Source organism: Abramis brama (assembly GCF_963993115.1).
Source record: "Abramis brama genome assembly, chromosome: 9".
Lineage (NCBI taxonomy): Eukaryota > Metazoa > Chordata > Actinopteri > Cypriniformes > Leuciscidae > Abramis > Abramis brama.
The window spans coordinates 25,565,314-25,637,402 of NC_139971.1; the positions used below are offsets into that span (position 1 = coordinate 25,565,314).

Genomic DNA, 72,089 nt, shown 5'->3' on the forward strand with positions numbered 1-72,089 from the left:
GAATTACAAATATCCGATTCCTGACCTTAAGTATCTGATTCCAGAATTGGAATTGATTTACAAGCAGCCATGCAGGCTTTCTGACCCTGTCTCCGGGTTTTTTTCAGAGGATGAGTCAGAAGGTTTAGAAGATTGTGAAGCCTCAGAAGGTAACCTTTCCAGGATGTACTTCCTGAAGGCAGCTGACTGAGCTCTCATCTTCCTGGATCTCCCCACAGATGCCTCGACAGATGTGCCATAGAGTCCAGATGACGAGATCAGGGTATCAAGGAGAAAAGTTTTCACCATCTCCTTGATTCCCGACAGATTAAGCTACAGGTGCCTCTACGTGACCTACATCGCCACTATCAAATGACCAATGGAAGTAGTGGTCGACCGATATTTTGCCAAGGCTGATATATCGGCCAATGTTTGCCATTTTTAAAATATCGTCATTGGCCGATACGTTTTTCTGATTGGCCAATGTGTTGGAAGCGGAACTTTTATTTTGACGGGCGGCGCTGAGAACACCAGCGCCTGAGAAGAGAATGGCAGAGTCTGATCACACATCGCTCACTCACATTCTCCGTCTTCATTAGTTTAGATCTCTGTCAGTCATATCTAATACTTTGTTAGACAGAACTGGTAAACAAAGTAAACGGTATGCGAAAAAGTAAAGCGTTTGCATTTATAATATTATGAACAGACAAGGCAAACAATCAGGCGAAAATACTTTCTCATTTACCGTCAACATTCAGCAAAATGCGCATCTACATCATTTAAACAAATATCTGAATATCTAATAAACATTTAATTTCACAAACCTTGCAGATTTAATCGAATCCAGCTGTGATATCTTGTTAAGTGTGCATTTGTAGCCTGCATAAACATGTTACTGCGAGTGACGGTCAGTCCGTGCGAAGTGAGTGAATGCAAACAGAAGATCAGCTTCACAGGAGACGTGATCAAAAAACTTTAAATCCTTCATTTTAAAATATGCTGTGCTATATCCAGTTGCCCTCTGTGTCATATTCATATCGTTTTCACTGTGTATGTAAAATTAGCGTTACCTTGTCTTTATTTGAAAAAATATGATTACCAGTGTGCACGAAATTACCAGATTACTGAGTGCCCTGTTACAGTGTTTACTTCCTTTTTATTAACATATTCAGATATTTTTTAACAATTACTTTATAAAAAAAAAAAAAAAAAACTGTAATAGGATTGCAGATTCAAGAAGTTGCCATCTAAAGTATAAGCATGTTTATTTTAAAGATTTGTTTTCTAATTAATTTTTAATTTATTAAATATTGATTATAATATCGGCTTTATATGCCTTACCCACAAGCTGCGAGGTGGTCTGACATGGCTTTGATGATAAGACCGGAGCCCTCAATGAAGATACCTCACTCTGGGAGAGAGAGTTTGCCTCTTTGCCTCGTCCATCTTCACATAACCCTGCTCATATAGGCTCTCCACATTAGAATAATTAGAATTTTGAAAAGGAAAAATGTGTGCTGATTATGGTTTCTTTCAGGTCTGGAAGGAACCGAAGGCTCATGGAGGAGGGGTGATCATAGCCCACAAGGAAGTGCTCGTCCAATCGGTCGCGAGCGACTTCCCACTTCTCACGAGCACAAGTCAAATACAACCTGGCTGTGGCACGAGCCATCACATCAAGCAACTCCCCATTTGTTGGGCTGATGAAGGAAGTAGGATGAAGGAAGTATCCATTGCTCCACACGTGGCTCCTGAAGACAAAAAAGCTGATGACGTGTAACTTAGGCGCCCTTTTATGTGCACAGTTGTTCCGCATGTGATGTCATTTTTTTGATTAATATCCTCCTGAGACCCAGCAATGGAGTGTTTTTTTCTCTGTAGAGGATATTATATATTACCAAATTATTTGAGACCATATATGCCACATTTTAATTCTGGATGTCCTGTAAAGAGCACATTCAAGGCTTTTCAGAAATGGAGGTTTCACCTTAACACTCCCTCTCCTTGGTATTTTAAATATGACTGACATTGACTGAATGACTAAATTATGCACTCTTATCGGAATATGATAATATTTTGTAATTATCATTTAAATCTGACTAATTTCCATATTTTGTGTCATAAATTAACATCTCAAGACAACTTTAGTGAGGTTTCAAATCAGAATATGACTTTAAGTTATGAGACATGCATCAGTTTCATACATGTCCACTGTAGAAGACACCAGGACTTACAGCGTGCTTATCAGGCATTTTAGGGAGACATAATAATAATGAGTGTATAGGGAAGAAATTATATATCAATATTTCTATGCAATATGAGATATTATGAACATGTTGCCAAGTCATTACTCATTATTCATAGCTACTTCTTTTTTCATTACATGTTGCACAAAGAATACATTAATATGCAAATTAGAGACAATGAATAGATTCTCTGTCGGGTGAATACACCTGCTCTATAGCCTCCTTCGCTATTAGAGTTTTCACTTCTTGCTCCATTACCAGAGCCTGCTCGGAATGCACTAACATGAGCAACAACCCATTGTAACGTGGCGGACGAGATCCAAACTGGATTCTGTAGCCTTTCTCTATGATCTGCAGGACCCACTGAGACATATTTGCCTGGAGGGTAATGCCGAGCCTTAAAGGGAGCCTTAAGCCGTGACAGGACTGATAGCTCGCAATGGGCATCGGCCCATACCCAAGCTCTTTCAGCCCCCTTTATTAAATATATATTTTGAGAACTGAAAAAACCGAGCTGAAAGGGTTTGATCCACGATCTCAAATTTTATTAGTGGAGATCGGGAAGACTGGAAGGCCCTGACATGGAAGTTATAGACTCCAAAAACTCCTTGTACACAGGGGATTGAGATGGCGGATCTTCAATTTCCCTTAACTCGATGCTCAGGACATCCATCTCCTCAGAGGTGGACAGCTGCAGTACCGTATTATACCATTTAATTCCTCAAAATTAAATGTAGCCAAATTATTTAATTACTCAAAATTAAATACAGTAAAAGATCAACCAGACAAGTCAACACGTTCTGGATGAAAGGCTGAACTTATACATGAATCTAGCTACTGAAAGTCAGATAAGCATTCATCATTTAATTCCTCAATTAAATGCAGCCAACTTATTAAATTCTTCAAAATTAAACATAGTAAAAGATCAACCAGACAAGTCAACATAGCCTGGATGAAAGGCTGAACTATATTAAAATAGTTTCAACATACAATAAAATAATCATAAATTCTTAGCTTGCTATACACTATGTACTCTTAATCTATGCATTGCCTCAGCCAATCGATTCTTATTGCATAGTCTTTCTTTTTCTTTTTTTTTTCCTTTTGTTGAGAAAAAGTTTACAACAGCGGGGGAAAACTCCCGATAGTGCACATACACGTAAATTTTATGAATGAACACAGCCCACCCCTTTATTTAAATTTTTATATAGAGCTACATGACCGTGCATGCTCTTCATAGATGAGGGTGGTGAGTTCTTACTCCCCCTCATCGATGCTCAGCACCTCTACCTCCTCAGAGATAGACTGCTGAAACACAGAGCTCTCTACCAGGGCGGAAGAAGCCGTGGCGCGGGCTTCCAATCCCAGAGAGAGAGCGCTAAATCCCCTGGGTGAAGGCAGAGAAAAGGCGGAGCCCGTCTCTAACCCCACAATACCAGCTTCCGTGCTGCCTTGGCAACAAACGGGGCCGGTACTGCGAGGATCCAGCCTGATCTCACAGCAATTTGTACGAATTCTATGAGGTGGCTAATTCGTACGAATTCATACGACCTCACTCGTACGAATTAGTAAGATTTTTGCTAAATCGTACATATTTTACGAATTGCCCAATTCGTATGAATTCATACGAATGACCTACCCCTGACCCCGCCCCTAAACCTACCCATCACGTGGGTTTAGACAAATCGTACAAATTTGTACGAGTGAGGTCGTACGAATTCATACGAATTAGCCACCTTTTTATCACTCGTACGAATTCGTACTAATTGGTCGTGAGATAGCGTTGGAGGAACGCGAGCCTGAACACCCTCGAGTGACAGGCGGGAACGGGCGAGTAAAGCAAAGGTAACTCGCAATGCTCATAGTAAGCGCCCTCGAGCACCGACAGATCATGCTCCGTTCCAAACAAACAACACGTAAATCGTATGGATCCCCACCCGTAATGAAACGAGGGCAGGGAGGAACACACAATCTAAAGTTTTGTTTGCTCGCCATAATATCTATGCTTGTGACTGATATAGTGACAGACAACAATGAATAAGGCGGACAGTATGAACACAGAGCGCTTGCTGAGGCACAGAAGCTAACGCCGGTCAGACCGGATGTGCTTTTATTCTTTCCTGGTCGTGACGTCACCCACCCGTGACGCTCACTCTCGCCATTGGACTAGTTGACACAAGTGCTTCAGGCGCAATCACGCAGGGGCGTTCCCAAAGCGTCATAAACGCAGCGAGTTTCCTCGAAAGGGAACCCCATTTTTGGTCATGTTTACAGATATATTATGTAAAGTAAAATAGTAGGTCAAATCATTTTCTAATTTCTTTCATACAATAGTTGAGACTTCTTTGAACAAATCATTGTGAATAGTTTGGTTCAGGTAGAAGTTTCCTGGAGCTGTTTAAGTCCGGAAAACCCTGATTACCATTACCCACCTATTAAAATGCAGAATAAACATATTTTTTCAACATTATTCTCATCTGTTTTACAGAGGACAGGTTATAGAAAAAAAATGCCTGGAACCTAAAAATTGACTAGTATACTGACTATAAAAATTTTACATAAAAAAAAAAACATTGTTCTGGTGTCCCCTACATACATATCATAAAATATTAGTAAAAACATTTTTTTTCAGATTTTTTTTTTTTTTTTTTTTTTCCGCCATTTGATTGAACTCCAAACAATGTAATGATGTAGGGGAAAAATCTTTTTTTTCTATGGGTCTCAGGAGGATAAGATGATAAAAACAAAATCTATTTGATGTGTTCTTGCTGAATAAAACAAACAAACAAACAAAGAAAAAAAATCTTACTGACCCCAAACTTTTGAATGGTAGTATATGTGGAAAATAAACTCCTACAAAAGTGTAAAAAGTTCTAATTTGTTATGTACTGCATTATGTTAATGCATTTAACCAAGCCTACATGAATCTTATTCTTCTGAATAGACATTCCCTGCTCACATAAAGAGCTTGTGTTTTAAACATTTTAGCTAATGAGATTACAGTTATCAGCTACGAATAAGAGTGCAATTCTAAGTTGTAACACTTTCCATGTTTAAATCAATTCTGCTGAATCATGCAGATATGTGAAAAGTGAATTTGCAGAATTGTGGTGTTGGCACTTTTAGCCTGGTTGAAGCAATGCAGTTGATAGGGAATCTAATTTTAAACGCATGCAAATGATTCCACGTCTCTTCCGACATCTTTCTTTTGTAACTAATCATGTCCTTCCGCATTTCACCTCACACGGACTGACCCCAGAATTTTGGCAGTGTGTGTTGACAGAATGGCTGTATGATAGCTGGCTTCTGGGCTGTCGTCCAGAGGTATTCTCTTATTAATTAAAGTGGCTGGCGGCTGTACCGTCACACTCTTACACTCACACACACCTTGCAGCCCGAATGAACAACTGTACTCCACTGTTCCCGTAGACTACAGGACCGTGTCCTAAATGGGGTTATGAGGGGTTGTTTTTCATGTGAAGCAGTAAATTCTCTCATTCTCTGTCATTGCACATCACTCCTGTAGGAACGGATTTCACACGGGATGTACATCTGAAATACGACGTCAGAAGCTGAAGTGTGCTAATCGGTTGATTTTAATTTGATTAAATTCCTTGCTGAAAGAGCTCTATATGATTTGCAAGTGGAGCATAATGGAATGTTCTATGCTTAAAAGGGACCTATCATACATTTTTGCATTATTATTGTTTTCCTGATGTCCACTGTGGCAAGCAGGACGAGGCCGTGAAAAATCAATATTTTTGATTCACGAAAAAGAACCAGCTCATAATTAACTTTACATTATTTACATTAGTAATTTACATTATTATTATTTTAGATAGAGTTTCTGTAATTCTCCTCAAACTCACTCTGGTGATGTCTAAACTTCTCTCTTCTTTATTTAAAAAAAAAAAAAAGAAGCATTTTGGTCTGAAATGAACAGCTGCACACATACAGCAGGGTCATCAAATCCGACAAGCCAGTATTACAGTTTACCGAAATCTGTTACCCCTCTCTATTTCACATACACTGTCTTAAATGCTATCCAAATTCACTGAAATCTACACTGATTAATTTTGTATCCTAGGAAGCATATTTCTTTGATGTGAACAGCTGCAGATACAGCAGTCACCAAATCGACAAGGCAGCATTAGAGTTTACTAAAATCTGTTACCCACCTCTAATTCACAATGGCTTCAATGTTACCCACATTCACTCTGGTGACATCTAGACTTCATTATCTTATATCCTAAAAAAGCATTTTGCGTTGATGTGAACAGCTACAGATATAGCAGTGAAAGATTATGTGTACTTCAGTAATCTTTAGTCAGATGCGTTTACATTGTGACTGTGCTTCCGATACAATCAACTGTTTTTTTTGTTGTTGTTGTTGTTGTTGTTGTTGTTTTGTTTTTTTTGTTTACAAATGTGTGACCCAAATGGCCCATATAATTAGCCCCTTAGGTCAGCATCAGTTCAATGTATTATGGGCTCTCCATGGGCTGTTATTTTATTGTTTGTGGCACATTTGTTACCAGGTATAAAAGCCTGTTCTTACAGTTAGTACCTTGGGTTAAGATTATTTGAAGGACGACATGCTAACATTGCTGCTGAAGAACTGCTATGCTACAACATTCAATAAATTATTCTCTCCACAAGAAATGGGGTCAAGCTTATTTGTTTTAAGTATTAGAGAAATCTAATACATTGGTGAGCCACCCAAACAACTAATCAGCCAAATACAGCAAAATCGAACAGCAGGGTCCATAAGGCAGCATTGGAGGTTACCAGAATCTTTTACCCCTCTCTCACACAATGTCTTTCATTTTACCCAAATTCCCTCTGGTGATGTCTAATCCCTTTTGTTTCATACCCCAAAAGGCATTTTGGACTAATATGACCATAGCAGTGTCCCCACATTTGATAAGGCTGCATTAGTGATTACCGAAATCCATTCTTTCACACACTGTTACCCTAAATTCAGCATATTCATGTTTAACCGCCTGGTTCTCTTCGCGTGGCATCCAAAAATGGTTGATTTATTATTATTATTATTATTATTATTATTTTAATTTCAATGAAAATATTGTATAATACTTTAGTTTGATAATGTTTTTTTTTATTTAATATTTTGTATTTTAAGGGGATTTTATATATATTTTTTATATATGCATATGTATGCAGTAGTTATAATCCATTTATTCACTTTTTGTGCATAGACCTGAGAAATTAATTTGAATTTGAACTGCCATAAATCTAGAATGTACAAGTGTGAATATTTGTTTCAGGACCATTTAACCTATTCAAATCATGTCCATGATTGTGTGTGTGTGTGTGTGTGGCCTGGTAAACCCTACATTATGGGGACAAAATGTCCCCACAAGGATGGCAATATCCAAAATCCTTGTTCGTGTGGGGACATTTTTGGTCCCCATGAGGAAAACGGCTTATAAATCAAAAAAGTGATGTTTTTTTGAAAATGTGAAATTGCAGAAAGTTTTCTGTGATGGGTAGGTTTAGGGATAGGGTTAGTGTAAGGGAATAGAATATACAGTTTGTACAGTATAAAAATAATTATGTCTATGGAAAGTCCCCATAAAACATGAAAACACTACATGTGTGTGTGTGTGTGTGTGTGTGTGTGTGTGTGTGTTCACATGTAAGTGCCAAAACATTTACCAAGTTTCGTGCCATTCAGATTAAGTAAAAAAAGAAAAAGAAAAAAAAAGAAAAAAAGAAAGTATTTTTGTCTCATGTGAACAGCTGCAGATATAGGGCAGTGTTACCAAATCGGACAAAAAAAATCATAAAAGGTCCAAATTTGGTGACCCTACTGTATGTGTACAACTGCATCATTTTTGCTACAGTATTTATTCTCCATTATGGTATTTTCTTCACGTCGCTCAATTTTAACTTGCTCATGTTCAGAAGATGGTGAATGACATTTGTGTGACTCAGACTAGCTGAAAGTGCATCAAATTGGGATTCTAATATATGAATAAAAATAGACTACAAACATACAGCAGTCTCTGTTGGCACTTTATCCTCCAGTAATTTCTCTTTCTCTCTGACAAACAATTGGATGTATGAAAAAAAAAAAAAAAAAAAAAATATCTATCTGTCATACATTTATTTCATCCTCAGAGGCAGGAAATTTCCTCTCTAAATTCCCATCTGGTATCTATAAAGCAAGCCGTCTGGCCACATTGGGCCTGTATCTTTCAGGATAAGGCGAATGAGTTTTCTTGCTACTAGCTTCCACAGACAATTGTTGAAGCGTCTGAATAATCCATTTCTCAGAATAATCCATTTCCCCTAATATCAGATAAACTGGCGACAATCAGTCACTCCCTCAGATGCAATCTCCGTAATACTTTAGCAAAGAGGGGGGCTGATTATTTGTGTTACCTCTGATCATCGCTGTCTTCAAAATCGACGACCAACCTGGCATCCTCAATACAGATAGCAGCGATAGCATACACAACATTAAAGGCTTTCTGTCACTGCCATGTAAATAGTTGGAGACGATACAGCACATCGGCTACTTTATCCAAAAAGCAAGTACACCCACTTGTGAGGGGAAACAGAACAGGTGGTTCAGAATACAGTGGGGTTGAAATATGAAATGATTTGTGAATGTAGTTCAGTCATGACAACTCTCGGAGTGGATTATTTCAACCAACATGTATTGGCATACAGTACATAGGCTTGATTGTGGTGGACGAGATCTGCTACGCTGCTGCTGCTGCTGAGCAAGAGCAAATACAGACTGGCTGCAAGGACAGGCTGCTGAAAAGGAAATGGTAGAACCCCTGTACCAGATCTCTACAGGTGGTGCTGGGGAGGAGGAGGGATAATAGAAGCTTTCATAATCACTAAGCATGCTGATCACAGGCTAGGGTACAATATATATATATATATATATATATATATACAGTGAGGAAAATAAGTATTTGAACACCCTGCTATTTTGCAAGTTCTCCCACTTGGAAATCATAGAGGGGTCTGAAATTGTCATCGTAGGTGCATGTCCACTGTGAGAGACATAGGGCCTGTCCCAATACCTCCCCTTACCCTAGATTTCTGTCCTAACCCTTGTTTTTGCGCTTTCTCGTGTAGGGGTAAGGTGTCCCAATACTCTAAAGAGCAAGGGGGAGTGCTATTCTCCCCTTAAAATCAACCCTCAAAACATAGTGCGGTCCGATGCAGGCTTAAAACGAAGTGGAAGATGAAATTACCCAGGATACCTTGCGGGCTCAGCAAGCCGGTAAAATTTTTTAAACAAGATGGTAGGGGTGTGCATTGGCACTGCCCTCACAATTCGATTCGATTACGATTCACCAGGTAACGATTCGATACAATTCGATTCTACGATGCATTGCGATGCATCAAAATTCTACTGCACACAACAAGGCAAATTTTTCATCAGTCATGAGGCAATACAAGCAGTCAGATATTGAACAACAGATTTTATTGGCTGCTATGTGTGTATTATCACTCTCCTGTATCTTTGACATAAATGTCATAAAATAAAATAAAATTGAATGGTACAGGGTATTGGATATGGCATTTTCAAACCTGAAAAAGAAAACATAAATCACTGCTTTCAGTGCTTTGAATGAGAAATGTTTCTCTTCTCTCTGCTTGAGAACCATTTGAAATTAAATTTCAACTTTATTGTCCAACTCAAGGCCAGAAAATAAACAGTGTAGGGGTGTAACGGTTCACAAAATTCATGGTTCGGTTCAATACGATACACTTGTGTCACGGTTCGGTACGTTTTCGATACAGCAAAAAGAAAGAAATGCCAGAGAAATTTCCTTGATTTTTTTTTTTTATTCTTTTTTTCATCATCATAAAGTATGACATTTTTTTCTTTGAGCAATGATGGAGCTATAATTGACTCTTCTTAGGAGCATATAAAACAAAACAGCTCCTTGGAAAAAATTAAATGTAATATTTTGTGCTTATAAACAAATGTTAATTTTAGTTCAGATTAACATTTGAGGGCAGCAATGTTATTCATAATGTCGAAATAAATCCGACATAACGTTACTTGAAAGCATTATAGCCTACTATTCATGCCAAACTTCCAAAGTTGCAGTTAGTGTACAGTAAATCCATGGTGAATATTGCAGATCTGTGGACACCGGATAGTTCATTCATGTCACAATGTTTCTTCCTGGTTTCCACGTCAGCGCTGTTTGATCCGTTAATAACGGAGAAATGTGAATGTTTCTCACAAGATCTTGCAGCGATGTTATTACTTTAGTGGCGAGTTCAAATGCTTTCTTTACTGGATCTCTTAGCGCTGTGTAGGCCTAGTATAAGATCGGCTCGCGCTGCTTTGGTCCAAACTGATAAACAGTCCGTCACGAGTAGCTCAGTTTCGTTCCGCTTAGCCTACATTGAATTTGCCATTTGATGTTGTGGTCCCGCCAGCGTCTACATTATAAGCGCGCTTACATTTGAAATAACCGTTCGGTTTGAAAATGCGTGCCTTGTACCGAACGGTTTAATACGAATACGCGTACCGTTACACCCCTAAAACAGTGACATAATCGATTATGGCACTTTGCCGCATCAATGCTGAATCGTGCATGCCCCGCATTGCGATGCATCGCCGAATCGATTATTGTTGACACCACTACAAGATGGCGGACACCGCTGGAAAAGAACAATTGAATTGTAATTATATTTTCGCAAATAAGCATGTTAAAATTTCTAAATATGTTGGAATATGTTAGTTTGATGCACATCCAATGGACTGTAAAGTTTTGAACACTAATGTTAGAAAATATTTCACGAAGCTATCTATACGATGTTGATATCTGCCGAGTGCTTCAAGAGAGTCTGCCCATCAAATATACATCTTATCTGGGCTGCGTTTCCCAAAAGCATCGTAAGCCTAAATTGATCGTAAAAATGATCGTACGACTGATCTTAATATTACGGTCTGTTTCCCAAAAGCATCGTAGCTTAAGTAGCACTTGAAAATCTTCGTAGATCTACGAGTGCTCTGGAGTAATCGTACATCCCCAAGTGCATCGTAAGAAGACAGATTTATGAGGACACCTGCAGGACAACCGGCAGATTACTTTAACTTTATTCAAATGTATGTGATTATAATATAAGGTTTTGATTGTACTTTATTGTACACTTTATTACTCTTTTTTGTTGTTGGTTAAATTCATGTATAAATTAAATAATTAAAAAGGTCAGAAAACAAAACAAAAAAATAGAAATAATTTAATCTAATAATTTTAATCAAAATTAAATGAATGAACAAAAAAATAAATAAAAGAAATCACTTTCATGTAAATTTTACCTCGTTTTACTCTGTTCCTATACTACTTTGAGTTATAATGACTCTTGTGTAACAAAGTTTCAAGTGTCTAGTTTAAAAAATGATCAGAGTTATGAATGTGGACCATAAGGTTTAAGAGCTACAGACATTTGTATTTGGGTATGTCATTTTCAGAAAATTCTCAAAAATAGGGGCGCTGGTTAAGAGGTTAAATCTGTTAAAAATTGCATCTTTGTTTCGCTCTATCTCCTCTAAAAGGACATTAATTTCATCTTTTTGAAAGGTATCTTTTCGTGTGTTTTTTTGTTTTGTTTTTCAGCCATTTTGTCAGTGCCTCCGCCTGTAGGTGCTTTATATAGACTTGTCTTGATTGCTAATCCACAACAGATGACAATTATTAGGTTAAACGTTCAGAATACGATTCCATATAAGGTTATATTTCAGCACTTAGCGAATGGACAGCGACTCTTAAGTAGCACGTAGAGCGCGTTCTCGCGCGTTCATGTTAAGTGCATTTTTGGGAAACGCTCGTCGAATTGCTGCGAGCGTTCGTAACTTTGCACGCAGAAAGCGCTCTTAAGAGCTAAGATACATCGTTATCGGGAAACCCGGCCCAGGGTAGTTAATCTAATTTTATTTTCGATGTTGGCTTCCAATTATTATAAAAAGAAGACGTGAGGTAAAACTATTAAAAAATAGCCGCGTTCGTCTAGTGCTTCATCTTTTTCTTCACAGCGCGCTGTCACTTCTCCCTAACGTTAAACCCAAACAGCACTGAGCACAATCAGTGATGGTTGTACAATGCAGTGTCTGCTGATTATAAATTGCGGGAGGTGTTTGATTGTAAAAAGAGCTATTAAAATTATAAGCACAATGATCCGCGCAAGAGACGTTGACCCTGTTCCCATGGCGGCGCGCGTTCGGAAACGGACTGCAACTAGACAAGCAAACTATACTTTGGGTTTCATGTGCGCGTCTAAACGATCAAATACAAACAAAAATATGGCTAAATGACCGGTTTGAAGATTCACTTTAACACAGTTTATGTCTTAAATGGGAGTTGGTTGTGGAATAGTTGGGAGAAAATGTGTATTATTAGATCTGCATTCGGTCTTAAAGTGGCAGCGTCTAATAAACCTGCGAATGATTACACCTCTAATGTGAATAAAACAACTAAAGGCAAAGAGAAAATTTCTCCCAGCTCTTGAATGAATAACTTTAGCTTTAATGAGCATTAATCTATCTATAATAAACTATGCTGTGTTATTTTACATTTGATTACTTTATTAGATTTCTAGCATATTATTATGGATACTTATATCCTGATCATAACTGGGATAGTTATGTGCATGTATATAATTTGCATATAGTGGTGTCCCATTTCATAGGGAAAGATCTTCAACTCCACTTCCCCTCGTTGAGGGGACTTTACTTTTGAGGGCACTCAAAACCAAGTGGAAGTTTTAAGGGGGGAGAAATGGGACAGGGCCATAATCTAAAAAAAAAATAATCCAGAAATCACAATATATTATTTTTAACTATTTATTTGTATGATACAGCTGCAAATAAGCATTTGAACACCTGTCTATCAGCTAGAATTCTGACCCTCAAAGACCTGTTAGTCTGCCTTTAAAATGTCCACCTCCACTCCATTTATTATCCTAAATAAGATGTACCTGTTTGAGGTCGTTAGCTGCATAAAGACACCTGTCCACCCCATACAATCAGTAAGAATCCAACTACTAACATTGCCAAGACCAAAGAGCTGTCCAAAGACACTAGAGACAAAATTGTACACCTCCACAAGGCTGGAAAGGAGGAGCTGGTCAATGACCTGAAAAGAGCTGGGACCACCGTTTCCAAGATTACTGTTGGTAATACACTAAGATGTCATGGTTTGAAATCATGCATGGCACGGAAGGTTCCCCTGCTTAAACCAGCACATGTCAAGGCCCGTCTTAAGTTTGCCAATGACCATTTGGATGATCCAGAGGAGTCATGGGAGAAAGTCATGTGGTCAGATGAGACCAAAATAGAACTTTTTGGTCATAATTCCACTAAACGTGTTTGGAGGAAGAAGAATGATGAGTACCATCCCAAGAACACCATCCCTACTGTGAAGCATGGGGGTGGTAGCATCATGCTTTGGGGGTGTTTTTCTGCACATGGGACAGGGCGACTGCACTGTATTAAGGAGAGGATGACCGGGGCCATGTATTGTGAGATTTTGGGGAACAACCTCCTTCCCTCAGTTAGAGCATTGAAGATGGGTCGAGGCTGGGTCTTCCAACATGACAATGACCCGAAGCACACAGCCAGGATAACCGAGGAGTGGCTCTGTAAGAAGCATATCAAGGTTCTGGCGTGGCCTAGCCAGTCTCCAGACCTAAACCCAATAGAGAATCTTTGGAGGGAGCTCAAACTCCGTGTTTCTCAGCGACAGCCCAGAAACCTGACTGATCTAGAGAAGATCTGTGTGGAGGAGTGGGCCAAAATCCCTCCTGCAGTGTGTGCAAACCTGGTGAAAAACTACAGGAAACGTTTGACCTCTGTAATTGCAAACAAAGGCTACTGTACCAAATATTAACATTGATTTTCTCAGGTGTTCAAATACTTATTTGCAGCTGTATCATACACATAAATAGTTAAAAAATCATACATTGTGATTTCTGGATTTTTTTTTTTAGATTATGTCTCTCACAGTGGACATGCACCTACGATGAAAATTTCAGACCCCTCCATGATTTCTAAGTGGGAGAACTTGCAAAATAGCAGGGTGTTCAAATACTTATTTTCCTCACTGTATATATATATATATATATATATATATATATATATATATATATATATATACATGGTTAGGTAAGTCAAGTCTTGCTAAGTCAAGCATCACTATTACTATTGCTTGTTGTGTATCTCATCCCATTTCGTTTGTGTTTACAGACAGAGAAATGTGGTGTTCACTGTCTTCGAAGAAATCACAGGGCTTATATAGGCTCTTTTGACTTCGGCCAGTAAGTAACCACATAGCAATGGTGAGTTTTGCATGGGCAAACACCCATGCAACAAATTTGGTCTATTAATTATACACTGTCTGTCACGATGTGGGTTTCGTGTCTTGTTCCTGTCTGTCATGTGTTCCTCTGTCCTGTCACATGTTTTGCAGTTCCCCGTTATGTTGATTAGTCTTCCCAGGTGTTTTCTCTTAGTCACACCCCCTTGTTATCTTGTTTAGCTGGTTAGTCACTGTATTTATACCCTGTGTCTTGGTTCAGTGTTTGTGGGTTCTTGTCATTTGTGATGTTGTTTTAGTTTGGTTGTTCTGTTCCAGTTTGGTTGTTCTGTTCCTGTGTCTTGTTCCTTTATCTAAGTCTGTCTTGTTTCAAGTTTATTTAATAAATCTGTTGCTTTTGGATCCTGCTTCCTCCATTGATTCAACCCTGCATCGTCACACTGTCATTCAAAAGTTTGGGGCCAGTAAGATTTTTTTAAATACATTTTTATTCAAATGTATAATTTTATTCAACAAGGATGCATTGAATTGATAAAACAAAGTGACAGTAAAGACATTTTTGATATTACAAAAGATTTCTATTTCAAATAAATGTTGTTCTATTGAACTTTTGTTAAAGAATCGTTCAAACATAAAAAAACAAACATAAATATAGCTGGAAGCAGCAATTATCGGAGTTCAAGCGCTATAAGGCCTGTGTAAATTATATTATGTATTTAACAAACTTGTAACCACTTAGGAAATAAATGCTTTTTTAAAGCTTTTAAACAATTATAGCACCAGCTATGGTCCAAATTCCATAAAGGTTAGCATGCTTGTTTAGAATCATATGTTGCATGTGCTCACCTATTTTCAGTAAGTTCCGAGTTTTCGTTTAGGAATGATAGGCTTTTGGGTAGACTTGGCCACGCCAGTTTTATAAATTACCCAGCTATAGCTATCCAAAGGCCAAAGATCAACAGGTTGTTGATAATTATTGATCTTGAGAGTCTCACAGGCCTCTATAGGACCATGAGTCAAACAGGCCCAGCGAGATTCGTTCCGATCGGCCTCTGTTAACCTTGTCTGATAGCTGCTCAATCAGCTGCTGTTTTTTCTACATTTTTCGTTGTCCTCAAAGGCAGTCTTGGCACCTTGGACGAAGACAACGCATGCCAATTTTCAAGTCAATCAGACTTAGGATTGCCATTTTTGAAAAAATTCCATGTTATAGCGCCACCAAGTAGCCAGTCACCGCATGCTTTTTCACAAGACCCCAGAATGTGCTCATATGTACTATAAAATACTATAAAATGTATCCATGGTGACAATCAATGCATTTTGTCCGTCTTGAGGATATCAATGAAACCAAGGATTCCAATGATATTAGACACTTGAGTCTACCCCTAATGGTTCAGGAGTTAATTAAATTATATTAAAACAGAAAACAGTTATTTCAAATTGTTATAATATTAAGCTGTCTGTAGGCTTTTATTTGTATTTATTTGTATTTTTTATCTTATTTGATGATTTGATAGAAGAGCAGAATGTTTCAGTATCTCTCTTTCATTTTGCTTGCTTGAGAATGATTTTTTTCAGTCACGTATTTGTAAGAAGAGGCCAAGAAAGAAGTTGCTTCGTCGTGATGTGAAGACTGACACAGATCCACTTGGGCGGATTCAGGCCTGATAAAGATTCCAACCAAATGCAAGAGCTTTGGAGAAGACTTCTTTACAGAGGTACTTAACAAATCACTCATGAGAGCCACGGACATTCTTTGGAGCTTCCATAACTAAAACTTTCTCACAAACACAGAAAATAAGGGTAAAGAGGCTGATCCCACTGAGTGTGTGGATTGGGTATTTTTCTTTTGATGTGAAGAACTGGGACAGCATTGCAGAACCGGCCCAGATGTAGTGTCTATGCATGCTTGAGAAAATGCAAGTTGGCATAACTGTGTTCGTGTACGAGCGAACAACTCAAGAGATTTCTTTATTTGGGTTTAGCTGAAAGATATCAAAAATGGATATCAAACCCCATTTGCTCAAGTCAGGGGAGATCAAGACAGTCAGTGAAGTCACTTTAAATGTGTATCCCAGGTTTTCCACGGGGCATTGAATAGCATTAAAAAATCATTTTGGATTTTTCAAAAATGAAGGCCTTAAATGAAATTAAAAACCATTTTACGTCTCTAAATTGGATTTACATACACCATATACATCTTAAAGACGCTTATTTTATCTTCTATTAACATCTGAAAGGAAAATCGTCGATAAGTATCGCAGATGAGCATAAAAAACATGAAATAGACATCTGAGTGAGTGATGTTTGTGTCCTATTGTGTAGGAGAATTTACTGTTGTCAACACTGCTTATATTACATGATATCTACATAAAATAACTAAACATACGTTATTTTTATTTGTGCATTGGTATTGTTGATAAATTGAGGAACATTTATGTTGCATAAAAAGTGGGTTAACACATCAGCATCAACCTCAACATGTAAATGTTGATTGAGGTCATGAATCACAGAGGTAACGTGAATCTTGTCTGGATGTTACAGGAACAGATGAGGAGAGTGGCTCATGAAGGCTTTGAGTGAGTATACTACAGAAATGAATGAAAAAAAAATCTATTTAAATCTTAAGTTGTAGTTTATTTTAATTATTGTAATTTCACAGAGTTATTACAGCACTTCTGATTCTTGATTTCTGTGCATTTGCTGCAGAGCTTTTGTGGTGGAGCACAGGATGCAAGGCAGGGTGACGGCGGCATTTGTGGGGGGAAGGAAAACCTGAAATAAAAAGTAAGATAATTTTGTTACTTGTAATACGAAATCAAATGACATTGTGCTGTTAACATGTTTTTTATTATGTTTTGTGCATTTTTGTAGGATTCTGACATTTCTGCAGACTGGTATATCATCATCACTGAGGATGAGGAGCCCAGAGCTGAATCCTGGAAATGGTGCCATGGATGAGACCCTCCATCACTCCACCGGCCCTTATTGTCTCAGATTGTGAAGCACAGCGCAGGACGCAACAACCTCAGGCACGGCTCACCTCTGGCCGTGAAGAAAATAGAGCACCAATGTGTTTTCAGCATGTTAAAGGCTTGCTCTACTATGCTTCTCTCACGGGAGTGTTTGCTGTTGAGACGAGTCTCACAGGTTCTGTACAGGCTGTATAAGGTGGTGAGGGAGACGGTGCACTCAGGCAAAGATAGCCTCGATGTCCCTTTCCCATCCATGATCAGATCCCAGTCTGACTGCAGCAATGAGGGACATGATGGACAGCAGAGACAGGTGAAGGTGGGAACGGTGGTCAGCTGATTCATCAGAATAAAGCTGAAGAATGCCTGTAAATGTTTGATTGTTAGAACAATAATTATGAATAAAGCTTTGTGTCATGTGTTGTTGACTTGTATGTATATATATATATATATATATATATATATATATATATATATATGAAGAGTTCAGATGCAAAAGCCTCTAAGTGCCATCTGAAATTTTCTTCTAGAATGATCATTTTTATAAAGCTTGTATATTTAAGTTAAGTCATTTCACTTAAATGACAATTAATAGGTAATTTGCATTGCCATTTAAGTGAAATTATTGAACTTAAATATACGAGCTTGATAAAAATGATCATTCTAGAAGAAAATTTCAGATGGCACTTAGAGGCTTTTGCATCTGAACTCTTCATATATATATATATATAGTGATGGTTATTTTTTTTTAATCTTTTACTCATTTATTGTTGTCAGTAAATAAAATATAATTCATTTCATTAAATAATGCATTAATTCATTGCTTGACTGAAAATTGAGATGTGTTCACTGCAATTATCTAGTGTAGTCATGCATAGCTATGTCATATGACAAAACAAATTACATTTGGCTTGTTTTACTAAAATATATAATTTTCAGTAAAAAAAAAAAAAAAGTAATATTAAGTATTGGTCAGCATTTATCATTATTATTGTGCATAAGTTTTGGGGTGGGCTAGCAAAACAATTCATTTTGGGGTAATCTTAATTTTTAAGAAGTGATGCTTACATTATCCAAGAATAAAATCAACAGTTTTCTCCAAAGGCGAGATCTTCCCACAGCTGTCCGACGTCTCCTTTGTACAGACACTACAAACGCTGAGGAAAACTATTCTACGTAGGGCTGTCGAGTTACTGATGTTAGTGCACCTGTTGCTCATATTATTTTGTTATTGCAGAACTTATAGTTACATAAAGATCAGGGAAAGATAATTGTATCTTTAACAATGAACAATCATAATGACAAAAACAGAAAGATCATGGGTTTGTGTACATCAAAATATGAGATTATATACACGGGGAAAAAGCACAATGACTAGGTTAAATATCTTTGAATAATTCATCATAATACATAAAGAAAATGCATTTTTGTTTGCCATTTATAAGCCTGAGGGATAAAACGAGAGTTAAATTCAACAAGAAAAAGAGGAAAACAATGGAGATTTGAGCGACTTTTGCTTGTGGGCGAACATTTTTGCATATAAAATGAAGAAATTTAACAACATATTCAAGAGATGATGATTTGGGGGTTTCGTAATAAAAAAATAATATCTTTAAGGATCAAACTGTGGGTCACATTAGTGGGTTAAAAATATAAGAACTTAAATCAACCCATAATTTATTGGTTATACTACAATCACAAAATAAATGGGCAGCTGTTTCTTCAAGACCACAAAATGAGCAAGTTTCATCAATATCAATATATTTACAGATAGATGAATTAAACCTGTCGCTCATATCTTTTAAGTTGTTGCGCTTGCGATAACATCGTAGGTCACATGATAACGTCAACATGAGGTGATTGGCAATGCACAGGTGATAGACATGACTAATTAGAACAATCATGGAACACTAGCGGTGCGTCCCAATTCGCATACTATCCATCCTAAATAGTATTCGAAAACAGAATTAGTACGTCCCAAATCGTAGTATGTTGAAATGAGGGTTCCAAAGATACCCGGATGGTCTACTATTTCCGGTCAGAATCCGAAGTGCAGATCGATGCGCACTATAACGGCTAATATTGCCCAACCCATCATGCGTTGGACGAGGATTCGGTTAGAACTACTGAAAAGTGTTTTTTTTTAAAAAACTACAGACATGGAGGACGCGCAAGTCCGGCGGTTATGTAGAGAGGTTTAGATAAAGGGATTTGAGTGATTAATTATCAGTATCTAACCTGATGAAAATTTATTTATTCAATGTTGTCCACATTATATTGCATCTGCAGGAGCATTGTGAACTTTTGTGAAGATACGTTTAGCCATTAACTTTTAAATGCATCATTATATTCAAATTGCAAACACATGAGGAGAGTCTCCGCATGAAAGACCCACGACTGGCAGAACAACGTGCAGCCTCATTTCTCTCTGAAACGGTAAGAAATTAAATTAGATTGAATGGAGGATTTCTGTGACAAGACGATTGACGGCAGTTTACGGTGACAGGACGCACGCAACAGATCTGTCCGTTAAGATGACGAATTAGTGTGTCCCAAAGCTTGCCTACTCTTTTGCTACACACTCAAAAGTATGTACTTTTTCTTCACAAAAAGAGTACATACTTTTAGGGCATAGTATAAGTAGGCGAATTGGGACGCAGCATAGGACACAGGACTGAACCAAAAACAAAATGAAGGGGGGAAACACAGATCATACATGTAACAATTGGCCTAGTTTTGATTTTAATAAGGAAAAATATGTTTGTTGTAAATTTTAACCAGTAGATGGAAAATAAGCTAATGTGCACTATAAAAATCTAAAAACACTTTGGATACTAAGGTAGCCTATGTTGAATTGTGGAGCAGATAAAATACATAGGCCTATAATTTATAATTTTTACTCATCCTTCTCATAAAAAAATATTAAATGTGTTTTTTATATTTGTATTCATAAAATTTTATATTTTATTGATATTTTATATCTTTTTGAGCATGTTGTACATATAATATGTGATATATTATGTGATAATGTGTTATGTTGTAAGTCACCCAACCAATATTTTTTGAGAAAGTAACCTCTTCAGCAACTACTACTACCACCACAAACACCATAACTGCTTAGTGACCAGTCGAGCTGCTGCCGTAGGAAAACCAAGCGACCTTCGAGCACTATTATAGTTAAAAGAGATCATGTGTATTTGATAGCAGTAGAAATTACACAAACAGAAACGTTTTTTTTTTTTTTTTGGTATGTCTAGCATTCAACATCTAGTTGATTGGTACGTTATTGTTAAATCAATTTTGAAATATCTGCAAATAAGTTTTCATCCTGAGCCATTTCTAATTCAGTTTAGAGTGAAGGTTTATTTAAATGATGTAGATCTCAAATATCTAATATTATCATCATTGTATCACTGTCAAATTGAATGGTTACAATTCATATATATATATATATATATATATATATATATATATATATATATATATATAATATTGTCTCGGTTAGTGGTGTAACCTTCGTTCCCTGAAGAGGGAACGGAGATGTTACCGTCAACTGACTGACACAGTGGGATTTCACCTGGGAGCCCAATCACCTTCAAGTGGTAACAAAACAAGCCAATGGACATTGGCGAGTGAGATTTGCATGGCAAGCTACTCCCCCGGACATACGGGTATTTAAGCTTGTGTGCAACTCACTCATTCAGGTTTGTGCTGAGGAGCCGAGACGGGGGTCCCGGCTATTCAGCGGTGGTACAGGGTTGCGGCAGGGAATGAGAATTACACCAGTAACCGAGACATTCCCTATCAGTCAGTAACGTTCAATGTTACGTCAACTGGCTTACACAGTGGGGTCTCTATGTAAAGCGTCACAGCCTCTGACCCTTCTCAGCGCCCTGTGTCGCTGGGACCTCCGAAACTGATGGGACAGAAGGGCAGAACTTTCCAAGCGGAAGGTTGATAGCTGCTGTTCCTTACTGTTTACCCTATATAGCCAAGACTGGTTGGACTGAGGAAGTGTGCTGAGTCCAGATAGAAAGTGCCGTAACGAGACCACGTCCTGCCCGTAGGGAGATAAAATGTGGATATGAAGACCTCCGATGCAAAAGCCTCTAAAAGCCACCTATGTCAAAAATGAGATAATAATATTGAGTGAATGCTCTCCACACATAGTACTCACTAAATCCCAGCCTCAGTCCATTCAGAAATGTCAGTACTTAGATAGAAACCTATACATAGGAGTCTGATAAAAATGTTAATATTAAAGAAAAACGTTAGACGGACTTAGAGGCTTTTGCATCTATAGTCTTCATACGTACATATGGACTGACCCATGGGGAAGTGCTACATATGGAATATCTCTACGGTGGGTCCTGCCCAGACAGGGATGAAACCATTACCAACACAGAGAAGGAGCAGAGTGGAATCTGCTCAGGGAAAGACACAGGTTTACCGACAGGGAAACTGTACCGTGGAAGAATACACATATGGGATTACTGAGAGGGAGCACAACAGCATCTAGCCCAGTACAGGGGCTGAACGACTGTGCATGCATCTCGATTACTGGGCCTGGCGTCGGATGTCTCAAAACCACAATCAAGACCTGCTCTTCATCCTCCCTGACCTTGCACACTGTTTGTGTGAGCAGGCTTACTGGGGGAAATGCATAGTTGCGTAAAGTCCCAGGGGCCAGCTGTGTGCCAGTGTATCCTTGCCGAGGGTCCCTTCGGTCAGGGAATAAAACAATGGGAAGACTCCAGAAAGGAGAACAGGTCTACATGCATGTCTCCAAAACTTCTCCATATCAGCTGGACCACCTGGGGATGGAGTCTACATTCCCCCAGGAGCGTGAGCTGCCGTGAGAGCATATCGGCTGCACGATTGAGCTCGCCCAGAATGTAAATGGCACGGTGCGACCTGAGCCGCTATATATATATATATGATATAGGTGTGTGTGTGTGTGTTCTCGGAAAACTGAGAACAAGGGAAAACTAAAAAGATGGCAAAGGCAGACAAAATGGGAACTGCACACAATGACATTTAATCCAAAACTGAATATAACTATTACAACAACAAGGTTTTTGTTAACATTAGTTAACTACATTAGTTAAAATGAACTAACAATGACAAATACTTTAGCATTTATTAATGTTAGTTAATGTTAATTTCATCATTTACTACCACATTAAAATAAAGAGTTGTATCTGTTAGCCTATATTTCATGACCTGAGCTAACATAAACTAACAGTTGCATTTTATTAATTATTTATTAATGTTAACACAGATAATCATTGTTAGTTAATGTTAGGCACTGCATTAAATAATGTTAACAAATGGAACCTAATTGCAAAGTTTGTTTGTTTGTTTTATGGGGGTTTTGTGAACTATAATAACCCTGATGGAAGTTAGCAACTGTGATGATATGACTCCACAAAAGCAATTCCAAATATCTGTACTCACTTTATAGTGAATGATTTGACAGGCCAGCGCAGCTGTTAATCCACAAAAAAAACACTGTAATTTACATTTATTTAACCGATTGTTACAAGCTGGTGATTTTTCAAAACTCAATGTGTCCAGTGTCTTCTGGGCTCAGAGCTACTGGTGGGCACTTTGTAGCATGCAGCTGTGAGGAATGGCAGATGAAGCCATCTCTCTGACAGTTTGGCAGGACCGTATGTAAAAGGGGCTGTTTTTCATTGTGTTCCTGTCAGTGTACCGCCCTCCAACACAGAACCTATACATCAGACTCCCACTATGAGCCACAGATCTTACACCCAGCTGATGAACGTCTGTATGTGCCTCAGTTTAAAGAGAATACTGACTTACTGCTGAGGAACCCTGACTAGCACATCATCTGTTAGTTTCTCCAACAACTGTCTCATGAAAAGGACTTCAGCTCAGGCTGAACATTTATACATATTTTGTAAAATATAAAAGATCCAAAGACAAAACGTTGTGATCTTTAGTAAAACTACGATTTTTCAGGGTGTGTGTTATGTATATAGTAGTCACGTTAAACCTGTTTTGACTAACTTCTGCTACTTTTCAAATTACTTGTGTGTATAGATGTGTTTTCTTTTTGGTCCCAGGCCCAGGTGTTCAAGGTAAACCTCGCTCCCCTGATCTCAAGAGGTGCTCTAGCGACTGACGCTAGAGACTGTGGTCTTATAATATATAATATATAATATATATATTGCATCAGCATATGAGGGCTCTTTCACACTTGGTTCGATTGCCTGTTCTGAACCCGAGTTCGATTGCTGCCCCCTCCCCCTGCCCCCAATGGACTGTGTTCACAGTATATTATTTGTATCCGAACCGCGGTACACTTGCGTCATCAAGCTGCAGCTGGCGCGTAATCGTGTTGCTTGGTAACCACTATGAATGAAAATGTCAGCATTTTATGTGTGTTTTCCAGTTGCGTTTTCATGTTTTCGTCAGCCCATACATCTAACAAGGTTTCAATTTGTTCTGATGACCAAAGTAAACCCTTTCCACTCATCTTGAAAGTGACGCGTGTGCAACTGACGACTACATTATACGGCATCAATAGCGGTTCACTTCCGCGATTTGGTACGATTGCGTTCATATCAGCAGCGAACCGTATTGGAGTTCACATGAACTGTACACCAGACCACCCTTTTTAAGCGGACTCGAGTACGGTTCGTGGGTGCGCACCCGAGTTCGGAAGACAGCATTCACATCATCCAAATGAACCGAACTCTGACGTCATTCGAACCCGGGTGCGCACCAAAAGTGCTAGTGTGAAAGTGCCTTGAGAGTCAAATTGTACGACTACAAGGACTCATCTCAAGATCACTCGTTTAACAGTTCAAATAGATCAATCAAGAATACAAAATTACTGAAAATATTTAAATCAGAAATGTCAGAATCAGAATGCTTAGCTCATGCATAATAAAAAGTCAGTAAAAAATAACACGTTGAACAATGTTCTCTAACCCGGCAACGTTTTTCAATTGGATTGCTGTTTATTCACTTTAGCATGCAGTGTGAAGTATTTCACTCAGTTCCCTGACCATTCCGATTCGATTTCAGCAAGTGAAGAACAAATTTATACTCATGTGCATTGTGTATTTTGCACGTTATCGTCTCTGACAGACAGCATGTTGACGCCGTCTCCCTTTTTTTGGAAAGTGATGCATTCAAAACATCCGCTAGTGTGGGTTTCCCAGAAAATGCGCATACTCGCTGGATCTCTACTTCTTGTGAATAGTACCGTGTATTGTGCATGTTATTTTTTGACAGACACTTTTGACAGATCATAAGGTAGTAATTATTTCTTTCTTATGATTCCCATTTGTGTGTTATGTCACTGTTTTTAGTTCTAATACTCCAACCAACAGCCAGCTTAAGTTTTTAACGGACATGATAACATGCGTAAGGTGTGAACTATTATTGATTTTTGGGCAGTTAAAAAACATGCTGAAGACTTTCTAAATGCTTTTTGCATAGTTCATTATACCTATTTTACGGAATGAATTTATTACTTAAATAAATTACATGTTACTCAGAGACTGACATGTTTGGCTTGTCAAACTTTTGACTTTTGACAATTAAAATGTGTAACATTTCTTGATCATGAGTAAATATGGAAATGGCATTGGCTGATATGCTGCATGATTTCAATATAGAATTTCATTTTCCCAGTGCCTCTGTGCTAGACTACTGACTTGAAATGAAACTCACCCTATTTGACACATTGTATCTGGTACTGTATGTGAATGGTGGAGCATTATGGTTATGAATGGCTTGTGGCTCATAAAGCTCCTCTAGGTCACACTGTGTGAGACAGGAAGTTAGCTGTCATATGAATAGCGGCGTGATGGATTGCTTTGTAGATTATTCTGAACCTTTTTGAAGGAGTCTAGGAGACCCAAACAGCTCTGAGAGTCTTTTTAGCGATTGAGAGTTGTGATGTGACCTCTTACTGTACATCTTATGCTACCAGTATTTTGACCTTGGAAAAAGTTACATTAAAGCTGTATTTGACAGAAAGCTGAGAGCAGATTAGGCATGCACTTGAGTCTAAATGATCTAGCATAGCTCAGGCCATGAGGACGGCCAGTAAATTATTAATAAACTTTATCTCATTCAAACTCTGTTGCGGAGGCTTATTGAAATGCGCTGACCATAACAAAAGAAAACTTGCAGACTCAGTGTGTCGGCTGCCTGAAGTTCAATATTTAGCAAAGTTTGATTAACTCTATAGGACAGTCAGAATATTAAGAAGTGAAATAGATTAAAACTGCATCTGAAGAAACTGTAGATTGTTGATCATGGATCTCAAGAACAATCAGATCCATGTAAAATGTTGTTCCTGTCTCAACTTGTAGAACATAGTGCTAGCAATGGGATTGTTTATCTTTGCATGGAACACAGAAAATTACCTGAGATAATTTATTGTAAAATACATCAATTTAAGGTTTTAAAATCCTGAAAAAGACAAATCTAGGTGTAGAGGACCATAACAAGGCCATCCTTTCAGAGATGGGATCATTTCATAGGCTTATGCAGTTTTGATCATGATCTAAGAGTAATTGGATTAACTAAAGTATCATTTGTGTTCTAGTGAAGGTTGGACCCGGACAAATCTACTTGAGACCTCATTAGCCCCTATGCTCCTCTTTACTTTGTGTTAGACATGAAATGCAAGAGTTCTTCAGGCTTCTGAGGACAAATGAACATGCAAATAGTTTAGAACATGCAAAAAATTCATTGTATTATTTATACACATTAATTGTTTGATGTATTTTAAATATATATTTGCATATAAATATAATAAATATTAACAAATCATTTATTTGAATTCATGTGCTTTAAATCAGGCTATCTTCATGCTGAAGTCTGAAAGACAAATACTGTACATTTTAAATGAGTATATTTATTAGTTACACTTTATTTTAAGGTATCTTTGTTACACTGTAATTATACATGTAAGTACTGAGTAAAATTAAATAACTACATGTACTTACTATCGGGTTAGGATTAGTGCTTGATTTAGGGTTAGTTGCATGTAATTACAGTATGCATAATTTAGGACGTAGGAAGGGGGATCCCTAAAGTGGCATAGATGTTTAGTGAAACCATTTCACTTTGAAATATCAACTAGTTTCAACGAAGCACTTGGGTCTGCATTTGAGAGATGTGCTAGACTCCCACCTGCGCACGCATAAACACCCATACACATGCTCATTAGTATGTTCTTTGTTGCTCTTGACATGTCAGCTGCAGCTCAGTGACTGTCTGAGCACCTAAAACAATCCATCAATTGCCGCTCTCCAGTGATCTTGTCGTAAGACATTGTCAGCCACAGATATAAAGCACTGAGCATGCTAACTAGCTCTGAATGGAATCAACCACATCCCACAATTTCTCAGTGACAGATACACCGCTTTAATCCCCCCTCTCTGCCACCTGTCTCCCTGAAGCCTGTCACTTTTCCTTTCCACCACCATCATCACTGGAGTAAACTGGGATCTGTTGCACACAGGTGTGTGTACTGTCAACAGTTTTTTTTGTTTAGGCATTCAAATAGAAACATATGAGACAGAATTATATACTGTATATAATACACTACTGTTCAAATGTTTGTTGTCAGTAAGTCATTTCTTTTTGTTAAATAAATTAATACTTTTATCTAGCAAGAACACATTAAATTTATCATAAATGACAGTAAAGACATTACTTATAATTATTTTGTAGGACTGTGCATATGAAGAGTGTACAAAGAAAAAAACTTTAGCAACAGTGTGAAAGTGAATAGCATATAACAGGCACAATAAACATACATATCGGTAAAATATGAGTCACATGACAAAAAAATTCCCCATCATTTTCGAATGCCTTCGTTTTCACAGTTCTCACTACAAAGTAAAAAAAGCAACAACATAGTTTTCAAATTTATCCACTTGGGAGTGTGTTCTCAAAAAGCTTTGTCTTTGTTGACAAAAACTCTGGATACGTCTACATTAATCCAGATAGATTTGAAAATGAGTTTTTGTTGCAAAATGCTCTCCGTCCACATTAGCGTTTTCCAAAAGTTTCTCATCCACACTGAAACGTCAGAAAACGCAACATTCATCTTACAGCGCATGCGTAAACCCTCATAAAAGCTCACTGAGATGATACAGACAGAACAAGACATAATAAAGTTATCACGCAATTCTTTTGGCAGGATACTTTTATTTAGCAATATCTCACCATTCACCATGTTTTGCCGCAGCACTGAAAATGCGAGTGAATTTTCTGTCGTCTTTGCAGGACTGTGATATGAAGAGTGTACAAAGTAACAAATTTTAGCAAATGAGTGAAAGTGAATAGCACATAATAGGCACAATACCGGTATAAACATGAATATCTATGGGTTCAATATGCGTCACATTACTAAACTTACATCATCTTTTTCAAATACCTTGTTTTCACAGTCCACACTACAACGCGGAAACGTTCTCGGTTACTATCGTAACCTTGGTTTCCTGAGAGTAAGGGAAAGAGAATTGTGTAGCTATACGCTTATGGGAAAACTCCTTTTCTCGAGAATATTGAAGCCTTTGTTTTAAAACGCAGTGCAGCTGCACAGCAAGCACAGAGCAGAGCTGACTAGTGCACTCATTTTCTGTGCTGCGGGAACTGCACAAACCTATGGCGAAGCGGCTGATGTGCGCAAACCAATCCAACGCCTCACGCCAGGTTGGCGTGTGCCCATAGAAGGAGGTGTTTGGCCATGGTGTACAGGTCCTGAGACCACCCTGGCGATTTATATAGAATACCACTGACATGTTGTCCATCCGGACCAAGACATGGTGTCCTGCCAGGTTTGGGTGGAAGGCTTTTAGGGCCAGAAAAAACGCTCTCATTTCGAGGCAGTTGATATGTAGGCTTTTCTCCGGGCTCGACCAGAGGCCGGAGACGAGCCTGCCCTCAAACAGAGCCCCCCAACCTAGGTTGGAGGCATCTGTTGAAATCACCTTCCTCCTCGAGACCACACCCATGTTTAAACCCGACTGGTACCAGTCGGCGACTTTCCAAGGAGCTAGGGCTTTGATACAGCCATGGTTCACTTTGATGCGTAAGTGGCCAGAATGCCACGCATGGGCCGGTACTCTGAGTTTTAGCCAGCACTGCAGGGGACGCATATGCAGTAGGCCCAGTTGGATTACTGACTTTGCTGAGGCCATAAGGCCCAGAACCCTCTGAAACGTTCTGAGGGGCGTGTAAGAGCCCACCCTGAACGAAGCCGCTAGCTTTTGAATGGAGAGAGTGCGGTCTGGCGTGAGCCACGCTCTCATCCAACTCGAGTCGATAACTGTACCCAGAAAGGTTATACTTTGGCTGGGGGACAATACACTCTTGGAAAAGTTGATCCTGAGCCCAAGGCATTCCAAATGGCTGAGAAGCCAGGATCTGTGGGTCAGTAATTCGGTCTCTGATTGGGCCAGAATGAGCCATTTGCCTCAAAGGATTGGGCCTGAGGCCGCCATCCTTTTTCGGGACGAGGAAGTAACAGCTGTAAAAGCCTGACTCGCTGGGGAAGTGTCTCGGCAACTCCTTTCACTAATAGATTTGACACTTCGGTGCGAAGGACGTGAACCACGTCACTTCTCACCGTTATCTCGACCACGGCATGAAAGCGCGAAGGCCTGTGAGTAAATTGGAGCGAGTAACCTCGTTTTATTATATTCATTACCCATTCTGACACATCGGGGATGGCTGCCCAGGACTCGCCCTGATTGGATAGGGGTTGAATAAAGTCTATAAATGGGGACCCGGCCACCCAGGTGTTGTGAGTTAGAAAAGTGCACTTTTTGTGCTCTATTTGGGTCACTGTTAAAACAGCGTTTGTTTGCAGGGGTGCAAGTATTGTGACAGGCCCATTGACTGCAGTATGAACATCTCCAGCTGCCTGAGCTAAAGAGGGGGCTGGGAGAAGTGTGTGAGCTCTTTTTGAGGGTGGTCCGGCCACAGCAAGACTTAACCTCTCCCTTTTCCTTCCTGTCGTGCAACTAGGAAGGCTTCCGAGGCTCAGGGTCCAACACAATCTTGGGTCGGGGCCCCTGACACTCCGGGAATGAGTAGTGCTTTGCTAGCTGTGGGCGCCGATGGGTTTCAGCCACTGGGCGGGGCTGAGAAACTGGTGGCGCTGGCTTTGCTGACTGAGGGGGCGACGCTTTCTTGGGGTGGTCCAAAGCCGAACTGGAGCGTTTTGGTATGGCCTGCGATGCCTTCTGTGCTTCGGTTAAGTGCTCGTAGAAGCCTTTTGCTGCAGGACCGAAGAGGCCAGTGTTGGAGATTAGAGAGTCCAGAAATGCAGTCCTGTCTGCGTCTTTAATCTCCATCAAGTTTAGCCAGAGGTGGTGCTCTAGCACAACCAAACTGGCCATACTCCTTCCAATCGCCTGGGCGGTGGTCTTAGTGGCACACAGGGCTAAATCAGTGGCACTGCGCAGGTCCCTAAAAGCCTCGGGGTCTGGTCCAGACTCGTCCATGGAGTGGAGGAGTTTGGCCTGGAACACCTGGAGGAATGCCATGGTGTACAGGGCCGATGCAGCATGGCCAGCGGAGGTGTAGGCTCGGCCAGCAAGACCTGAGGTGGTTCTGCAGGGTTTAGATGGATGAGCCGCCTTGGATCTCCATCCGATAGCGGTGGGCGGGCAGAGGTGCACGGCCACCGCTTCCTCTAGGGGGGGGCAGCTTCTCATATCCTTTTTCCTCAGCGCTGTCAATGGTAGAGAGCGTTGCGGAGGTGGATGTTTTCAGGCAGGCCAAATAGGAGGTGAGCCATGACTTAGTGAGTTTGTCGTGAAACTCAGGAAAGCGCTGGTCTTTGACGAGGGGCCTGATGGCGCCCCAGCAGGAACCACTCATCGAGCCGGCTCTTGGCAGGCTACTGAGGCGAAGAACAATCGAGCCTGAGGTCTTCAACGGCTCTAGTGAGGACGCGAAGAAGCTCTCAGTCCAAACTCGCCCTCGCGCCAAATTCACTGGACTGAGATGGGGGGGGCGGGGTCAACCGAGCCCGCCCACTCCTCGCTCTCGGATGCAGCCAAAGACAGGCTGTCATCTTCCTCCTCTTCTGATCCCCCGAAATAGACAAGGCCGGCCGCTTGCAGAGAGGGGCGCTGGTCCGTCTGGGTAAACAGAACCAGTGAAGGGGTCTCAGCTGGAGAGAGTGAGGCATGCGGGGACGTGGCCGGCGTGGGCTCGCTCATCTCAGTTCGCTCAGGCATCCTCTGGCCCCGCCGTTTCTTCCTCCGCAGTTCGTGGCGGGAGGGAAATGGGAGAGCACGAGGGGTGGAGTCGCCCTCTGAGACGAGGGCAGGCCGCGAGCGCAGCGTGGAGATCGGCATACTCTCACAGTGAGAGCAGCCGCCTTTGCCGAGTGCAGCTTCCATGTGGTGAGGTCCCAGGCACGAAGCACACTCTCTGTGTCCATTCGCGTCAAGCAGAGGGGCTCTGCATGAAGTGCAAGTCCGGACGTGGCATTTGAAACAACGCCAGTGAAATTTGCTCTTTTAAAGGAACACTTCGACTTTTTGGGACTTTAGCTTATTCACCGTATCCCCCAGAGTTAGATAAGTCCATACATACCTTTTTCATCTCCGTGCATGCTGTAAGTCTGTTTGACGCACCCCCCGCTAGCCTAGCTTAGCACAAAGACTGGATGTAAATGGCTACAGCTAGCATACTAATCCCAATAAGTGACAAAATAACGCCAACATTTTCATATTTACATGTTGTGATTTGTATAGTCACAGTGTGTACAAATAACAAGGTCATATGAGACACAGCCATTTTTTAAACGTTTAAATACTCTGAACTATTTTCTCAGAAGGCGAAGTACTGCTACTTGGGTGGAGTGATTAGCGCAGCACCCGAGAAGCGCCGTGGTGAGGAGCAGAGAGTTCGCTCAGAGTTGGAGTAATAGAGTCAGCAATTACTAGATAGTAAATGCAAAGTTTACAATCATGAGTATTCGCTGTATTGTAAAGAGCTGCGACAATAAACAGGGGAGACCAGGTAATACCATGATGTTTCATAGAATTCCAACCAAAAACGCTGACCTGATAAATCAATGGCTACTCTGGATATAGATCCTGACCTGTAGACATCATCAAGGACTATCGCGTTTGCTCAGAACATTTCACTGAGGACGACTATTTTGAAAAAATGGAATTTGCCATGAAACGTGTGCTGAAGGATACGGCCATCCCATCGATAGTAAAGACAGGACAAAGTGGATCACCTGCGGCTGCGGTAAGTGTTCCGTTATGTTTTTAGATGACTAGCCTACTGTTACAGTGCCATTAGCTAGATGTAATGTAACCTTAGTGACACTATTACATGAATAGGGTGCTCACTACTATTACTGTACGTTCACATCGCCGCCGACTTGAGCTGCAAAGAAGCTCTGGCCGCCCTGTCAAGGACGCTTGTCAAAAAGTATGGGGAAGCTTGTTGACGCTTTGGCCGCTCTGAAGTCTGTGTCACACTATGAAATGTAAACAGAAAAAAACAAGCAATATATTGACACTAGAAACCTTTTATAATGACAACATTTTTATAACCGTTTTGGTCACATTTGGTCGGGAAAAAAAATATTTTGATTATATGCGCGAGGGAGAGAGAGCAAGACGTGTTGTTTGAAAACAGTGAAGTGCGCGCGCGTGCGCGCGCGGCCGGGGCTCTCTCTCTTTTGTAACTGGTCCCTATATGAAAATAACGTCATATCATAAATGATAGGAAACCCAGCAACAGCGATTATCAGTTTCTCCGCCATTACAGTTGTTCCCGGGCTCCATGTATCCCCTGTAATGTTAGTATTGTGTTGTCACAAACGCGCTCTATCGCCCCAGTAACAAATAAGCGGCGCTAAAGGTAACTTTCAGGACTGTAGCCTTCAACTTGCTAATGAATTGGAGGGGGGGATGGGCAGTTTTAATTTTTGAGAAACAGTGACCTTGTTTGTGAAATAGTAGGCTACTCCCGTTCTGATTCTCCCCTCGACCTCAGTCTGTTCGGCATCTTGTCTATCAGCTTCCAAAGTTTGTAACTCCTCGTCTGTGTATTCTGGCTCAAAACGATATGGCTCTGGATCTTGGTTTGATACCAAATAAAAATCCTCTGACAATTCCTCAAAGTCAGCCATGATCACGAATCACGTTCGCTACTAGCTAGTTAGTCACGTTGGTTTTGTTGACGGAACGGCGCTTCTTGGGTGCTGCGCTAATCACTCCGCCCAAGTAGCAGTGCTTCGCCTTTTGAGAAAATAGTTCCCAGTATTTAAACGTTTAAAAAATGACTGTGTCTCATATGACCTTGTTATTTGTACACACTGTGACTATACAAATCACAACATGTAAATATGAAAATGTTGGCGTTATTTTGTCACTTATTGGGATTAGTATGCTAGCTGTAGCCACTTACATCCAGTCTTTGTGCTAAGCTAGGCTAGCGGTGGGTGCGTCAAACAGACTTACAGCACGCACGGAGATGAAAAAGGTATGTATGGACTTATCTAACTCTGGGGGATACGGCGAATAAGCTAAAGTCCCAAAAAGTCGAAGTGTTCCTTTAAACAGAGTGTCGCGGCGGCGAACACACTGTGCACTCAGAAAGGATATGTGGCTTTTCTTGCCGGATGGACGCAGGTGAACGGATCAGGAGAGGCACCGTCAAGTCTAGCGTGTAGAATAGGAGGCCGCCGTCCACTGCACTGCTTAGCTGCAGGTCGCTCGTTCTGCTGCTAGGGCTCGTCGACGCGAAGGCTTCAGCAAGAGATTCAGCGAAGTGGAGAGTTCGCTGAAGGAGATTAAATCTGACTCCTATGGCGAAATTGTCTGCTTATATAGCCAGAAGTGACACCCATTCTGGCGGGCTTGGGCGTGCGCAAGGCGTTGGATTGGTTTGTGCGCATCAGCCACTTTGCCATAGGTTCGTGCAGTTCCCACAGCACAGCTAATGAGCACGCTAGTCAGCTCTGCTCTGTGCTCGCTGTGCAGCTGCACTGCTTTTTAAAATAAAGGCTTCAATATTCTCGAGAAAAGGAGTTTTACCATAAGCGTATAGCTATGCAATACGAGAGACCGGTCTCGAAAAGGAACAGCATTTTCAAATGTATCCACTTTGGAGAGCATTTTCAAAAAGCTTTGTTTTCGTTGTTAAAAACGCTGTCTCATTGTGGATGGAAGGCCAAAAAAAAAGAGAGAAAAAGATGTGTTCCCTTTCGAGGCAGGAAACTTCAGACAGAGGGCAAAGTGCTTCAGACGCAATCACGCAGAAGCGTTCCCAAAGCGTCATTGACGCAACTCGCGATGCGTCAATGACGCTTTGGGAACGCTTCTGCGTGATTGCGTCTGAAGCACTTGTATCAACTAGTCCAATGGCGAGAGTGGGCGTCACAGGCGGGTGACGTGACGACCAGGAAAGGATAAAGGACATCCGGTTTAGAACTGCGCTAGCTTCTGTGCCTCAGCAAGCGCTCTGTGTTATACTGTCTGTGTTATTTATTGTTGTCTGTCACAAGCATAGATATTATGGAAAAAAACGAACAAAACAACCTTAGATCGTGTGTTCCTCCCTGCCCTCTGTCTTTACGGGTGGGGATACACACGATGTATGTGTTGTTTGTTTGGAACGGAGCATGTTCTGTCAGCGCTCGAGGGTGCTGACTACGAGCATTGCGAGTTACTATCGTACTCGCTCCGTTCCCGCTTGTCACTCTTTGAGGAGGGTGTTCAGGCCCGCGTTCCTCGCAGTACCGACCCCGTGTTGCCGAGGCAGCACGGAAGTTAGTATTGTGGGTTCGCAAATGGATCTCGCGGAGAGGTTAGAGACGGGCTCCGCCTTTTCTCTGCTTTTATCCGAGGGATCCAGCGCTCTCTCTCTGGGATCGGAAGCCCGCGCTGCGGCTTCTTCCGTCCTGGTTAGAGAGCCCGGTGTTTCAGCAGTCTATCTCTGAGGAGGTAGAGTGCTGAGCATCGATGCATGTTCACAACCACAAGCATATAATATATATCTAGACAGGAGTATGGGGAGCAAACAGCTTTGGATTGTGTGTTCCTCCCTGCCTTCGCTTCATTACGAGTGGGGACGCGATTCATGTGTTGTTTGTTTGGGAGTGGAGCATGCACGGTCAGCTCTAGTAAAATAAGGGGACTGACAGTGTTCATTCATAAATTCCCGACGTGTAACATTTGCACCTTCAAGAGTTTAGCTCTGCTCCCGATGGCTTTCTTCTCGAGAGAAGAAAGTCAATAAAGATTATTTGGCTCGGATCTCGCGTTTGCTGAGGCAGCGCGTAGATTACGGCCGGGTCTGCAACAAAGATTCTGTTACTCGATCTCGCGTGTGCTGAGGCAGCGCGTTGATTACGGGGTCTGCAATAACAATAATAGTGGACTGGCTACGTTCATTCATGAACATTACCGACGTGTGTTCACTATCAAAAGTTTCCCCATGCTACTGCTTATTTAAAAAAAAAAAAGATTGTATCTTGAAACTATTTTTATATAAGCTTATATATAAATATATATTCAGCCACAGACTATATTAACTTGTCTGGTTGATCTTTTGCTGTTTGATTCTGAGGAATTAAATAAGTGGGCTGCATTTAAATTAGCTTATCTGACTTTCATTAGTTAGATTCATGTATAAGTTCAGCATTTCATCCAGACTGTGTAACTTGTCTGGTTGATCTTTTACTATATTTAATTTGGAGGAATTAAATGGTAAAATTATGTGCTGAGCATCGAGTTAAGGGAATTGAAGATTCTCAATCTCCTGTGTACAATGAGTTTGGAGTTTATAACTTCGTAAATGGGGCTGCTGGGCGGAGCAGCACTAGCCATTAACAAACTCCTTGTACAGACAGAGTGTCATTTCCTGTGCTCCCCCTCAGAAAGATTGGGGACCAGAATGGCATTCTCAACAGAAGCCTTTAAAGCAGAAGATGGATCTGAGGACTGTTTTTCTGTGAAAAAGGCTTCGGCCAAGGTCCTGATGCCACTGGTGTCAGACCTCTGGGGGCAACCCCGACCGGGGTGGAGCGGTGTTCACCTCAGTATACGGTGCCCGCCCCACCTCGGTGCCCTCAGGAGGCCGTTCTGCCAACCCCGCCACCCTTGGTGCCTCGGGGCGCAGCAGTCTCCAGCGAGCACATGGCTCAGTGTCATCACAACACCGTGTCAAACTCGCACCCTCTTAGGGGGGTTCAAAAACAGTCAGTTCGATTGTTTCCTGCCAGGATGCTTCAGGTCACCGAAGTGGCTGTTACAATAACATCAGAGGCCAGTCTCGAGAGACTGGTACCCTTAGAAGATTTTCTGACAGAGTGGAAGAATCTGCTGAATATATCTCCATGGGTCCTGCAAATAGAGAGAGGTTACAGAATCCAGTTTCGTTCTCCTCCACCTTGTTACAACGGGTGCTACTCGTGTTAGTACATCCCGAGCAGGCTCTGGTAATGGAGCAAGAAGTAGAGTCTCTATTAGCGAAGGGAGCTATAGAGCAGGTGTACTCGCCCGACAGAGAATCGGGGTTTTACAGAAAAAATAGATTTAAAAGGCGCTTACTTCCATCCTCCCTCTACAAAGGAAGTTCCTGTGGTTTTCTTTTGGGGGCAAAGAATACCATTATCGGGTGCTTCCATTCGGTCTAGCTCTATCACCCCGCACGTTCACAAAGTGCGTAGATGCAGCTCTGGCCCCTTCAGGCTGCAGGGCTACGCGTTCTGAACTACATCGATGACTGGCTGATTCTGGCGGAATCAGAGCAGTTAGCGGTTCGGCATCGAGATGTCGTCCTCGCTCCGATGAAGAAATTGGGGTTGAGACTCAATGCCAAGAAGAGTGTGCTTTCTCCATTACAGAGAACCACTTTCCTTGGTGTGGTATGGGATTCAGTCACGATGCGAGCCACACTATTGCCTGTTCGTGTAGCTGCTATCCTCACAGCCACAAAAGAGTTGAAGCTAGGCCAGTCACGCACTGTAAAACAGTTTGAGAAACTGTTGGGCCTCATGGCAGCAGCGTCCAATGTGATACCCTTTGGCCTACTGTACATGAGACCCTTGCAGTGGTGGCTCAGAACCAGAGGGTTCTCCCCGAGGGGAAACCCACTTCGTACGATCAAGATCACGCGGTGGTGTCTCCGCGCCTTGGTTATATGGAGGAAATACTGGTTCCTATCTCACATGAGCAGTCACGCATTATGAAACAGTTTGAGAAACTGTTGGGCCTCATGGCAGCAGCGTCCAATGTGATACCCTTTGGCCTACTGTACATGAGACCCTTGCAGTGATGGCTCAGAGCCAGAGGGTTCTCCCCGAGGGGAAACCCACTTCGTACGATCAAGATCACGCGGCGGTTTCTCCGCGCCTTGGTTATATGGAGGAAATACTGGTTCCTATCCCACATGAGCAGTCACGCACTGTGAAACAGTTCGAGAAACTGTTGGGCCTTATGGCAGAAGGTCCATTGTGATACCCTTTGGCCTACTGTACATGAGACCCTTTCAGTGGTGGCTCAGAACCAGAGGGTTCTCCCTGAGGGGAAACCCACTTCGTATGATCAAGATCACGCAGCGGTGTCTCCGCGCCTTGGTTATATGGAGGAAATACTGGTTAATTTCCCAGGTTCCGGTGTTGGGAGCTCTTTGACATCGAGTTGCTATCTCGACAGATGTTTACCTCACCGGCTGGGGAGCGGTAATGGGAGGCCGCTCATTCCAGGGCCTGTGAAGGAGTCATCTTTTTTGGCACATAAATTGCCTGGAGATGATGGCAGTCTTCAATGCGTTGAGACATTCCTCCCAGACCTGAAGGACCTTCATGTGCTTTTCCATACAGACAACACATCGGTGGTCTCTTACATAAATATGTTGGAGCAGATATCCTGTTGAGGCAGGGGCTGAGGCCCGGGGAATGGAAGCTCCACACCGAGGTGGTGGAGCACATTTGGGGGGTTTATGGTCAGGCACACGTGGATCTCTTCGCGTCTCAGGATACGACGCACGGTCCACTTTGGTTCTCCCTCACACACCCAGCTCCCTTGGGGCTGGATGTTGTGGTATGGACATGGCCGAGGCTATGTCTGTACATCTTTCCCCGATTACTCTGCTCCCAGGAGTTCTGGAGAAGGTCCGCCGGGATGGATAATTATACTACTAGTAGAACCGTACTGGCCGAGCCTACTGGTTCTCGGACCCGGTGTCTCTCCTCGACGGCTCTCCCTTGGAGATTCCAGTCAGGAGGGACCTTCAGTCTCAAGTGGATTGGGTGATCTTTCACCCAGCTCAGAGATTTGGATCCCGTGGGTTTGGCCTCTGAGGAGGCCCAACTCATTGACTTTGGTCTCTCAACTGAGGTTGTGGAGACCATACTTCACTCCAGAGCTCCCTCCACGAGGAAACTTTATGTATTGAGTGATGGGTTTTCACTTCATATTGCGGGTTTCGGACAGTGGGGCCCAGTTTACTGCCCGATTGGTACAGTGCTGGAGTTACTGCTGGTTAATTTTTTCCGCAGAGTTATCCCCTTCCACACTGAAGGTGTATGTGGCGGCCTTAGTGCCAACCATGTCCCTTTTGGTGGTATTTCCCTGAGGGGGGGGGGGACCTTTGGTTGTTTCTTCCGTGGTGCTTTTAGACCAGGATAGGAGTATGGCGGCTTAGAAGCCTTATTATATATGTAGATATCCCTGTAGGATGTGGTATGCGGCAGCCTGGTCCTCTCCGCTCACATTCGTAATGTTTTGCAACTTCGACCTGGGCGCTTCCCCAGGTTCTCAAATGCTCTTGTCTTAGTTGTGCAGTATTCACACAGACAGGTTCTGTTTCGTATGGCGTATTGGGCATTCTCGTTCCCAAAGCGTCATTGACGCATCGCGAGTTCCCTCGAAAGGGAACGTCTCAGGTTACTACTGTAACCCTAGTTCCCTGAGAAGGGAACGAGACGATGCGTCACTTTGCCATACTTCCTACATCCCTGTGATCGACTTGCTTCGGCCCTTTTCGAAGCTAGCGCGGTTCTAAACCGGATGTCCTTTATCCTTTCCTGGTCGTCACGTCACCCGCCCGTGACGCCCACTCTCGCCATTGGACTAGTTGATACAAGTGCTTCAGACGCAATCACGCAGAAGCGTTCCCAAAGCGTCATTGACGCATCGTCTCATTCCCTTCTCAGGGAACTAGGGTTACAGTCGTAACCTGAGATGTTTTCCAACTAAAACGTATTAGTGTGGACAAGGACAAAAAAACGTCTAAAGACACCACACGTTAACTTTTCTCTGACCTGGTTTAGTTAAATGGTCAGTATGACAGATAAAAATAATTGTATTAGATACATTCTAGTTTTCTGTAGTGTTTTAGAGAAAGTATATTTTGCTAACCACCTTGTTTCTGCCACTGTTGTTAAAATAACAGCGTCGTCTGCAGCTCTTAATGTGGCGCTTTACGTTTTCAGCGAGGGAGAGAGAAAGGCAATGAATGCTGAATGCTTGAATGAAGCACTTTTGGCTCTAGATATAAATATTATAGAGCTCCAAAAGATCATTACCATAATCAACCCTAAGTGCTTGTGGTTTGAACCGCTCCGTTGTTTTGACGCGCTGCGCACTTTAATCTGTAGAAACAATAAAATGGCACAGTTATGTTGCGCGGTCCGTATTGAACTAAGCAGGTTCGCCATTTGAATAACACTGGCGTTAAGTATTGATGTGTGCAGTTTTTTTAGGTAGTTTTTTAGGTATGCATCAGAAAGGCAATGGTTAAAGCTCTCTCTATCATGACTGTCAGATATAGATGTATTAAATTATGCTCACAGACCCACTGGTGATTTTGTGATTTTGGATCTGTCATGCTGCTGTAGGGGACTCTGGCTATTCAGTTCTGCAAAGATGAACTCATGGAGAGTTGTGATGCCATTACATCTTCCTCTCTGAGTGTGTGTGGGACATTTTTTTCTCCATGTACAGTGGCTGTCTCAGAGGGCACATAAATAAGCTGAATAAAAACAAATCCACTGTGAAGAAAACATTGCTCTCGGCCATTCAACATTTTAATTGTGAATAATTCAATGCTCAATGGCTGTGTTGAGGGGTTTCAGCTTTTCTTAGTAGGTGAGAGCTGCTGGGAAACCTTCCTTTGTGAAACAGAAGTGTGCTTAATTGTATTGAAAGTATACTTTTTAAACAGATAATATAATAATTAAAATGAATGGCCACTTAAGTGTACTTAAAGAGAATACACTTTAATGACAGTATTTCTTAACACATGTAAGTGCACTTTTCAAAAATGCACTTTGTAATAATGTCTAAATATTTTCTAAATGAGAGTTAAAGTGTTGTAACTGTTTGTGTTTGTGTATAGTGTTACTAATAGTATATTTGTTTTTGAGATTGTTTTGTCAATAAGTATAGGGTTTTAATTTGCATTTGTGTTGATTGTTACTAGGTAATTAATAGATTTTTAAAATAAAATTTGAAATATAATAAATTGCAACTTCATTATTAGAAAAATGTAATTACAAATGTATTTGAGTATATAATTATGTACATGTAAATTACGTTAAAGTATATTTTAGTTCACATTAATTGCTTGTCAGTATATTGAGCAGGGCACTTTAACTATATTTTAAAGACATTAGAATCAATTATGAAAGAACATATAAAGTTGTTTTAAAGTCCCACTTAAGTGGTTTAAAAATATCACTCAAAAGTTCAACTAATTGCATTTAATATGAACTTAATCTGTGATACATGTGAAATTAATTACAAATAAAATGCTCTTAAGCGGCAAAAACATTACATTTAATTCACACTTAAGTGTGTTATTTTAATTATTTGCTTAATAAGTACACTTTATAAAAGTATATTAAAGTGCACTTATTTTTCACATGGGTTGTGTTTTCCATTTTATTTATGTGATGAAATACACACTCTCTTCAGTGAGATGAGAGGGACGAGGAAATGATTGTCTGTAAATATCAATTGTGCCACAAATGGTGGCTGTTTAAGATGCTGATTTATGTATCCGATTGGAATCCGAACATATTTAGCAAGTGTGAACGGCAAAAAAATCACATGAAATGCATTTTTTTTTACAAATGCATTTTGAACTACATTCATATGTGGTTTGAAATCCTATTCAAATTGCAAAATATATATTTTCAAAGGTTCTATACAAGGAGAAATGTTTTAAATTATTGCATAATACTTTTATATGTAACTAACCCTGTAACAGGGTTATTTTGTCTAGAGATTAATATATATTTACGAGCTGCTTAATTCATAAAATGTAATAAATAAAAATAAATGACAACTAAATTATTTATTTAAAACTAAATCCATAAAATTATCCCATGATGGGAACCCCTAAAAGGTTCTAATCTTCATAATATGAAGACCCTGACAGAACTGTTTATGGTTCTATATAGAACCTTTTCTTCTAAGATTGCAGTTGCAATGTTATGAAGTATTTTTTTGTTCTCAAAATCTTTCTCCTGGCAGTTGCAATGTTAAATAGATGCTTTGGATTCTGGGCACTGAAGCATCATCAGCTGACAGTAGAGAGGTCATCAAGGGGTCGAAGAAAGTTCGCCTTTGGTCCAATTTTGTGAAATTGCTTTGACAGCACAGAGCTCTTTTGCTAAAAGCAGCATCCGGTTGGATGTTTTAATGTTATGCATTTCCAAATTTGTCAAAGAACATTAACTACACATATAAAGGTCTGATGTGGAAAATGACACGTCTGCTGAGTGGACACCTGATGGATTTTGCTCTGTGATGTGTTTTACTGCTGCTTGTAAAACACACACTGTAAATTTCTGTTGTTGGTCATAACATGATAAACTTGTAATTTGTGGTGTGTTATATCGGCACTCGTAAACAGTACAGCTGTTTCTCTCGGACTACAGAGATATGGGGCCAATGTATTTGCTGTGTTTTAGATCTTTGGAAAAGATACCTCCAAATGAAGGCACAGATCTTTGGATGTTTTACATCCCTTGTGTTTAATATCAAGGAAATTCAAAGAACATGATTTTAAACTAAGTATACACTCCATTTAATGCTTTCAAGAGAGGAAACAAGAATCACTCCAATGCACTGAATGCCCCCTCCCATAAAGTCAACACTACACTTTCAAACCATATAGTCACCTTCATTCATGGGCGTCGGAACCATTGTATATGGGTGGGACAAGACCCACCCACTTTTTAAGACCAATGATATTGGACCCACTTACTTTTACCGTCTCTGATTCAGCGCATTTGTCTTTTCATAGCGCAGTCAGTCAAATCCATTCCACTTGAGGAATTCCCTAATAAATTAAACTCCATTTCCGATGAATCGCTACATTATATTTCTCAACGAGCCGCAACTGAAGAAAGTAACCGCCCGTTGTACCCTTCCAGTCAAATATTGCGTTGCAAACATCAATAACAGCTTTAAGTTGTCATTGCTGGCAAATTACCATGGTATTAGCGGGATAATCCACGGATAGCTGTGCATTTAATGCACGACGTCGAGGCAAAGAACCGCCCGATGTGAAGTGGAGTTTAGTTTACTTGTTTTAATTAAAAGGCACCAGAATATATGAAATGGTATTTAACAGTTACTCCAGTAAACATTTTTCTGGGGGAGGACCCGCCCACTTTTTTTTTTTTCTTCCGACGCCCATGGCTTCATTTACAGTGAGGAAAATAAGTATTTGAACACCCTGCTATTTTGCAAGTTCTCCCACTTGGAAATCATGGAGGGGTCTGAAATTGTCATCGTAGGTGCATGTCCACTGTGAGAGACATAATCTAAAAAAAAAAATCCAGAAATCACAATATATGATTTTTTAACTATTTATTTGTATGATACAGCTGCAAATAAGTATTTGAACACCTGTCTATCAGCTAGAATTCTGACCCTCAAAGACCTGTTAGTCTGCCTTTAAAATGTCCACCTCCACTCCATTTATTATCCTAAATTAGATGCACCTGTTTGAGGTCGTTAGCTGCATAAAGACACCTGTCCACCCCATACAATCAGTAAGAATCCAACTACTAACATGGCCAAGACCAAAGAGCTGTCCAAAGACACTAGAGACAAAATTGTACACCTCCACAAGGCTGGAAAGGGCTACGGGGAAATTGCCAAGCAGCTTGGTGAAAAAAGGTCCACTGTTGGAGCAATCATTAGAAAATGGAAGAAGCTAAACATGACTGTCAATCTCCCTCGGACTGGGGCTCCATGCAAGATCTCATCTCGTGGGGTCTCAATGATCCTTAGAAAGGTGAGAAATCAGCCCAGAACTACACGAGAGGAGCTGGTCAATGACCTGAAAAGAGCTGGGACCACCGTTTCCAAGGTTACTGTTTGTAATACACTAAGACGTCATGGTTTGAAATCATGCATGGCACGGAAGGTTCCCCTGCTTAAACCAGCACATGTCAAGGCCTGTCTTAAGTTTGACAATGACCATTTGGATGATCCAGAGGAGTCATGGGAGAAAGTCATGTGGTCAGATGAGACCAAAATAGAACTTTTTGGTCATAATTCCACTAAACGTGTTTGGAGGAAGAAGAATGATGAGTACCATCCCAAGAACACCATCCCTACTGTGAAGCATGGGGGTGGTAGCATCATGCTTTGGGGGTGTTTTTCTGCACATGGGACAGGGCGACTGCACTGTATTAAGGAGAGGATGACCGGGGCCATGTATTGCGAGATTTTGGGGAACAACCTCCTTCCCTCAGTTAGAGCATTGAAGATGGGTCGAGGCTGGGTCTTCCAACATGACAATGACCCGAAGCACACAGCCAGGATAACCAAGGAGTGGCTCTGTAAGAAGCATATCAAGGTTCTGGCGTGGCCTAGCCAGTCTCCAGACCTAAACCCAATAGGGAATCTTTGGAGGGAGCTCAAACTCCGTGTTTCTCAGCGACAGCCCAGAAACCTGACTGATCTAGAGAAGATCTGTGTGGAGGAGTGGGCCAAAATCCCTCCTGCAGTGTGTGCAAACCTGGTGAAAAACTACAGGAAACGTTTGACCTGTGTAATTGCAAACAAAGGCTACTGTACCAAATATTAACATTGATTTTCTCAGGTGTTCAAATACTTATTTGCAGCTGTATCATACAAATAAATAGTTAAAAAATCATACATTGTGATTTCTGGATTATTTTTTTTAGATTATGTCTCTCACAGTGGACATGCACCTACGATGACAATTTCAGACCCCTCCATGATTTCTAAGTGGGAGAACTTGCAAAATAGCAGGGTGTTCAAATACTTATTTTCCTCACTGTATGACTGACAGACAAGAACGGTTTGACCTAAAAATATCAAAATTGAAATTACTGCGGAAACAAAGATCTACATCTTGGATGCCCTTGAGGTAAGCTAAAACATACCAAAATTTAATTTCAAAGTGAACTATCCCTTTAACTTAGGGGCCGCTAACACAACACGGTTCTACCAGGAAAACCCTTAGGAAAGGAAAACGCCCATCCGCACAAAACAGTGCCTGGTGTCTCGAGAACGCACTCCCTGAAATAGGTTCGAAGGTGCAAACGATTATCATTTATCTCTGCGCAAACCTCATAAACACAAACCCGCGAAACGCAAATGTCGCGCACATGCACATTACGTGTTCAGTCCAAAGGTATGCGCGTTTGAATATATATGTGTGCAGGTGTGTAGTCCTTCTTTACAAATCAACCCTCAATAAACTACTTGTCTGGCCTTAAAAATTTATAATACAGAAATCTTTTTTGTCGTGTCTGCGTAGCTATGCGAACCGGAATTATCCCGACAACATTTTATCTGTACTAAGGTAAAGGGAAGGGAAGGAGGGACTCTTCAGGACTGCGTTGTCATCGTGTCCAGGTGCAGGTCCTTCATCAGATCTGGATACGACCTGGATCCGGCGGACTGCGGTAAACCTCGGATAAACAGAGAGACTAATATTAGCGTAGACGCCATCCTTCTTATGATGTAAGTACATCAGGATTTATGGGAAGTGTTCCCGGTTCGGCTGACCTAATCTATGCAGCCTAACATTGAATTATAGAAGTCTATAATGTGTTATGTGTATGCTAGGCCAAAGAGATGTGTTTTTATTCTAGATTTGAACTGACAGAGTGTGTCTGCTTCCCGACAATGTTAGGAAGATAGGAAGTTTTGGTGCTAAATAGACACACACACACACACACACACACACACACATATTCTGCCTGTGTCCTATGTGCCTGTTTGAGTTATATTGTAAGTAGAAGTTTGTATTGGAACTTTTGACTCCTCTTCGTCTTCTTCTGCCTGCACCGCATCGTGACAGAAGATTGGACCGCCCAAAATGGACGATTTTGTTCCAGATCGGGGCAACATTCAACCATCCAATCGACCTCCCAGACACCACCAGACTGGATTGGAGGGAGACCTTCATCCGGTGTCTGGAGAGCATCGTGTCCCGATCTGGAACACAGCCTGACCCAAGGCTTTTTCATGTCATGCCTGACCAGCTTGAGCCCTCAGCCAAGATGACCGCCACCTCACCGCCTGAGTCCTCAGCCAAGATGGCCGTCGCCTCACCGCCTGAGCCCTCAGCCAAGATGGCCGCCGCCATGCCAAAACCTGTCCCTGTTCCAGAGTCTCGTCCCACCGAGACCGCCCGTCCAGAGTCTAGTCCCGCCGAGACCGCCCGTCCAGAGTCTTCTGTCCCCGAGCCTGAGTCTTCTGTCCCCGAGCCTGTATCTGAATTGGTTCCTGAGCCTGAATCTGTTCCTGAGTCTGTTCCCGAGCCTCAGCCTGAATCTGTTCCTGAGCTTCAGCCTGAATCTGTTCCTGAGTCTGTTCCCGAGCCTGAGTCTGTTCCTGAACTCCCACCCAGCCTCCCTCTCCCACCTCCTCCCATCTACCACCTCTCAACCCTTCTTCCGCCACTGCCTGTCAGCCCCTCAGCTCCTCAAACCACCTTCGGGGAGGTGGAGTCGCCGTGGGTCTGCCAGCCTTCAGCTCCAGCATGGTCAGTGGATCCCCGGTCTCCACCTCCAACCTCCACCTCAGCCCCTCAGTCCATCAGCTCAACCTTGGCTCCTTCCTCCCTCAGCTCCACCGTGGCCCATCAGTCCACCAGCTCCGCCGGGCTCCCTCGTCCCCCCGGCTCCGCCTTGGTCGTTACTCGGCCTGCCCTCGCCTCGGGACTACACTCCTCTGGCTTCGCCTCGTCCCTTCATCCCTCTGGCTCCGTTGGGCTCCTTACTCCCTCCAGCTCCACCTTGGTCCTCTGTCACTCTGGCTCCACCGCAGCATCGCCATGTCCTGCCGGATCCTCGGTGTCACCTGAGCTCCTCGCCTGAGCTCGACCTGCTCCGCCCCCGTCTGTCGGCCCCCTGGAGTCATCAGCCCTGCCTCCACTATGGCTCCTCCCTTCGTCATCTCCGCCCTGGCCGCCTGCACAGTCTGCACCATCTGCTCCACCCTGGTCGCCTGCACCATCTGCTCTGCCCTGGTCGCCTGCACCTTCTGCTCCACCCTGGTCGCCTGCACCGTCTACTCCACCCTGGTTGCCTGCACCGCCTGCTCCACCCTGGTCCCTCCTGCCTTCTGTCTGTCCTTCACCTGCTCTTTGTCCTCCTCCTGAACCCACTCCCTCCTGAGCCCACTCCCTCCTCCCCTCCCTCCGCAGTTGGTCTAGTTACGGCACGAGGAAGCGCCTTGCGGGGAGGGGTGTTATGTCACAGTTGTGTTTGGTTTAGTTTGTTTTCATTGGACTTTTCTTCCTGTCATTACATCACGTGCTGTCTTCAGTCATTTTCAGTTTATCTGTATCACCTGTGTTTTATCATCATCATCATCATCATCATGCATTTCGGACCAGCTGTAGTTTGTTTATTAGGCGTGCAGGGCAACCATCCATAAGAGCATTACAATAATCTAGCCTTGATGTCATGAACGCATGAACTAATTGTTCTGCATTTTTCATTGAGAGCATATGACATAATTTAGATATATTTTTAAGATGAAAAAATGTGGTTTTACAGATACTAGACACGTGATTTTCAAATGAAAGATTGGTATCAAAGAGCACACCCAGGTTCCTAACCGACTTATATACACAGATAAACCAAAACATTATGACCGCCACCTCCCTAATATGCTGTTGAACCTCTATGTTCTGCCAAAACAGCTCTGACCCGCAGAGGCATGGACTCTACAAGACCCCTGAAGGTGTCATGTGGTGTCTGCCACCAAGACACTAGCAGCAGACCCTTCAAGTCGTGTAAGTTGTGAGGTGGAGCTGCCATGAATCAAGCTTGTTGGTCCAACACATCTCACAGATGCTCAATTGGATTGAGATCTGGGGAATGTAGGCCGGGGGAAACCTTGAACTCTTCATCATGTTCCTCAAACCATTCCTGAACAATGCGTGCAGTGCGGCATTATTCTGCTGAAAGAGGCCACTTCAAACAGAGAACACCATTGTAATGAAGGGGTGTTCCTGGTCTGCAAGAATGTTTAGGTAGGGAGCACACGTGTATGGCCGGACCAAGGGATTCCCAGCAAAACATTGTCCAGAGCATCACATTCCCTACACCGGCTTGTCATCATCCCACAGTGCATCCTGGTGCCATCACTTCCCCAGGTGAACGGAGCAGACGTACACGGCCGTACGTGATATAAAAAAAGAAAACGGGACACATCAGACCAGACGACTTTCTTCCACCGCTTCAAGGTCCAGACGCTTGCGTGCCCATTGTAGGTGCTTTTGACGGTGTACAGGGGTCATCATTGACACTCTGATTGTGTGCCGCTATACGTATCCCCATATGCAGCAGAGTGTGTTATGTCACATTCCTCCCATAACCATCATTCAAATTTTGTGTGAATTGTGCCACAGTAGAGCTTCTATTGGCTCGGACTAGACAGGATATAGCCTTTGTTACCCTCATGCATTTGTAACACAAAGCAGATGGTCAGTTCTGCTATCTTGATTAAATTACTGGATTCTAGTATTCTAACAAACACTCTGTTCGTTTCGGACTGTGAATCCAAGCAAATGGTGTCATTTGATTAGATTACTGGAGTCTGATTCTGGATATACAGCTCTTTTCATTCCTGAATAAACAAAGGAGCATCCTGTGTTATTGATCTATAAGACATGTGACGAGCAAAAGGCGTCTTTCTGGCGAAGACCCAACGACCCCGCTGGGTTTCCCCCATGGCGCCCGACACTTTCGAACAAAAGAAACGTTGTGTTACCAGATGTTTGACCATGTGCCCACTGTTAATCTCATCAGTTCAAGAGAACACGCACACACATACGCACACACATACACACACACAAACGAACCTCGGGGGAACAAAAGTTCAACACGCGGTTCAACTTTGAATGACTCTGCATACGCACACACATACACACACACATACGAACCTCGGGAGAACAAAGTTCACCACGCGAGTCAACTTGGAATGACCCTGCATACACAAACACACACACACACACACCAACATAGAAACACGCTCATCCCTGACCACGTGTGTTTCAAAAGTACCATTTTAATTATATTGAAATGTGGAAATGTATTTCTTGTTGTGTTTCATGGTCTCTGTATGACAAATTGCTATAACTATAAGCTTTATTGGTATGTAATCAGTTTGATATGTATTTTAATCACGGAGGATCATGTATCTGCTCGTTAATAGCTCACAGTATTATCGTTCCTAGTATTGTTTTATTCAGAAGAATCCGACGATGTCGAATCTTTAACATGAAGTACCGAATAATGCATGCCTTTCATTAATAACAGGTTATAAGTGTATTATGACCAAATTCTGCCTATTCTGCAGAATTTCCAGAGGGCATGTACTGTCGTGAACAAAGGAGTATTACGGTCACGCCTCCGCCCAAATGATTGGCTCATACACGTGAGCAGGCGTGACTTTAGCTCCTTCAAAACACGGCGCCACACTCTCATCTATGCAGTTCGCCAGAGAGAGGTCCATTCTTCTTCGCTACGAACTCCAGCCGGAGTTCTTCGTTTGCTTTCTAATTTCGTTTTTAATCTAAGTATTTTCCTTTATCTACCTCAGTTTGATATTTTGTCCTTCGTTCAGTGTATTCACGAACGGAACAAATTCACGATCAAGTCATCCTTGAACATGCTGCCGCTGAGTCTATTGCATCATCTACTCCGAACGGAAGGAACATCGGACACGCGGCCTAGGCATCTTTTCAAACCAGCTGCACAAAAGGGGCCGTAAAAAGCAAGTAATGTTACCATTTTAATATCGCAAATCTGAAAAGAAATGCTGTTTTAAGGTTGTCTGAGAACTTCCTAATGCCTTTGGGTCTCTTTGTGAAATAACTGTTTGAACTGTTTATGTCCTGAGAAAATCTCTCTCTCTCTCTCTCTCTCTCTCTCTCTCTCTCTCACTCACTTACTCTCTCTCTCTCTCTCTCATTCACTTACAGTCTCTCTCTCTCTCTCTCTCTCTCTCTCTCTCTCTTCTCTCTCTCTCCAAAATTTCGTATGATCATCATTTTTGTATTGTTGTTTTGTTATGCATATTTACTCCTGTGTGTTTTAAGTAGTATACGTAATCTTTAGTTTGTTTTATTAAACTCCATAATCTTTGAATTGAATCTGTTTTGAATTGAATTGTTCCATCATTTGAAGTCCCTGAAGATATGATTTAAGCTACAAAGCTCTACTTGGTTTGATTATTGAGAGATCTAAAGTGCCTTACACGAAAATATCCATCCTTGTGGCCAGAGGAAGGTTATGGTCGTTGTTTACAGGCCTGTAGATTCTAATAAGGAAGTCGCGTATACAGTTCGCTAAACGGACAGATTGCGCAATAACTGAATAATGAATTACATGAAATTTACCCTGACAATTGATATAATTGTACCGACCTATATGAATATTTACTACGAGCAATTGTGTTAATTATTCATACACGGTGAGGTTTAGACTATTCCTTATTTGGAATAATTTAATTTGTGTATGCAATATACATATTCATAATCTTATGAATATTACCCCTCATGTGAGTGCTAATTCCCTTTAAAATAACTCATTATTGCTACACATTGATGAGTGTAAAGTGATGTTTATTTACAGTGCTCACTGTCCCAGAACAAAAACAATAAAAGTTATATACAAAAGTAACAAAGAAAAAAAGTGCAATAATGGAAGTAAAGAATTGCTCATGGCACTACAACTGCATGCTGGCCTGACAGGTTAAATGACAACCTTACAATGGTTTGAGGCTCCCTTTTAAAGCCCAAGGCCCTCCCCTTTGGCTAAACCATCTTGAGGTAAGTATGTACATATTTACAATTAAGACATAAATATATACGTACATATAACATAACATCTAATACATAAATAAATATACACAATATAAATATATACAAAAATAACGGAAATAAGTACAATAATATAACATTTCTGACATCCCCTTTTAAGACAAAAAATATCGGCTTCATCGGCTTCCGGTTGCATCGGCATCCGGAAGCATCGGCTTCGCAACAACGTAGCACGACACTGGCACCATATAGCCAGGCCACGGTGTGGCGCTCGGGTTTGGCAGGCCAATGGAGACAATATTTTCACTTTTGACAATTTAATGCATCCTTTCTGAATAAAAGTATGTAATTCTTTTTTTTTTATCTGATAAAAAAGACTGTACATAAAGTCAATGACAACTGTCAATGAGTTCACAGTCTGCATCGTATCATCATTAGCAATGCTTCATAGGATAAAGATGTTAAGTTCACACACACAAGATAATTCATCTTAAGCAGGACAATGACCCAGCAAAAGTCACACTGGACTAATGGGCTTATGTTCTGGAGTGGAGCATTCAATCGGACATCTGTATAATGACTTAAAAATTGCTGTTCACAAATGGTCTCTGTCCAAACTCATGAAGCAGGAGCAATTTTGCCAAGAAGAATGGGAAAAAATCCAATATGAAAATGTGAACACACACTAGGAAATCTCAGCTGTACTTTCTGCTATTAGCTAACAAACATTGCTGCTTTATTTTGAATTTAGTTCAACATGTTGTACCCCTTTACATTTGTCAGTTTTATACTTTTTAGAGTAAATCATGAAATCATCTTAAAAAAGTTAAAAACCGAGGTAATTGCTTTTATACGCAGGCCAATTTTAGATGATGTGTGAAGATGTGGAAGAAAGATACATTCAAAGTATGCATTTATATTTTTATGTTAAATATCATCTTGTACAGATGTATAAAATCAGACCATGTCAATCTAGTCAACAATCTTTCAGATCTTAATTAAATCTCTTATATTAAAATAGCAGTGACCCATAAAACGGTCCATTTAAATTAAACACTAAAAATGGCAGATTTCTCTTTTTTATTTTCAGAATTCACAGCATTTCATGACATGCATAATTAAAAGACAGATTACATAAAAAAGCATATTTAGAAACCTCTTGGTGCCCCCTGACTTTAAAAAGGCATGACACTCCTGGCCATAAGCCTGATGCGCTTGTATTAGACAAAGAAAAACACTCGTTTTAGAACAAAACAAAAATAAATGTGCTTTCTGTAATTGGATGTGATGAATACGGATTGACTTTAATATAAGCCAGTTCTCTGTACTTTTCAAAAGGAGTAATTCAAACATTTAGAGATTTTGAAGCTTGTTTGGAAAATTGGAAATGCATATGTGGCGAGCAGGACGAGGCCGAGGGCCGTGGGAGAGCGGCACGAGGCCGGTGGCGTGATTAATGATGAGCCACACCTGCGCGACGCACTGGTCTCGTATCTCTCACGGAGGAGCGGAAGCATAAAGGAGGAGCGACGACAGTGAAGAGCGAGAGAGGACAGGCCTGAATTTATGTTGTGTTTTGTTTCTGTTTTATTGTGACAGCAGTCGTCCGTGAGGGGCTGCTGTCTTTTACTTTCGTTTTGTATTTGTTATTAAAAATGTATCTGAATGTTCGCCGGTTCCTGCCTCCTTCTTCCCATAACAACATACCTCGTTACAGCATATCCATGTGTTTCTACTAATGAAGAAGACTTTAAAGATGGATACAACAATGATGCCATCTAATCACTGTGATCTTCTCTATATATGATGGGGATAGAATGTCCCCACAAAGATGTCCAAAAGCCTTGTCCTTGTAGGGAAAACAGTTTATAAATCATACCCCACTAGAAATTTTTAGATCCCAGAACATTCTCAGAACGTCCCTGCTGGTGTCAAGGACGTCGCCTAGTAATGTTCCCAGAACGTTCTGAGACAGTCATGATGTGGAGTTCTTTTAAGGGTTGGGGGACGTTATTTGGCAGACCTTCATGGAACATTCAGGATGTTCTCAGAAAGTTTATGGGACCATATTTTATTTGGAATTGTGATGTTCCCAGAACATTCTCAGAACGTTCCCGCTGGTTTCAAGGATGTCACCTGGTAATGTTCCCAGAACGTTCCGAGACGGTCACGATGTGGAATTCTTTTGAGGGTTGGGGTGCGTTATTTGGCAGACCTTCAGGGAACATTCAGGAAGTTCTGGGAATGTTTAGGGGACCATTGCTATAGGATGTTCCCTCTAGGTCTCTACTAGGGTTGTAAAAAGTACCGGTACTTCGGTACCAACCCATACAGCAACACAGTGTCGGCCCAGATCCGGGCCACATCTGGATTCAACGCGTAACAGATGTGGGTCGGATCTGGGCCGACACTATGTTGCTGTCTGGGAAGTCCAGACTCACTCTTTTAACTAGGAGCACTGTAGCCGATATATATAGCTATATAGTGTCTGTGAACATTAAACCACAAAAATACTATTTAAATTTGAATCCTGCATGTTCTGCTTGTCTTTGTGTGAATGAATAGCACAGACGCGCAGTTTCGTTTACCACACAAACACACTGAAGCACGCAGTGTTTTCAGTCTCTGCCGTCTCACTATATGAAGACATGAATGCATGAACTTCATCTCCAGAGCCGCTCTGAGAGTCACTTCCATGGTAATCTGATTGGCTGGCTGGCTTCTAGGAGATGTTTTTCTCAGTCTACCTGAAAACAAAGTCTATCATAACTTTGTTTTCGTTTACAAGATTACTGCAACAAGCATTTCTGAGGAAGAACATAATTTGAGAATTTGAGACAGTTTCACATATAGCAGCTAGTAATTCACAAGCACATTTCCACAATTTGTATTACATTTTTTTATGAACAGCCATTTTTTCAATGGGTCTTTTATTGTGGTACAAACTATTTGATACTAATCCACCCTTAAATTATACCTGAAAAAAAAAAAAAAAAAAAGCTGTGGTTGGTAATTTTACGTCAGCCGTGGTCTTGACCTGTTTAACTGTTCAGTCACCTTCATTTATATGCATAACACTTTTTATAATACAGATTGTTTCAAAGCAGCTTTACAGTAATACACAGGAAAGTAATTATCAATGCTGCAAACCGAATTCATTTCTGCTGTAAAGCAACTCTAAAAAAAAAACAGTGCCATTGTTCAGCTGAAGTCAGTTCAAATGATTAGTTCATCAATTATGAAATGAGTTCAATTTAGCTACACTCTATGCACCAGAGAAACAAGAGCACAGCCATCTTTAGAATTTTGTGTTTCAACTTCCGTTTTGCGGTAGCTCTGTATATTTCTATGGCATCGCTGACAAAGAGTAATTAGCTGGTGAAGTGGAATTACTTCTTGTAGAGTTAACTAAAGTTATTATGAGCATTGAAATGTTTGAAGCAGATGTCATGAATGTCAGGTGACCGGGAGGTTTTCAAAACAAGCGGTTCATTCATAAATTCATTAGATCTTACCTTCATGCTGTGGAAATACAAACACAACGAGTGCAGCGCTGAAAAGGAGCGGGGCTACATATGGTCTATAAAGCAGCTCTGGAGAAAACAGTGATGTCATCATCCAGCAGCTCACTTCAGTTCTCATCCAATATTGTCAGTGCAAATCAATAATATTGCTAAATATTAAGACTTCTTAGTCAGAATAAGTTGCAAAGTGGGCCAGGTGGTAAACCTAAAGTTGTTGTTTTTTTAGCCAGTATGGTGAAGTCCCTGACTGGACACAGTATGGTCTTGACAATATATTACAATGAGGATGATGGAATGAGAAGGGCAAACCGGACAGCACAACTCACCTGCTCGTCACACTAGCGTTAGCCTTCTCTTTCTGTCACTTCTGGGTTCAGTGTTTTGTCAAGCTCCTCTGGAGGTGGCACACTGTGAAGTTTTCCAGTCCCAGAGCACCCTGGAGCTGCGGAGGAGACTTGATCTCTGATCAGAGCTGAAGCCTGAGTCGCTCGCTTGCTTTTGTCGTATCCTGTCAAGCCTATGAACTTCTTTCATGTGCCTCTGCGTGGAAAGAGAGAGGTCCTATTTTGGAATTTGATGATACGGTGTGTGTTAAAGTGGAAGAGAGAGTGTGGGTGTGTATGCAATCCTAAAATTGTTCAGGAGTCAGTTGCCGTTTTCCTTCATACCCTACGAGATAATGAGAGGGGGGACTAGAAAGAAAGCAGGGATGGTGAAGAGAAAAGAAAGAGCAAAACTTTGATGATGGGGAGAGAGTTGCGTACAGGGTGGGGGAAAAGTGAAAGACATGACTCGGGGGAGGAGGGAGTAGATGAAAGAAGAGGTGCCTGGTGGTCAGATGATGCAATTTAACAACAGTCATACAGCATTTTCTGCTGCCTGCCTAAAATAGACCAGGTAAACAGATACAATCAAACTGTCCGAAAATCAATTACTTCACTGGGATTGCTCTTGCCCAAAGACATGCGTTAGATGTCTAGAGGTCCCGAAAGGAGTAGGAGGACCCTTTTTAGAGTGATACCCTGCCAGGAGTGACCTTTCTCACAAAGGGCACTTCCAGTGAAGTGCAAATCATGAATCTCAAGCGTCAAAAGCCCAGATGATTTTATTTACATGGAAATCATTTCATCAGTTCAAACTTCTAAACTCATTATCAGTATGCTTATAGTCATGCCTAATGTGAATTTAATTAGTAACTCAATACATAAATACATAGACGGTTAGGTAATATTTCACCTTAAAACAAAACTAAAAAATATTTTAATATTTTATATAAAATGTATATTTTCATTATTGTAAAGCTCTTATCTCTCTCATACTTTATAAAGTGTAATCTATGACTTAGCTAGATGTGAAAATGACTTATTCGGTCATATTTCACCCAAAAATATTTATAGATTTTTGTTATATAAAAATATATATGGCCAGTTTCACAAACAAGGCTTAAGCCATGTCCCAGACTGAAATGCATGTTTAAGCTGTCTGAACTGAAAGCAACTGTTACTGACATATCTTAATGTCAGTGCCATTGTTTTGTTTCAAGATGCACACGAGTAATGTTTTTTTTTTTTTTTTTTAACCATGTTTATAAAAGCTACTTAAATGCCCTAATTGAACTAAGGCCTAATCCTGATTAATCTTAGCCTTTTCTGTGAAACCAGGCCATGTTGTTAAATAAACTTCTATAGAGCTAGTTAAATTGAGTTTGTCTTATGAGCTTTGCAACATTAACACTTTTATTGACCTACATTGAATTAAAGGGACACTTCACCCATTTGCATATTTTTGAAAGGTCGTGCATTATTCCCTCATTTTCCCCTGAGATGGGAGACATACAGATTTAAGTGTTGCAGTTCCTGCTTATAATTTTGCATCATTCTAAGCAGGAAGTCCCATATCTTTGTAGAGGGGTTGAGACTACAAACACTCGTTCCTCATTTTTCCAGGGGGTGGGACCCACTCACGCTACAGACCTATTACAGATCAGTGGGTGGGACTTCACTTGCAGAAACTAAAAGCAATATCTTGTTTGGAATCTAAGCTAACAGGCGCTGTGGAGCCCGATGTGAAGTTACGACAATGGCGGAATGTACTCAGTATGATATGGAAGAAGAGGATTTTGAAAGTCTGATGCTCGAATCAGATGTTCGTGCCTACCTGTACGAGCCGCAATATGGCGAAGAGCAGCTGAGGCTGATGGAGGAACAGGAGGCGGCTGCTGCGGCTTCTGCAGCCGAGGCAGAAGACCTGCCTGTCGCGGACGAGGAGCCCGGACTGGCTCAAGAACTGGGGCGGACTGGTGGTGCCTGTGCTCTCACTGTGCGACTATGGACACAGAGATAGAGTCCGTCTGCGGCAAAGAATTTCAACGATGCCAATTTCTCCTGGACGAAATCTCTGAATCAGGTGAGGACACGGACGTTTGTGTTGTGAAAATTAGTGGGAGTGGCTTGCGGAGCTGTGCAATGTGGTGCATTGTGGGAGTTGTTGTCTTCCATACAAATGCGCCCCCTAAAGTTACTTTCTGTCTTTCCTCGGTCAAGAAGGCACCATATTCAAAATTTATGTTACATTTCAACTACCCACTTTCAATAAAGATTAATGTTCCCACGGGTGAAATGCTCCTTTAAATTGAGGTGGATATCCTGGATATGAGGTGAACTTTCACTGTGTGAAAAGCTGCTTTACAGCTGAAATTGAATTTGTTTCATAAATGATTAATTAATATTAACAATGCTATTTTTCTGTTTATTACTGTGAAACTGCTTTGGAACCATACACTACAAATAAATGTGATGACTATATAAATATAACATAATTTAAATAATTTAATAACATAATATATGTACAGTGCTGGTCAGAATTATTTGCCCCCTTGGTAAATATGATCAAAGATGGCTGTAAAAAATAAATCTGCATTGTTAATTACTACAAAAAAATAATAATAATAAATAATAAATACAAATAAAAAAATCAAACCTTTCATTGAAGTAAAAGAATTGAAAGTGGGGGGGAAATCACATTATGAAATAAATGTTTTTCTCCAAAACACATTGGGAACAATTATTTGCCCCCTTTTATTAAATACTTTTTGCAGCCTCCTTTTTCCAAGATAACAGCTCTGAGTCGTCTCCTACAATGTTTGATGAGTTTGGAGAACACATGACAAGAGATCAGAGACCATTCCTCCATACAGAATCTCTCCAGATCCTTCAGATTCCCAGCCCACTAATTTTCCCTGAAGAGGGAACGAGCGTTGCGTCGAGATTGACGCTATGGGAACGCTTTGCGTGATGATGTCTTGAAGCACATGTAAAATCAGTCCAATGGCGTGGCGGAACGTCAGATGCGGGTGACGTCACGTACCAGGAAACTATAAAGTCTGCTTGAAAACAGAGAGCGACAGCTTCGTAAAAGTCTGAAGTAGCCGCTGACAGGCATGAAGGAGATATGGCAAGGTGACACAACGCTCGTTCCCTCTTCAGGGAACCGAGGTTACAGTCGTAACCGAGGCATTCCCTTTCAAGGGAACTCACGTTGCGTCGAGATTGACGCTATGGGAACATCTATACCAACGCCACCATAGCTACCAATGTCTGTCCTGTGTGAAATCATGAAGAGCAGCACTAGGTTGACAGAAAAATCTGACGAAAGTGTGCGGTGAGGACCAGCCTGCCGCATCACAAACGTCCTGAAGTGAAACTCCTGAAAAAAGGGCCTTGGAGGCCGCCATACTCCTAGTAGAATGGGACCGGACAGCCATAGGAGAAGGCTGCCCGGCCGCCTCATAAGCAAGTGAGATGGCCTCAACCACCCACTTGCTCATCCTTTGCTTAGACACCGGGGACCCTTTATTCGGGGACCCAAAACACACAAACAATTGATCAGATTTACACCACAGGGCAGCTCTGTGGACATAGGCGTCTAATGCCCGTACTGGGCAAAGCAAATTATTCGTCTCCTGGTCCGCATTTTGAAAGGGAGGAGGACAGAAGGCCTGCACTGCCCTACTAAGGCAAAAGACCTTAACTCACCAGAGTGTGAAACTGAGAAAAATGACTTTAAAGTTATCTTAATGTCCTGACAATTGAGTTATAGGTATAATATTGTAATTTTCACATGTTGTAGTGTATACCTGTATTAACCTATCTACAAAAAAATGTTGAACTCAAATTTGACCTTTGACCCTTTTTCGGAAGTTACTGTATTCTGCCTTAGCATTGCCCATAAAATGAAAATCGGTCATACCAAGGCAAAATACCTTAACTTTTATTTTATAGCACAATGTTATGATAACACTTAAAATGTAAGCAATATTAACCCTATTGGACTCACTATGATAAAAATGGCTTCACATGTATCAACAAGAAGTTAAAGTAGCCTAGTGAGAATAGTTGGAAAAGTATGAATGGTTTTAATTAACATGAATTTCATAAAACAAAGTTGATTAACATCACTAAAGTATAAAAGATGTGGAACATTTAAAAGTTTTTTGAAAAACTGATTCTAAAACTGAAGTGTGTGTGTGCGTGCGTGCGTGAGAGAGAGAGAGAGAGGAGCGGGCGCGATCGGACAGTGGGATCGCGCCCGCGCCTCTCTCTCTCTCACGCACGCACGCACACACACACAACATATACCAGCAATGCAATCTTGACATCGCAGAGCATCAGAGCTAAGGTGGGGCTACAGATTAGGTGTCCCTAAAGAACCCAGCCTGTAACAACCTGACAGCCTGTAACAACCTGGGAGTTTTGACTAGCCGGTAGCAAGTTTTAAAAACTCGTGGTGGATGTAATGGATTTGCTTTCTCGACGGTTGTTTGACATGGATTTTAACCAGGGTTCAACAAAAGGTAGGCTCTAAATTATTCCTGCTGCTGGTGTATAATGGGTGTGTCGTTGCGGCTCCAACCAACCAACTCGCGTAGTTTTCAGTCAGTGGACTGGCAGGCGAGAGCTAGCCTATGAGAAGCATTTTATTTCAGTTGTACATGTAGACTTGTATTACGGGCTGTGAATTAAGATATCATACAAGCCTGCTCTATGCAGCGCTTGTTACTGGGTAAATTGTTGATTATGGCTCGAAAAGTGTTTGTGTCTAGTTTGTGAAGTATCGCTAGCTTAAGGCTATGATTCAAAGCCATCTCCACCATCATTTTCCCCCGAGAGTATGCCATTCTTCAAACCTAGATGTCAATAATCTAACAAAAGCAATCATTGTGAAAAATGTACGTGTGTGTCTGAGGTTATTTAATTGCTACATCCCGTAACTCCAGCGCGGCAATACTTTGATGGTCGGTTAGAACAAGGCAGAGTGCCGTAACTTCACAGCAGCGCACCCGTAACTTCATTCGAGTGTTCAGGAGCAGCGAGAAACGAAGGCATAAAGCCGTAACTGACGTTACGGGCTTCTACCATAGTTTCCCCTTGGCTTTTTGAAGTTACGCCAAAAACATAATCTTATTCCTCCCAAAAAACAATCAAATTGAAACTTGATGTTTGTCTATATGATAAAACGTATGTTTATTGTCCTAAAAATTACAATAACTCATTTTCGCCAAAAATTGAAGTTACGACCTTTTGCCTTAGTGCGGCAGTGCAGTACAATTCTGCCGTGCAAAGGCAAAAGACTGTAACTTCGTTTTTGGTCGAAAATGAGTTATTTATATTTTTGGTACATTCAAGACCTCCTTTATCATGTGGATAAGTATCTTGAATCAATTCCGTTGTTTTTTCGAGAAAATAATGAATTGTCTTAACAGTAACTTCCAAAAGCCCATGAGAAACAAAGGCAGAACACCTTAACATCAGTTACCGCTCTTTGGCTTTGTTTTGGAACGCTCGAAATGGAGTTACGGTACTCTGCCTTTGTTTAGCCGCGCGTCAATATGAAGTTACTGTGCCGGTGTTCTATCAGATAATGCTACCTACCAGATTGTAAGCTTATCAGTCCCTCTAACTTCTGATGTCCTCAGAGCTTTGTCCTGCACAGTTGCGGTCAGAACATTTGATATGGTCTGAACCCGCCGTCGACAAACGTGCGATATCGATCACGAAGGATTATGCAGAGTTGACAGAAAAACGTTATGCATTGCCGTATCAGATGAATACAACCAAGAATTAAAGCCCCGCCTCACTCAGTTCGGGTACAGGACCTGGTTGAAACACTCGTGCATCTAGCTGGCAGAGTGCCAAAACTTCGCCGGCGCCTTCAGCCCCGCCCTAAACACGGTCGAGCCAATGCTGGACTAATATATCTATGGAGGTATTTTGTCATGTCAAATGTATTAATAATGCCATCAGAATGCAACCAAAGCCCATGCTAGCAATAAGTAGATGGCTATAAATAATTGTAAATCATACAAAATAAATGCCATGATCACTAAATTTTATACAGGTGTTACTATAATGATTTTGTTAATGGTGATCAGCAACCAAATATTGATAATGTGGAAGTTACTGCCTTTTGCCTTGGCATGACTTCTCACTTTTTGCTGACAATACAAAGGCAGAGTACAGTAACTTTAAAATAGTGGTCAAAAGTCAAGTTTGAACTCAAGATTTTTTTATGTATATAATTTCCATTACTAAAACATCTATTTGCCAGATTTCCAGTGTCCTACCTATAATTAATTTGACGGGACAACTAAAAATCTTTAAAGTCATTTTTCTCAGTTCCATACTCTAGCGACTTAAGGTCTTTTGCCTTTGTAGGGCAGAATAGGTCTAGCCACATTAGTGGGGACCTTGGGGATATAACCTGGTCTTGGATGCAGAAATGCCTTGACCATACCGGGTGCAAACTCTAAACATGACGGGGCAACCGACAGTGCTTGAAGATCCCCTATTCTCTTGAGAGAAGAAATAGCAAGAAGGAAGAGAGCTTTCAGAGTCAGAAACTTAGCCGGAACCTCCTCAATGGGCTCAAAAGGGGCCAGGGAAAGGCCTTGCAGAGCAATGGACAAATCCCATGGAGGCACCCTAGAGCGAACTGCAGGCCTCAGCCTCAAAGTGCCACGAAGGAAACGAGATACCAAAGGGTCTTTCCCCACAGACATTCCACCCAAAGGAATGTGGTAAGCACCTATGGCCGCTACATAGACCTTTAAAGTGGACGGGGTCAGACCTGCAGTGAACCACTCTTGCAGGAACTCCAGCACTGTACCAACTGGGCAGTTAACTGGGTCCAACCGACGGTCACTACACCATGAAGTGAATACTCTCCACTTCAGGGCATAAAGTTTCCTCGTGGAGGGAGCTCTGGACTGTAGAATGGTCTCAACAACCTCAGTTGAGAGACCTGACTCTATGAGCTGGGCCCCCTCAGAGGCCAAGCCCACAGGTTCCACAGTTCTGGTCGGGGGTGAAATATCGAGCCCTCCGCTTGGGACAGAAGGTCCCTCCTGACGGGTAGCTCCAGAGGAGGCCCGTCGAGGAGAGACACGAGATCGGGGAACCATACTCTGCCCGGCCAGCGCGGGGCTATAAGAAGTAGGTAAACCCGGTCCCTGCGAACTCTTTCCAGAACTCCCGGGAGCAGAGCGATTGGGGGAAAAGCGTACAGACGCAGCCTCGGCCACGTCTGTACCATAGCATCCAGTCCCAGAGGAGCTGGATGCGTGAGGGAGAACCAAAGTGGACAGTGAGACATCTCTCGAGACGCAAACAGATCCACTTGTGCTTGGCCAAACTCCCTCCATATCAGGCCTCCATTCCCCGGGCCTCAGCCCCTGTCTCGACAGAATGTCTGCTCCTAAATTTTGGACCCCAGGGATGTAAGCTGCCCTGAGTGACAACAGTGTCCCCTGGGACCACAAGAGGATATGGCGTGCCAGATTGCATAATGGGCGTGAGCGCAAACCCCCTTGGTGATTTATATAGGCGACTACCGAAGTGTTGTCCGTATGTACGAGCACATGGTGTCCCCTGAGATCTGTGATAAAGCTCCTCAGAGCCCGGAAAACAGCCAACATCTCCAGGCGATTTATATGCCATGAACGATGATGGTCTTCCCACAGACCTTGAGATGAGCGACCCTCCAGAATCGCTCCCCAACCCGTGAGGGAAGCATCCGTCGTTAGCAGTTTGCGACGACAAGGAGCTCCCAACACCGGGCCTTGGGACAGGAACCAGGGTTTCTTCCACATAACCAAGGCACGTAGGCATCGACGCGTGACCTTGATTGTGCTAAATGGGTTGCCCCTCGGGGAGAACCCCCTGGTCCTGAGCCACCACTGCAGGGGCCTCATGTACAACAGTCCAAAAGGTATCACGTTGGAAGCTGCTGCCATGAGATCCAACAGTCTCTGGAACTGTTTGACAGTGAGTAGCTGGCCTAGCTTCACACATTTCACGGCTGCAAGGATGGACTCTATGCGTGGAGGTGACAGGCGCGCCTGCATCAGCACTGAGTCCCATACTACGCCCAAAAAAGTGGTCCTCTGGAGAGGAGTGAGCACACTCTTCTTGGCGTTCAGCCGTAACCCCAACTCTTTCATATGTGCAAGAACGACATCTCGATGTCGAACTGCCAACTGATGCGACTGAGCTAAAATCAACCAATCGTCGATATAGTTCATTATGCGAATGCCCTGGAGGCGCAGAGGCGCCAGAGCTGCATCCACGCATTTTGTGAAAGTGCGGGGTGATAAAGCTAGACCGAACGGAAGAACTCGATATTGGTATGCTTTGCCCCCGAAAGCAAACCTCAGGAACTTCCAGTGACAAGGACGGATAGAGATATGGAAATATGCGTCTTTGAGATCTATCGTGACAAACCAGTCCTCGGACCTGATCTGTGGCACGATCTGTCTCAGTGTTAACATTTTGAACTTGAGCTGCATAACTGATTCGTTTAGAACTCGAAGATCCAGAATGGGACGCAATCCCCCGTCCTTTTTTGGAACTATGAAGTACCGACTGTAGAACCCGGTTTCCCTGTTGGAGGGAGGTACATATTCTATGGCCCCTTTCTCTAATAGAGTGTTCACTTCTTGTTCCATAACCAGAACCTGCTCGGGGTCCACCACTGTGGGTAGGACCCCCATAAACCGAGGTGGGCGAGAACCAAACCCTTTCCCTACGGTCTGCAGGACCCAACAAGAAACATTTGGCAGTAGCTTCCACGCTGCCAAAGATTCTACTAGAGGTATCAGTCTCTTGAGACTGACTTCTGGGTGTTGTTGTTGAGTAGTCGGTTCGTCGCCCTGTAATGGCGCACCGGCAGGGAACGACTGAACGGACTGCTCTAACACCCTCCTCAGAGGGGACGGGCATCCCGAGGCCACTACGTTTCCAGGTGGTCCTTGAGATATGTGCTCGCCGGAGACCGCTGCGCCCTGAAGCACCGGAGGTGGCAGGGTTGGCAGAACGCTCCCCTGAGGGCACCGAAGAGAGACGGGCACCGTGAAGGGAGGTGTTGACCGCTCTACTTCGGGAGGGACTACCCTCATGGTCCTGAGCCCTTGAGCATCAGGATCTTTTTCCCGCAGCCTTCTTAGCGGTAATAACGGTCCTCAGATCCGCTCTACCCTTCGAAGGCTGGGGTTGAAAACGTCCTCCCTGTCCCCGAGATTTTTGCGGGGGAGCACGGGAGGAAACGCTCTGCTTTTGAGATGCCCTATGGGAGCTCGAGGTCTGAGGCTGTTCCCGCACAGCAGCCTCAGGATGTGAGCGACGGGGAAGCAATTTTTGGAATGCTGCAGCGTGTTTAGAAGCCTCTTGGAATTTCTCAACTGCAGTATTCACAGCGTTACCAAATAACCCAGACATAGAAACAGGAAACAGGTGCATCCATTAAAAAGTTCTTCTCTTTATCTTTAATGTTGCTCAAATTGAGCCACAGATGCCTCTCAGTAGCCACCAGGGCTGCCATAGACCGGCCAATAGATTTAGCCGTCTCCTTGGTGGCCCTGAGAGACAAATCCGTGGCTCTACGGAGCTCACACACCACATCTGGGCCAATACCCCCGCCCTCATCGAGATCTCCCAATAATTCCGCCTGATAAGCCTGCAGCAAAGACATCGTGTGTAAACACGCTGCAGCCTGACCAGATGTGGAATAAGCCTTTCCCACCAGAGAAGATGTAACTCTGAGGGGCTTATTAGGCAATGCCGAAACTTTTAGGGAAGATGCCGTCGCTGGAGAGAGATAGCTCGCAAGCGTCTCTTCCACCTTCGGCATCTCCCCATAACCATGCTCTTTATAACCAGAAATAGAAGAATAATTCGATGTTTGTGAATTAAAAACTCTATATGAAGCTGGCTTCTCCCACGATCTCGACACCTCAGTGTGGAGATCGGGGAAAAACGGCAGATTTCGGCGTTGTGGTTGTGCACGTGAGGGCAGGAAGCGTTCGTCAAGTTTGCTTTTTGAACGAACGTCCTGTTTATCAGATGGCCATACATAGTCTATCGACTGCTATTGTCACTACTTCCAGCAATTCTTCAAATGCATGAGACTGAGGTGGGGCATCCTCAGACTCAGCCTCAACACTAACAACATCCAGTTCCTCAGAACTGGACAATTGCAGTGTTTGTTCCATCATCGGGGTGGAAGAAACCGCATCGCGTGCTTCCAAACCCTGATGACAGACATCGGGTCTATCAGGTAAGGGCTGAGATAGGGCAGAGCCCGTCTCAGACCCCGCTGATAGATCCATTTGCGAACCCCAGGACTGAGATCGCCGCTGTGCCTCGGCAGCAGCGGGACCCGAGCCCTGGGGAACGCGAGCTTCCCGGAAGAAACTCAGCCGGGATCGGAGCGAGCGCATGGGCAGCGCCTCACAATGCACACAGCCAGCACCCTCGAGTGCACAGAACGTGAGTGTCCCTACCCGTAATAAAACGTGGGCAGGGATGCACACACATTCTGAACTGATCGCTGGATTGCATAATGGTGACAAGACAACAATAAATAGACAGAGACAGATTTCACATCAAGCGCTACTGAAGACACAGAAGCTGTCGCTCTCTGTTTTCAAGCAGGCTTTATAGTTTCCTGGTACGTGACGTCACCCGCATCTGACATTCCGCCACGCCATTGGACTGATTTTACATGTGCTTCAAGACATCATCACACAAAGCGTTCCCATAGCGTCAATCTCGACGCAACGCTCGTTCCCTTGAAAGGGAACTATAGGGTTCAGGTCTGGGGACTGGGATGGCCATTGCATATGCTTGGTTTTGTGCTCAGTGACCCATTTTTATTTTGATGTTTGTTTTTGGATCACTGTCCTTTTGGAAGATCCAAACATGGCCCATTATAAGATTTCTAGCAGAGGTTGTCAGGCTTTGATTTTTTATCTGTTGGTATTTGATCGAATCCATGATGACATGTTTCTGAACAAGATGTCCAGGACCTCTGGCAGAAAATTAGCCCCACAGCATTAAAGATACAGCAGAGTATTTAATTTTACACATGGGGTACTTTATCCATGTGTGCACCAAACCCATCTTAAGTGTTTGCTGCCAAAAAAGCTATTTTTTTATTTTTTTCATCTGACCATAGAACCCATCCCGTTTGAAGTTCCAGTAGTGTCAGTTACTTTTCAAACGTTCTATATACAGATGAAACAAAAAGAAACAGCATGGCCATCCCAGTCCCCAGACCTGAACCCTATAGAAAATGAGTGTTCTGAACTGAAGAGAAGGAGCGCCAACATGGATCTGGGAATCTGAAGGATCTGGAGAGATTCTGTATGGAGGAATGGTCTCTGATCTCTTGTCAGGTGTTCTCCAAACAGGTGTTCTCCATCAGGCATTTTAGGAGAATACTCAGAGCTGTTATCTTGGAAAAAGGAGGTTGCAAAAAGTATTTAATGAAAGGCAGCAAATAATTGTTCCCAATGTGTTTTGGAGAAAAACATTTATTTCATAATGTGATTTCCCCCCTACTTTCAATTATTTTACTTCAATAAAAGGTTCGATTTTTGCTTTTTTTTTTTTAAATATATATTTTATATATAAAATGATAAACAATGCAGATTTATTTTTTACAGCCATCTTTGATCATATTTAACAAGGGGGCAAATCATTCTGACCAGCACTGTATATAATACACTCTAGAAACCCTGGGTTGTTTTAACCCAACTTTGGGTCAAATATGGATAAACACAAATATTGGGTTAAAAATGTAATTTAAAAATGTAACCCAACAGCTGGCTTTGTCCATATTTGACCCAAAGTTGGGTTGAAACAACCCCACATTTTTTAGAGTGTAATATAAATAATATTTGATTTTCTAATTAAACAAATATATAATCTCTAAAATGTGTATATACTGTATAGAGGTGAAAAATTACTGTATTTGACTAAAGAAACAGTGCTCAGAAACATTGTTATATATACACATATAGTGCAATCAATCCAGACAGTGCCAGACAAAACACAGCGAGTAGAACGGCATTGCTTGAATGCACTGGCGGGGTCCACGAAAGAAAGAAAACTCATTACTCCTTGCTGATGTAACAGCAAAGAATAATGTGGTTGGGCACAGCAGGAAGAGCAGGAGGCAACGTTTCATTATTTACTGGCAGCAGGGAAAGGTAAATGTCTAACGGGGCTTCTTTGAACACTATGGTAGAATAAATGAGAGTTTAAATTAGCTCCAATATTACAGAAAGGAATTGCCCATTATGATTTTTCCACTATTCTCTACTCTCCCAAGGAGTCCAGAGCAAATCTAATGGCTCTGATCTTCCTGATCAGATGTGCAGAGGCTTGGAATCACCAGAGATGGTGTTGGTCCTTCTTACTGTTCAAATAGACTTCAAATAGATGGACTGCATCACCAGCGAAACCTCTGTTAGTGGTTATCCCCACATAAAAAAATAATAATAATTAAATTAAATTAAAATAAATAATAAATTATAAAAAACTATTCAAAGAAATGTCCAGGGTTTTTCAACAAATTATTAGTACTGCATCCATGGCATGCTGTTACACTGTGAAAACAAATGAGACCAATTTTTCTAAATCACCTTGAAATGGGTCTAATTTTGCAGGTCGCAGAACTTAGATATATACGTTATTAAAGTAATTATTGTCAGAACATCAACATTTACATTTATGAATTTGGCAGAAACTCATCCAATGCAATGTACTGTACATTGTATTGAAGGCATACATTTATTTACGAGTTAATGCTTGCCTTGTGAATCAAATCCAAGACCTTGGTGTTGCAAGAAGCATGCTGTATTGTTTGAATAACAGAAAAGTGCATGCAAACAAAGTCATTCATATTTCGTCCATCCCACGTTCTTTCCTAGATCCGTATGTGGGTACTAAATGTTTTTTTTAAAGCCGATCATGACAAATCCAAAATTTAGCACATGAATATCACACCATGTTATTGTTACTTTCAAAATATATTGTTGCATAATCAAAATCATTGTCTATGCTAACTGATAGTATGCAATATTGTCGCTGTCGGGCGTAAACTTTGTATGTCCAAAACCTCTACTTTTCAGGAAATGAAAAAAAAAAAAAACACTGTTTTTAATATACAGTGCAATGCATAAGTGAATACACCCATGCTAAAGTTGACTAAAAAGAGGAATAAAAAATCATATTTTGGAAATTGAACTTAATGCCTTAATTTAAAAAATTAGGAAAAATCCAACCTTTAAGGACACCAATTTTCTTTGTGAATGAATAATGTATCGTAAATAAATAAATGTTCTTCCTTAAAATACATGGTGCATAAGTGAGTACACCCCTATGTTAAATTCCCATAGAGGCAGGCAGATTTTTATTTTTAAGTATTTTAAAAAAAAAAAAATTAGGATACTATGCATCCTGATAAAGTTCCCTTGGCCTTTGGAATTAAAATAGCCCCACATCATCACATAGCATTCACCATACCTAGAGATTGGCATGGGGTACTTTCCATAAGATCATCTCTCAATGCAAATCAAACTAGCTTTTAGGCTAACTGAAATAAAATCATGCCAATCTATAGGTATGGTGAAGGCTATGTGATGATGTGGGGCTATTTTAATTCCAAAGGCCAAGGGAACTTTATCAGGATGCATAGTATCCTAAAAAAAAATTAAAAAAAATACTTAAAAATAAAAATCTGCCTGCCTCTATGGGAATTTAACATAGGGGTGTACTCACTTATGCACCATGTATTTTAAGGAAGAACATTTATTTATTTACGATACATTATTCATTCACAAAGAAAATTGGTGTCCTAAAAGGTTGGATTTTTCCTATTTTTTTAAATTAAGGCATTAAGTTCAATTTCCAAAATATTTTTTATTCCTCTTTTTAGTCAACTTTAGCATGGGTGTATTCACTTATGCATTGCACTGTATATATATATATATATAAAACACTGTGTTGTCAAAATTGATATTGTGGCTTAATGTTACGGAGGCCAACTAGTAGTCGCTGTGCAGGTAATCCTCACTCCTCTGATCTCAAGAGTTGCTCTAGCGATTGATGCTAGGCGCAGAGCGGGGCAAGTAGGACCTGGATGAGAGTTACATATACAGTCAGAAACTTGCGGCCACAATAAAGGCTGGGTGGAGTTATAAGGTTTTACGGACAGTTTGAGGATCCAACAATGTTACAAGGTTTTGCCACAAGCATTTTTAATTAGTTAAATAATTGCAAAACTAACAGACAGATGTAAAGGGTTACCAATAGTAAAAATCTATGAAAATAAATGACGAAACATGGAGATGCCAGACAGCGACGATACACAGATTATTAAATAAATGCTAAAAAACAGATTATTCCTCATTTTAATCTTGCAGATGTTCAGCTGCGAGTAAGTTTGTGACTTAACTTTTGCAAGTGAAACAAGTGTAAAGGATGAGGATATTTCATTGATGTCCAAGTGTTGCCATATTGTTTGACACATAGTCTTGTAGCCTCACAAACTCCCAGCTGTCAGTAAGGAAGGTCATGAACTAGGAGGCTTGTTTCCAAGTTGGATAGGTTGGTGTTGAAGGCACTGGAGGAGTCAAAGAACACAACACTGTGGAACCAAGCTTGCCTGCTGCTTAGTGATCTGAGTCTTGAAAGCAAAATGGCCTGTAGTCCCATGGGGAGTGAGGCGCTCCGTCATTGACACCAGGACCATGCAGGGAGTCTTCCAGAGGCAAGGCACCTTCATCAGATTCAGAGAGAGAGAGAAAACAAGTAATGAAGAGCCCCACAGCACAGCTGGCACATGTCCTGAGGCCTTCCTGGGGCCTCCATCAAGGCTCTGGGTTTTATTTCTGCAGAGTTTCCTCAGCTTTCTCAGCACCTAATCAAGACAGATAATCTCGAGCAAGTCTGGAGACTTCAGAATGACGTCACAAGGAGGTGAAAAGTAAATAATAATAATAATAATATATATATATATATATATATATATATATATATATATATATATATATATATATATATATATACATTATAAATGTCTTTACTCAATTTAATGCATCCTTGATGAATACAATTAATTTAAAAAAAATATATTATTTATCTTATTGATCCCAAACTTTTTTGTTGCCATTCCTAAGGTCACAGACCAGCTGGCAATTCATTATATCACCAAAGTCAATTTTATGCACATTTTGGTGCATGATGTGTTTCCTTTTTTGGATCTTTCCATTTATACAGCTGAGCTCAGTATATGACAACAGCATGGGAAAACTCTTTTGACAGTTAATTTGTAGTTTAACAGCAAGTACTTTAGAACACAAACCTACTTTAACTTCAGTATAGAGATCACCTTTACCTCAATTGAACTATGTAAGACCTTTCCCATAGAGGCCAATTTCTCTTTAGCACTACATTGTTCCACTCTGCCATCCCTGAAATGATCTGTCCTTTCAGTCTTCCCTCATGGAAAGTCCTGCAGTGAATAGCAGAGCATGTCTGCAGCAATTAGTGGCTGTCAAAGTGGTACTTTTGTGCTTAGATTAAATGTAATTTCCAATTAATGACATGAATTTACAGCATTCAGTACGCAGCACAGAGTGATTTGTTCAGTTCAGAGTGAATGGGCTGATGGTGTCTGTGAGGTACATTAAAGTTCAGCGAGGGGATGGTGTGATCCTCAGAAAAAAATAGTGAAGAGAAAGTGGAAACCATGAAGAGAAAGTGGAACCATGAAGTGGATGAATGATAGGAAGATATGGGTAAGTCTTCAACAAGGTGCACTTAATTTCTACAAAATTATTATAAAATATTTATCATTCTTGAAGGAAAAATGTTTTGACCATGCCATTACGTGACATTATGTGTATGTGTGTGGTATGTATCTTTCAAGAATAGAATCTTCACACTTCATTCAAATATTATAAAAAATAATAATTATTGATTTTGTAAGATAATTGCAATATATATAAATAAACCTGTAGCTATAGTTTGCCTTTTTGCCAAATAATTTTATCAGATAAATATCTTACCAAAGTTTCATGTTTTATATAAATATATAATATTGCATCATATTTTGATAGTCAACTTATAGGGTCAGTCAAAACAAATATCTCCTTCTGGACATCACTGTATATATTTACATTACAATTTGAACCTTCCGTATAAACATATTATTCTTATAAAAATTATAAATTAATATATATTATTAAAAATGATAGTTATAACTTAAAAAGTACAATTAATATGAAAAAAATAGAGGTGAAGGACAATTCTTATTTAACCTTTCAACAGGAAAAATAAGAAGTGAACGAATATGAAAAAGTATACATTATTATTTGTCCTTGAAAACTACAATGCGTGATAATAATAATAATAATAATAATAATAATAATAATAAACTTTAACATCTTCTTAGGAAATAGTAAATTTCCCTCCTAAAACGTTCACATACAGACAGACAGAGTAAAAGAGGCTCTGACAAAAAGGAAGGAGTGCACAGAACAGTATAGCGGTCTGTCATCTGAAGATGACGCCATTTGCATTAACGTGCCTTCACAGCGCTGGCGGTCGCTAATGGAAACCCTTTAAGGTGGAATTTTGGCTGCCCACTCCTTGCCATCCTTCAGTGATCATAAGATTCATGTTGACAGGCTATTAGAGCACAACCCACCCCCAGACAGAGGAGGCGGTGGCGGATCAGGTCGGAGCGAGGGGGAGGACGGCTTATGAGATGTAAAGATGCCGTAGGGAATGATTGTTTATGGAGGATTGACCTTCTTCACCTCTATGCATGCCCTCCTCGTATCAGTAGCAAGAAATTATCTTCTTTTTTGGTCGTTGTTAATTAAGAGGCGTGACATGCTCTGCTGGAACGGAGGGATCATAGTCATACTGTATTTAATATCAGATGTTATCAACTTTGACTTAAGATGTCATCAACAGCAATTTAGCAATGCAAATGTTGCGTGTCTGCTTGCAAAATAATTGTAAATGGTACTTAACATGGGATATGATATTTGGATGGGATATGCGATCACCAGTGAAGGGCATCACAGCCACTAAAGAACATTGCTGCCAGCTGCCCACTATCATGTCAACATATATTGCACATTGTTTATTAAGCAGGCTGAAAAATAAATGATTGTACATAGGGCTTTAAAAAGTGACATAATCAAGACTGATGCGCAGAGCCGCCTTAACCTAATGTTAGGCCCCGGGGCTGAGAGGTTTTGTAGGCCCCCCATCCCCTCGATTTATAGAGTCTCATTTAAAAAAAGTGTAATAGCCTATCTAGGTAATCTACATCACAAAATGCATTAGTTTCTTTCGAGACCTACAACAGTGAGTTTTTTTTATATTGTTTTTAATTTTAATATTGTTATTTAACATATCACTGAGCACATAAACACAAGAAACTTTATTTAACAACCACACACTGCAACTAAATTTCAACTTTATGCAAATGAGAAGCGATTTTCGCGAGCGACAACCAATAGGAAAGAAGCCTTTCAATGGAGCTCAGCTCCCGTCACCGTCTCGAGTGCAGTGCAGGCAAGACAGAAGAGTTCAAGGGCGATTTCACTGTTTTATATGATTTGACTGTAACTAACCACAAACATGGATATAATAAAATGATGCATGGAAAAGAAACTTTCGACAGTCTCAGTGAGTTTAATTCATACATTTATAGTTCGAGTGTTGTAGTTTTATGATGCAAGTTTAGCATTGCTGCAGTTCATTTTACAGTTTCCCCTGCATTATGTTGACTATTAGGGACAAGAAAATTGATTATTTGTCAAATTCGGATGACGTTTTAGTAATTTATGACAGTATGAGTGAGTTTAATTTGTAGATTGATCGATCGTTAATCTAGTAAATTATTTAATCCACTGAACACTGCTGTGTGGTAATATAAAAACACTCCCAACAGCATACTGTTTCTTTTGAGCCTAATTCCTAGTCAAATTAAAATGATATAGTTGTATAATATCACTTGTAATGGTGTTTTGTATAGATGTGGCCAGACGAGCAGTCTAAACGCCTCATTCGCGCCGCGGGACCTCTAGACGCGCATAAACGCGTCTTTGCATTGACTTAACATTGAAATCACTCGCGCCAGACGCTCTATTCCCGTTTGGTGTGAACGCACCATAACAATAACATTAGAGCAACAGCACTACCAACGCCCACAAGCGACTAGCGACAAAATCTGACAAGTTAAAACAATATGACCTTTTCAGCTCATCATGAACCTGAACATGGGAGGCCCCTGAACTTGGGAGGCCCCTGGGTAAGCCCGTGCATTAATGCGGCCTTGCTGATGCATTCTGGGCTGCAGATTTAGCTGTCACAG

At 41.4% G+C, this 72,089-nt stretch overlaps 1 long non-coding RNA gene across 1 annotated transcript; it reads right to left on the reverse strand.

Annotated features, from left to right (window-relative positions):
* Positions 1–17,047: 17,047 nt before the first annotated feature.
* LOC311089706 lies at positions 17,048–54,066 on the reverse strand. The gene is made up of 3 exons (XR_014607746.1): positions 53,684–54,066; positions 17,429–17,883; positions 17,048–17,320 (listed from the first exon to the last, which is right to left on the reverse strand). It is a non-coding gene; the product is annotated as an uncharacterized lncRNA (long non-coding RNA).
* Between the last annotated feature and the right edge of the window lie 18,023 nt (positions 54,067–72,089).